Here is a 70880-nt window from a genome sequence, read left to right as displayed (position 1 = left end):
ACGTTCTCACTCTGATGAACTTGACAGGAGGATGGAGGTGCTGGAATGTGACCACAGACGGGCAATGGAGCTGGGGAAGGGTGTGGATAACTTGTGAAGAGCAGCTGAGGGAGCTGGAGGGCTCAACCTGAAGAAAAGAAGGCTCAGGGGTGACCCTCTCACTCTGATCAACTTCTTGGCAGGAGGATGGAGCTGCTGGAATGTGACCAGAGATGGGCAATGAAGCTGGGGAATGGATAATTCTGAAGAGCAGCTGAGGGAGCTGGAGGGCTCCACCTGAAGGAGGCTCAGGGGTGACCTTCTCCCTCTGACAGGAGGATGGAGCCAGGTGAGGTAACAAGAAACAGGACCAGAGGAAATGGCCTAAAGTCACACCACGGGAGGTTTAGCTTGGAAATTAGAGAAAACTTCTTGGAAAGGGTGTGTGGTGAAGCCTCTGCTCTAGGCTTGAGGCACCTCTTACCTTTGTTATCTGCAGCAATGAATCCCAGGATGTTCTCGTGCCTCAGCATCACTGTTTGGTAGATCTCTGCCTCCCTGAACCAGGAACGTTCCTCACGTGACGAGAAGATCTTCACAGCCACGTCACCCCCACGCCACCTGCCCCTCCACACCTCCCCAAAGCGGCCTTTGCCAATGATCTCCTGAAGGACAATGGTCCGAGCCACCGTCCGCTGCACAAACAGAGGCAAGCCTGGGGACAAGGAAAGGAAGGAATCAACCCCTGAGGTGATAGAAGCCAGGTCTCAGAAGCTCTTGGGGAATTATTTCACACCCAGGATAGCTCAGCTACCTCAGAAGGCATAAAATCAGCAGGATGGCTTTTCTGTGGTGGTGTTGGAAACGGAAAAGTTTTAATAAAAGGCAAAATAATAAATCTCTTTATATAGAAAACTCGAGGATCTTGCTCCTGGTAAAACATCCCACAAAAGCAATCAGTTCCTTTGTTCTCTTCTTTTTCTAGTGAATTGCTCAGGTGGGATTTCTGGCTCCTGTCCAATTGGCTATCCTGAAGTTTGAGGTGAAGTCCCTCAGGTCCTATGAGGTGTCTTCCTTGCTAACTGAGGAAAGGAACTTCTGAGCTTTTTTCCCTTTTTAAGGAGACAAAGGATAATTTGGTCACTCTGTCAACAGGGGGCACATTCCTACACTGTGGTACCAAAAAACCTCCTGAAACACCAGAGGCTGAAAAATGTCCTGAAACCCAGCAGATTTTACATTTGATAACAACTGGGAGCCTGAGCAAGACCCAAAGCAGGGAATGGTGGCAGCTCCTGTGTGGGACGTGCCAGTTCTTGGGCAGCATCTGAATTTTGCTTTGAAGCAGAGATCCAGCAAGGAGCAGTTGGGGAAATTCTGCTCCATGACACATGAAAGGAACTGCAGCCTCAACATGCAAAGAATGGAACTTGAAGTCACTTTCTGCCAAAAAGCAGAAATCCCCCCAAATTTATCTTAAGAAAGGAGTCCCAACATTGCTGCCATTGCTCACAGAAAGCATTGAGCTCACCTGCCCACGGCATACATAGAAAAGATCCCAAATATTTTATATCTAGCAGCAGATGTGCTGCTGAAGGTTTATTCCCTGGTCAAATATCAAGTTGTGACATTCTCTGCCTCTGTGGATTTTCCTACAGCTGTAGAATTCCTTATATTCTTTAACCTTCCTAGCTCAAAGGCACCACTAAACTGTGACTTTCCATCTATTCTGGGGATTCCTTTCAAGTGCTACAGAAGCAAACACTGCACATCATCCACCTGGGAAGACCCAAGGGTTCTTTGGGATGAAATGAGCTATTTGCACTGTAAAATGTTGATCTGCTGGGATCTTCCCCAATTTCCTGCAGCTTTGATGCAGGTGACATCCAACAATACACAGGTTAGAAGTTCATGGCTGTTTTCAAGCCAAACCCTGCTCCAAGGCTAAATGGGGAACAGATGCAGCTCTTTGCTCTTGCAGTTAAGGTGGAATTTAACTATTGCCCCTACCTGAACAGACATGAGACTGAATTTAAACATCCCTTCAAGTTCCTCATGCCAGAGCCCCTGAAGAGGCTCTGAGGCAGCAAAGCTGTGGCAACCACCAGCCCAAAGAGACAACAGCAACTTCTCACCGGTCACGTCCCATCATCTCGCAATACCTGAGCCAGAGCCGGAGGTGGAGAGATCATAGACCAGATCTTGCAAGGTCTTGTCCTTGGAAAGGCACATTTCACAAGAAGGATCCTCCATGTCCAGCCTCTGGCGGTTGTGATAGACCCGTTGGTGGTGGTGGAACACGAAGACCACGATGATCATGACGACAAACACGAGGAACACGGGCCCGGCGATCACTGCCACCAGCTCCACCGGGCCCCAGCTCGATGGGGGCTCGTTGTCTTTCAGGTGTCCTTGGGAAGAGAAAAACAAACAGAGATTTTGAGGAAATTATCATTGCTTTGAGGACTTTTGAGTGTTTTACTGCTCTCTCAGAGCCTGGGCAATTTTAGCCTGAGGATATATTAATTCAAGTGTTAAGGTGGGGCTGATCGTCAAGCAGGCAAAATGCAGCTGAAACCTCAAAAAGAAGTTTTGTGGGATCAGGGATTGTGGGCTGTTCATTCATTCTCTTAGACAGGAGTTCTGGGCTGATTTTCCAGAACACTCTGCAGTTCACCTCCTATTTGAACTCAACCAGTTGGCCAGGGCTCCCTGCTCCCTTTTTCCCTGCAACAGTGAACTGAACCTGGTCAAATATCAGGTTGTGACATTCTCTGCCTCTGTGGATTTTCCTACAGTTTCCATCTGCTGCAGAATTCCTTATACTCTTTAACCCAACCACCTTCCTAGTTCAAAGGCACCACTAAACTGTGACTTTCCATCTATTCTGGGGATTCCTTTCAAGTGCTACAGAAGCAAACCTGAAGACAATAATTTGTTGTTTTGAGCACAGATGAGACCTCCCCACTGCTCCCAAGGAAAATGACTCTGCAGTCTTCCCAGCACCCACTAAAAACCAGCCCAAAACAGAAAGTAGGAGGTGTGAGGAAGCACCACATGCCCTCTCTGTCCCAGGGATGAGAAGCAGAAGTTTCCCACAGCCTCACTCAGAGGCAGGGCTGCTTCCCCTGCATGGTTCTGAACACAGGCACCTTCCTCCCCACACACTTTGCTCTGAAGCTGCTGCAATGTTCCTCTACTTGTGCTCAGCACTGAAAAGATTTGGAGTCTTGGAAGGGAAGCAACATCAGCTGATAAAGGCAGGGCCAGCTCAGTGAAAAAGGGAACAAACACATTCCCATTTGAATTTGAAGTAGTTTGTTATTTCCACTTTACAGATGAAGGAAATAAACCCAGAGCTCAAGTTCATGCAGCAACTGAAGGGAAGAAGTGAAAACAAGGCTGAGAACTCCAAATTCCCAATCCCAAACAGACAGCTCCTCTCCTCCCACTTCAAACACACGATTTATCTCACTCTCTACTTACCACTGGGAACCATTAAATCAATTTTGTTACAAAAATCAGAGTAGCAGCAGTGAGTATTACGCAGATCCTCTGAACTCAGACAGTAGAAGGGTTTCCCAGCAGGAATCAGTTTTGCCTCAGGGATGCAGGTCCGAACGTGGTGTTTGACACCGTCCAGGTTGAACACTGAGACCATGCAGGCGCCGTCCGTCTCACACGTGGAGTTGGCTTGTTTGCAGTCAGAGCACAGACATGTCAAAGCTGAAATCAAAACAAGATCAACCCCTTAAAACCCACAGAGAGTTAAAGCTTGAACGAGAGGAAACCTTCTTTAAATTCTCCTTTTCAAGAGCCGCTCTCAAGCTCTGGAAGAACCGGCTCTGCAAACAGCACAAGTCATACTCAGTATTCCAGACCTGCAGGAATCCAATTTCAGCATGAACCAGACTGTGGAGGCAGAGGAGCCTTTCCAGGAGGTGCCTGTCCAGGCAGCCCTTTGCCTGCCCCTGTTGCAATCACCACCAGCCATGACCCAAGTCAGGCCTGCAAACCAGGTGAGATCTGACTGAGATCCTGTCCCAGCCCAACCTCAGGTCAGACTCAACCCAAACCCAACAATTCCTCCAACTGACTGACCTGATTGCACCTGGGCTGAGTGTCCAGGCTCCTTGGAGCTGCTTAATCTGGGCTGGCCAGGGACCACCAGCCATGACCCAAGTCAGGCCTGCAAACCAGGTGAGATCCTCTCGCAGCCCAACCTCGGGTCAGACTCAACACAAAAATCAACAATTCCTCCAGCTGACTGACCTGATTCACCCGAGCTCAGTGTCCAGGCTCCCTGGAGCTGCCTCATCTGGGCTGGCCAGGGACTACCAGCTATGACCCATGTCAGGCCTGCAAACTGGGTGAGATCCAACTGAGATCCTCTCACAGCCCAAGCTTGGGTCAGACCCAACCCAAACCCAACAATTCCTCCAACTGACCCAACCCAAACCCAACAATTCCTCCAACTGACTGATCTGATTGCACCTGGGCTGAGTGTCCAGGCTCCCTGGAGTTGCTTAATCTGGGCAGGCAAGAGACCAAGTCATGGCTGCAAACTGGGGGAGATCCAAGCGAGATCCGACTGAGATCTGAGATCCTGTCCCAGCCCAACCTCGGGTCAGACTCAACCAAACCCAACAATTCCTCAAGCTGACTGACCTGACTGCACCTGGGCTGAGTGTCCAGGTTCTCTGGAGTTGCTTAATCTGGGCTGGCCAGGGACCACCAGCCATGACCCAAGTCATGCCTGCAAACCAGGCGAGATCCTCTCGCAGCCCAACCTCGGGTCAGACTCAACCCAAACCCAACAATTCCTCAAACCTGATTCCACCTGAGCTCAGTGTCCAGGCTCCTTGGAGCTGCTTAATCTGGGCTGGCCAGGGACCACCAGCCATGACCCAAGTCATGCCTGCAAACTGGGTGAGATCCGAGTGAGATCTGACCGAGATCCTCTCCCAGCCCAACCTTGGGTCAGACTCAACACAAAACCCAACAATTCCTCCAACCTGATTCCACCTGAGCTCAGTGTCCAGGCTCCCTGCTGGCCAGGGATGACCACCCCAGCTCAGGGAGACAGGGAGCAGCTGGCAGAGGCCAAAGCCAACCCAATCCCCAGTGACTGCACGAGCCAAGCGTGCACACCCAGCCAGATCAGCCACTTATTTAATAACTGCTTCCCTGATCCGAGACACCACCTTGGGTCAAATAAATTCCTGGCTTTTTGCCTGCTCTCCACAAAGATGATTTGGATAAAGAGAAGGAGAAACTCTCAGGCAGATTCCCACATTTTTTTCCACCTCCCAGCTGTCATTGTACTTTTCTCAAGCTGCCTGAAAAACTGTAAGCAAATCCTCAGGCCTTGCCATCCTTGGGAACAAAGAGGAATCCAACAATGTCAAGAAGAAGGGTGGGGCTTGTTTAGCAGCATGCTGGGTTTTTCAGCAGCTTTCATCAGCTCTCCCAGCCTTCCCAGAGGGAATCCAAAACATGTCCTCACCTGCTGCAGAAATGGGCTTTCAGGTAGGGAGGGTGTGAAGAAGGGTTTTAAAAGATACAAGTGGCCACAGTTAACTCTGCCCAAGCTGATCTAAATCCTCTCAGTGTAAAGTCACACACTAAATCACCCTCAATATTTGTGTGTGGGGCCATGTTACCCTAAGCTTCATGAAAAACAAGCTGCTCCTGATTTACTCAGGGTTCCTTTAGGAGGAAGACACCCATTAGGCCTTATCCCAGAGACCTGGGTAAATCAATCAGGCTAATTGCATTACTACTCACTTAATTCTCTCTGGACTCTGCTCCTCCTTTTCCAGCTGCTGTTGTGAGCTGATTCAGACATGGGTGCTGGTTAGTTTGGAATCAACAGATTGAAAACAGCAATGAAAATCCAGTGCTGAGAGCCAAGGGAAGGGCTGGAGCTGTGGCAGGAGAGGTTTGGGATGGGTACAGGGAAAGGTTCTTCCCCCAAGGGTCCTGAAGCTGCCAGGAGTGTTTGGACACTGCTCTCCAAAAGGTTGGATTTTGGGATGTCTCCACAAGACCAGGAATTGGACTGGATGATCCTGGTGGATCCAATTCAGGATATTTCATGATTCTGTAACTCTGGGGTCAAAAGCTGAGACACCTTTAAAAAGCATCATGAGCAAATGGAGGTGCTCAGCACAGGCCAGAGAAATGGGACACAGGACAGAAAACGGACAGGACAGATTGATAGTGTTGAGAAAGATGGAGTACATCCATAAATTCTGAAGATTTTGAGAGGAAATGTTGTAATGAAAGGAAGAAACCCATCCACTAACATGGTCTTCAAACAGCTCCAAGATCAGGGTTTTCCCATGGTCAGCAGAGTGCAGAAAAGACAACTCTGAAAAATCCACACACTTGGGGGAACAAAGGTTGGTGATAAAGGAGATTTTATAAAAACTGACCAGGAGTTGGACTGGATGATCCTGGTGGATCCAATTCAGGATATTTCATGATTCTCTAACTCTGGGATCAAAAGCTGAGACACCTTTAAAAAGCATCATGAGCAAATGGAGGTGCTCAGCACAGGCCAGAGAAATGGGACACAGGACAGACTGATCAGTGTTGAGAAGGGTGGAGAACATCTGAAGATTTTGAGAGGAAATGTTGTAATGAAAGGAAAAAACCCATCCACTAATATGGTCTTCAAACAGCTCCAAGATCAGGGTTTTCCCATGGTCAGCAGAGTGCAGAAAAGACAATTCTGAAAAATCCACACACTTGGGGGAACAAAGGTTGGCGATAAAGGAGATTTTATGAAAATCTGAGATGGCAAAGAGCACCCAGGGCACATTCCTGCCTTCATGTCTACTTAAAAGGAAATGGTCTTTTAAAGCATCTCCCTTATTACTTATCAAAAGCTCGAGGTACAAATTAAAAACATTTAACCCACACACATTTCACTGTGTAGGTTCTTTTCAGTTTGATTTAGATACAACAAAACTGAACTTTGTTCCTGTTAGACTCATTTTTGAGGTCTCAATTCCAAGATTTAGGCTGTGGCAAGTTTTGCTTCCAGAAGCTACAAAGCAAACAAAACACTTCAAAATGCACTAATAAAACTGGTTTTGTAAACTTCTGAGTGAATTATCTGGCCTGAAACTGAGCATGCCTTTGAGAGGGAAAGCAGAGAAGCAGGTTGTGTCTGCTCAGTCTCATTTTGTAGGATTAAAAAACAACAACAACAGAAAAAAAATCAGTTTACCTGCAAGGTATGATACCAGAGCCCCAGCTTGGAGACAGAGGGAGATCCTTATCTGTTCTGTGCAGAAAGCCAAAATTTCCTGCTAAAGGAGGGGGATGCCCCGTGGCTTCACCTCACCCTGAGACAACTTCACCCCTCTCTGCCCTGTTTTAACTTTAATTCTGATGTTTGCACCTCAAAAATCCCCATGGTTAGAGAGCAGCTAGAACAAAGAGAATGGAGCCTTCAGCACATGCTGTCCTTCCTCCACCTCTCAGCACAGACCCCTGAGGGGCTTTCCAGGTATTGTTGGCCAGAACCTTCAAGCTGCAGGCAGGAACTCTGCAATTTTCTGTGTGTGCCAGGGAGGAAAGGCCTGTGTGCTCCTGGCAGAGAGGAGAATTACAGAGCAACTCATGTGGGTCCAGCAACTCCAGTTTGCTTCATTCTTCTATCAGAAACTTATCAGAAGCCAGGAAAAAGTAAAATGTTGTTTGCCTTTGGGTGAGGGGACAGAAGGTGGGCAAGAAGCAGAGCTGGTGTCTCCTGAGTGCTCTGAGAGCAGCCAGGGCAAAGCAGGAGACAGGAGTGGATAAAAGGATTTTTCATGCCAACCGCATTCTTTTTTTCCTTGGGGAAGAAAAGCTCCTATTGAGCCAAACATATAATCTACTTAATAAAAAACCAACCTGGGCTGAAGGAAACAGTGAAGGGAAACAAGGAGCAGTTCCCAGAGCTGGGCTGGTGCATTCCCCCTGTGCTCAGGCTGTGTGGAAGGAGCTGGAGCTGGAGCTGAGCCCTCCTGATCTGCTCCCCACCCCGACAGCCAGAGCCCAGCCCAGCCCTGCACAGACCCTGCCTGAACAAGCCCAAGGCTCAGCTGCACATCCTGGGCAGGAAAAGCTTTGCTCTCACTGGAGGGATGGAGCAGGTTGGAGCAAACCTTGCTGTGATTCCATCCGAGGCTGGGCCTCACTGCTGTTCACCAAAATATCCCCCCTGCATCAACCAGAAAAGAGGAAAAAAACAAGGGCTGGCTCTGTCCCTCCAAACCCCACCACTAAAAGCAACCTGTATTCCCAAAATGGATCCAGACAAACATGAAAAGCTTTGTTCTCACTGGAGGGATGGAGCAAACCTTGCTGTGATTCGATCCGAGTCTGGGCCTCACTGCTCCACCCCAAAACCTGAGAGATCCCTCAGCACTGACAATAATAAAAATAAATTATTTATTGGCAGTGTTGAGTGACCTCTCCTCAATCCTTGACCAGCCCAGGGTTTGATTCCTGCTCCCCACAACGTTCCCAGGTTACAAATCCAGCTCTGAAAGGATCCTGGGGCACAGAGGTGTCCATATCCTCCTGCATCAACCACAGAAAAAAGGAAAAACCCACTGGGATGGCTCTGTCCCTCCATTAAAACAACCTGTATTCCCAAAATGGATCCAAACAAACATGAAAAGCTTTGTTCTCACTGGAGGGATGGAGCAGGTTGGAGCAAACCTTGCTGTGATTCTGTCCAAGGCTGGGCCTCACTGCTGTTTACCAAAACCTGAGAGATTCCTCAGCACTGACAATAAACAAAATAAAATTTATTTATTTGCAGTGCTGAGTGACCTCTCCTCAATCCTTGACCAGCCCAGGGTTTGATTCCTGCTCCCCACAACGTTCCCAGGTTACAAATCCAGCTCTGAAAGGATCCTGGGGCACTCAAAGTGTCCATATCCTCCTGCATCAACCACAGAAAAAAGGAAAAAACACTGGCATGGCTCTGTCCCTCCATTAAAACAACCTGTATTCCCAAAATGGATCCAAACAAACATGAAAAGCTTTGTTCTCACTGGAGGGATGGAGCAGGTTTGTGATTTGATCTGAGTCTGGGCCTCACTGCTCTACCCCAAAACCTGAGAGATCCCTCAGCACTGACAATAAACAAAATAAAATTTATTTATTTGCAGTGCTGAGTGACCTCTCCTCAATCCTTGACCAGCCCAGGGTTTGATTCCTGCTCCCCACAAGGTTCCCAGGTTACAAATCCAGCTCTGAAAGGATCCTGGGGCACTCAAAGTGTCCATATCCTCCTGCATCAACCACAGAAAAAAGGAAAAAAACACTGGGATGGCTCTGTCCCTCCATTAAGACAACCTGTATTCCCAAAATGGATCCAAACAAACAGGTGGGGGGCTGCAGATTCCAGCTCTGTGCTCCAGGGAGATTCAAACACTGAGCTCTGACAGGCAAAGAACATTTCTCCTCCTCTCCCAGCAACTCTCCCAGCTCATTTTGCACGGATTTATTCTCACATGTGTCAAGATGTCTCTGCAGCTAGACAGGAAAAAGTTTCACAGCAGAATCTCCTGCAATGGTGTTAAAGCACCTTTAGGAATACATTTGCCAGCATCTCCCTAAGAAAGATGCCATTTTCTCAGGGCTGAAAACTCTACCTGATCAATATGGATGAGGATATTTAACCTGAAGATGATCATTGGTAAAATTGCCAATAACCACCCACGTTATTTACCAGATAAACAGATTTTTTTTTTTTTCTGCAGGGATTTTTTGCTGTTCTTTTTCAACAGTTTGGAAGAATGATTCCCCTGACTTTGAGGGCACAGGAGCTGCAGCTGATTTTTGTCTTTTGAGCCCCACTCTGGGAGCACCAGTTTCAGAATAATATCAGCAGCAGAAATGGGGAACAATTGGCTTTGTAGCTCTGCAGCTCCTTTGGATGCTTTAATGAAGAGGGACGGGTGGAAACATGCTTGGAAGAAAGAAATACCTGTCAGTGTCTGGCTCTGTGCTGTGCCAAAATAAAGAGCAACCTGTATCAGCCAGGGTTAGGAATTCATGGCCATGAACTCCTCAGGTGTGTCCAGGAGTTCCTGTGTGCTCCTTGTTCAGCTGGATAAAGGAACAGGAAAAACTCAGCTCCATTTTCCCAGAGAAAATGATGAGGGGACACTGAGCCATCTGATGAAGGCTTTAAAAAATCAAGATTTACTTTCCATTCTATTATCATGGAATATGCTTATTCCACTGTATTATCAAGGAATATTCTTATTCCATTGTATTATCATGGAATATGCTTATTCCATTGTATTATCATGGAATATTATTATTATAATGGAATTTTATTATTCCATTCTATTATCATGGAATTTTATTATTCAATTATATTATCATGGAATATTATTATTATCATGGAATTTTATTATTCCATTGTATTATCATGGAATATTGTTATTCCATTCTATTACCATGCAATATTATTATTCCATTCTATTATCATGGAATATTATTATTCCATTATCTTATCACAGAATATTATTATTATAATGGAATATTGTTATTCCATTCTATTACCATGGAATATTATTATTCCATTATATTACATGGAATATTATTATTCCATTACATTACCATGGAATATTATTAATACATTCTATTATCATAGAATATTATTATTCCATTCTATTATCATGGAATATTATTATTATTATGGAATTTTATTATTCCATTCTATTATCATGGAATTTTATTATTTCATTATATTATCACAGAATATTATTATTATAATGGAATATTATTATTCCACTATATTACCATGGAATATTATTATTCCATTCTATTACCATGCAATATTATTATTCCATTCTATTATCATGCAATATTATTATTCCATTCTATTATCATGGAATATTATTAATACATTCTATTATCATGGAATATTATTATTCCATTCTATTATCATGCAATATTATTATTCCATTCTATTATCACAGAATATTATTATTATTATGGGATATTATTATACCATTATATTACCGTGGAATATTATTATTCCATTCTATTATCATGCAATATTATTATTCCATTCTATTATCATGCAATATTATTATTCCATTCTATTATCATGGAATATTATTAATACATTCCATTATCATGGAATATTATTATTCCATTCTATTATCATGGAATCCTGGAATGCCTTGGCTTGGAAGGGACCTCAAAGCTCATTTTGTTCCACCCCACTGCCATGGGCAGGGACACCTTCCACCATCTCAGGTGGCTCCAACCTGGCTTTGGACACTTGCACAGAAGGAGCAGCCCCAGCTTCTCTGGGCATCCTGTGCCAGGGCCTCACCACCCTCCCAGGGAGCAATTTCTGCCCAAAATCCCACCTAGCCCTGCAAGCCATTCCCTCTTGTCCTGGAGCTCCTTGCAAAGATCCTCCCCAATTTTTTCTTGCAGACTCTCTTCAGGTACTGCAAGGCCACAATCAGGACACCCCAAAGCTTCTTGGACAATCCCAATTGTCCCATCCTTCTCTCACAGGAGCTGCTCCATCCCTTGCTGGCCCTTTATACTCACATCCACCCTCCTGGTGGGGATAAATTTGAGTCCAAAGTGGCTCCCCAGGTGTCACCTGCACCCACTGCCCCCAAAATCCAATGTCAGGCCAGCTCTGGGTGCTGTCAGTGCCCATTTCCTCACTAAGGAGCTGGAGAAATCAACCCTTCCATACCTTCCCCACATCTCATTTCCCCTCCTGCTGTGGATCAAAACATTTCTCTTTTTTGCTTCTTGCTGGTGCTTCTGATATCTACTGACCCACTGCTGCTGCATGAAATGGAGTTAAAATTAGCTGCAAAGCACACTATGAAAAACAAAGCACTTTAAAGCAAGTCATCCAGAAACTAAACATTATCCTGGGATATTTCAAGTTGGAAGTAAGAGCCTCAACTTCTCTGAGCTGGCTGCAGTCCCCTGGCACAGGCTGGACCTGACGTGAAGGCAGCAGGGCTGACTAGAAAACACACGAAATGGAAACAACAAAAAAATAAAAGAGGCAGGAAGAATGTGGCTTTAAAGTGCAGAACTTTCCCTGCATCCACTCCAGGAACACAAACCAGCTCCTGAATGAATTGTAAATAAAGAATTGACAGGAGTCTCATCATTAAGAGGTTAATTAGAAGAAGTCTTGATGTTTCTGCTGTTGCTCTTCCACCCTGAACACAGACACAGGGCTCCTCATTCCCTCTCTGGGCTCTGCTCTGACACCAATTTTGTGTTTAAAGTGCAGAACTTTCCCTGCATCCACTCCAGGAACACAAACCAGCTTCTGAATAAATTGTAAATAAGGAATTGACAGGAGTTTCATCATTAAGAGGTTAATTAGAGGAACCCTTGATGTTTCTGCTGTTGCTCTTCCACCCTGACCATGGACACAGAGCTCCTGGTCTGACACTATTTTGTATTTTAACTGACACCAATTTTGTGTTTTAACTGACACCTATTTTGTGTTTTAACTGACACCAATTTTGTATTTTAACTGACACCAATTTTGTGTTTTAACTGACACCTATTTTGTATTTTAACTGACACCAATTTTGTGTTTTAACTGACACCTATTTTGTGTTTTAACTGACACCAATTTTGTGTTTTACCTGACACCAATTTTGTGTTTTTACTTGCCAGCAAACCAGTTTAGGAGGCAAAAGACCCCACAGCCACTGGTGCTGGGGAAGAACACCCTGCACACCTGATGCTGCCCAGGTTTATCAACAAGACTTCAGAGCCATCCTGGCTTCTCTCAGGCTTTTCCAGAGTGGAAATTGTTTAGCATGTGGCCAACATTGCCACATCCAGCAATCCACACTTGCAAGAAGGCCACAAAAAGCAGCAAGGATTTAAAGTGTAGGGATTTAAAGTGTTTCTTTATTTTCTGCTGAAAAGAAAGAAACAAACAGTGGCGTACAAGAGAAGCACAAAACAGCTGAAAACCAGGGGCTTAAATAAGGAGTTCCCACCCAGAATTTCAGGTCTATAAAACAGAGAAGCAATTCCTGCCTGCTCTGCTGCTGTCACCACCCAGTGAACTTTGCTTGCTGCTATGAGAGCTGACGTTTGACTCGGCTCCCTTCGCAAGAGCCATTTCCGGAGCATCCACTGCTGGCAGGGAATTCAGGGGAAAGAAAAAATAAAAACCAACCCAAGTGTCTGGCCAAGGAGCTGGACGAGTTCAAGAATGTTTGTTGGACACTGGTTTTAATTTCCAGTTAGAGAAAGGCTTTCTTGGAAAGTTGTAAGATGTAACTTGCAAACCACGCAGGGTTTGCCTGATTTAACTGGGGAAATATTTGAAGCAGGTGGTGTTAATAATAAAATTTGCTGCCCCAAAATGATTCCCTCAAGGTGGGTTTTTGATTTATTTCAAGCAAAGCTGAGCTGCAACACCCCTTTGCAAAGAAGCCTTGATATTTTCCTTTTTTTTTCAAAAAAAGATTGATGATTTTTCTTGATTATTTTCCTTTTTTTTTTAGAGATTGATGATTTTTCTTGATTATTTTCCTTTTTTGTTTCTAAAGATTGATGATTTTTCTTGATTATTTTCCTTTTTTGTTTCTAAAGATTGATGATTTTTCTTGATTATTTTCCTTTTTTGTTTTTAAAGATTGATGATTTTTCTTGATTATTTTCCTTTTTTGTTTTTAAAGATTGATGATTTTTCTTGATTATTTTCCTTTTTTGTTTCTAAAGACTGATTATTTTTCTTGATTATTTTCCTTTTTTCTTTCTAAAGATTGATGATTTTTCTTCATAATTTTCCTTTTTTTTTTTTTAATTGATGATTTTTCTTGATTATTTTATTATTCCCAGGGTGATCCCTGCCATCCTGCACCTCATTCCACGAGTGCAGCTCCCTCCAGCCCAGGCTGAGCTCACACCTTGCACTGAATAAAAGCGGAAACAATAATCACTCCTAGAGCCCAAAATCAAAGGCACCACGAGTTGCCAAGTTTCCAGGGGATTTGTACACTCAATTGGCCTTTTCCTGTTTATTAATTATGATTTTTTTTTAATAAACACCCATTTTTAGCTAAGTGAAAGCCTGGGAACAGCCATGCCATGAGTCTCATCTGATCCTGCTCTGCCATTTATCACAGAGGAGTTGAAACACCCTTGTAAGGCTGGGGTTACACCAAAACACGGCTGCTCTCCTCCCAAATTTGCACCCCCAAATTCTCAGAAATCCCAGGTAAACCCTCATCTGCTGCCCAGGTGAGGTTTGAAGGCATTTTGTGTGCTCTGACAAGCCCAGATCTGCACACACACACACACACACACACACACACACACACAGAGTTATTACCCTCTGTATGTCAGGTGGGAATGCAGAGCACAAACGGGGAGAGGTTGGGGAGGAGAAAAATATTCCCCAGAGGAACCTGTCAGGACAGGTACCCGAGTTACACAACATGATCACCCCCCTGGGCACAGAGCTGGACTGCTCTGGGAAGCCCTGAACACCAGAGTGGCCACCAGCCCGTCCTCTGTGCCCAGAGATGTTCAGTCAGGTTTTTCCTTTGGGAAAATCGTTCCTTCAGTTCATCCCAAATCAATTTCCTTCCTAAAAATGGAGCTGGGATCCTCTGTTTGCCACAAACCTGCAGCACAAACCTCCTGCTCCTCTCAAACGCAGAGCTGAGAGCTCTCACTCTTCCCCCAGGAGCAGCAGAAGCAGGGAAAGGAAAAGGAACAACACAGAACAAACAAGAGACACAAAGAGTTCCTCCCCCCTCACCTCCCTCCAAACAAATATTTACAGCTGCTCCAGAAGCTCAGGGTATGAAAGGGTTCCTTAAAAGCCCAAACTGCAGATTGGAGGGGGGTGGGTGGTACAGACACACCTCTGGGGTGCCCAGCTCACCCCAGCATGAGCCACAGGATAAGAGGAAGAGGCCACAACCCCAGAAACTGCACGACAACACGGTGGCACTTCCCACCCTGGACTCATCCACACCTCTGTGACAAGCCCAGGAAGCTCTGAGACCTCCAAGCCCATCCTCTGTGAAACTCATAAACCTCAATTTCCATCGTTATCTCCCAAAACCTGAGGCTGAAGGCTCCCAGATCTTCTCTCAAGGTGAGCACAGGGGTCTTCAGAGCCACCCCCAGCCCCAATTGCTGCTGCCTCTTCCTGACACATCCTCATCCCACAAAGCCCCAAAGCAGCTCTGGTTCACACAAAGCACACGGGGCCCCTGTGAGCCCCCAAACATCCAACACACATCCCTGATGCCATCAGAGTCCCCTCTGATTTCAGAACCCCTAAATCCATAGATCCCACCCCCAAATCCTTATTTTCACCCCAAAACACCCACACCTACCCATGCCCCCCAAATATTCAACACACGTCCCTGATGCCTTCAGAGTCCCCTCTGATTTCAGAACCCTTAACCCCATAGATCTCACCCCCAAATCCCCACACCTATCCATGCCCCCCAAAACATCCAACATACATCCCTGATGCCTTCAGAGTCCCCCCAGATTTCAGAACCCTTAACACCATGGATCCCACCCCCAAATCCTTCTTTTCACCCCAAAACACCCACACCTATCCACACCCCCCAAACATCCAGTACACATCCTTGATGCCTTCAGAGTCCCCCCAGATTTCAGAACCCTTAACACCATAGATCCCAAATCCTTCTTTTCACCCCGAAACACCCACCACACCTATCCACGCCCCCCAAACATCCAGTACACATCCTTGATGCCTTCAGAGTTCCCCTTTCTTCCAGACCCCCTAACCCCATAGATCTTACCCCCAAATCCTTCTTTTCACCCCAAAACACCCACAGCTATCCACGCCCCTCTGTGAGCCCCCTGTGAACCCCCCAAACATCCAACACACATCCCTGATGCCTTCAGAGTCCCCTCTGATTTCAGAACCCCTAACCCCATGGATCCCACCCCCAAATCCTTCTTTTCACCCTGAAACACCCACACTATCCAAGCCCCACAAAACACGTCCTTGATGCCTTCAGAGTCCCCCCTGATTTCAGAACCCCTAACCCCATAGATCCCACCCCAAATCCTTCCCTTCACCCTGAAACACCCACACTATCCAAGCCCCACAAAACACATCCTTGATGCCTTCAGAGTCCCCTCTGATTTCAGAACCCCTAAATCCATATATCCCACCCCAAATCATTCTTTTCACCCCAAAACACCCACACCTATCCATGCCCCCCAAATATTCAACACACGTCCCTGATGCCATCAGAGTCCCCCCAGATTTCAGAACCCCTAAATCCATAGATCCCACCCCAAATCCTTCTTTTCACCCCAAAACACCCACACCTATCCATGCCCCCCAAATATTCAACACACGTCCCTGATGCCTTCAGAGTCCCCCCGATTCCAGAACCCTTAACCCCATAGATCTCACCCCCAAATCCTTCACCCCGAAACACCCACACCTATCCATGCCCCCCAAAACATCCAACACACGTCCTTGATGCCTTCAGAGTCCCCCCAGATTTCAGAACCCTTAACACCATGGATCCCAAATCCTTCTTTTCACCCCGAAACACTCACACCTATCCACGCCCCCCAAACATCCAGTACACATCCTTGATGCCTTCAGAGTTCCCCTTTCTTCTAGACCCCCTAACCCCATAGATCTTACCCCCAAATCCTTCTTTTCACCCCAAAACACCCACAGCTATCCACACCCCTCTGTGAACCCCCCAAACATCCAACACACGTCCCTGATGCCTTCAGAGTCCCCCCTGATTTCAGAACCCCTAACCCCATAGATCCCACCCCAAATCCTTCCCTTCACCCTGAAACACCCACACTATCCAAGCCCCCCAAAACATGTCCTTGATGCCTTCAGAGTCCCCCCTGATTTCAGAACCCCTAAATCCATAGATCCCACCCCAAATCATTCTTTTCACCCCAAAACACCCACACCTATCCATGCCCCCCAAATATTCAACACACGTCCCTGATGCCTTCAGAGTCCCCCCTGATTTCAGAACCCCTAAATCCACAGATCCCACCCCAAATCCTTCTTTTCACCCCGAAACACCCACACCTATCCAAGTCCCCCTGTGAGCCCCTGAGCCCCCCAAACACGTCCTTGATGCCTTCAGAGTCCCCCCTGATTTCAGAACCCCTAAATCCATAGATCCCACCCCAAATCCTTCTTTTCACCCCAAAACACCCACACCTATCCATGCCCCCCAAATATTCAACACACATCCCTGATGCCTTCAGAGTCCCCTCTGATTTCAGAACCCCTAACCCCATAGATCCCACCCCAAATCCTTCCCTTCACCCTGAAACACCCACACTATCCAAGCCCCACAAAACACGTCCTTGATGCCTTCAGAGTCCTCCCTGATTTCAGAACCCCTAAATCCATAGATCCCACCCCAAATCCTTCTTTTCACCCCGAAACACCCACACCTATCCACACCCCCCTGTGAGCCCCCAAACATCCAACACACATCCTTGATGCCTTCAGAGTCGCCCTTTCTTCCAGACCCCTTAAACCCATACATAGATCTTACCCCCAAATCCTTCCCTTCACCCCGAAACACCCACACCCATCCACACCCCAAACCCTCAGGGGCAGCCCTGGGGGCACCTCCAGGCCCCTCCAACCCCACCCCACGATCCACCCCTCCCCTCAGTTCAGCCCTTCTCACCACCCTGGAACACCCACCCCTGTCTCTCCCGGCCCCCAAACCCCTCAGGGCCTCCTCACACCCCCAGCCCTCCCTCACCCCCTTCCCCTCACCCTAAAACCTCCCCAGGGCCTCACCCCACACCCGCCCGCCCCACGGCCGCCCCCAGGCCCGGGCAGGCCCCGGCTCATCCCCCCGCGCTGCCCTCAGCTCCCCGCATCGCCTCCCTCTCGCTTCCCTCCATCATCCCTCGCTCCCCCTCACGACCCCTCCCCGGTCCTCCCCGTTCCCCTCACGGCGGGGGCGGGGGCGCCGCCATGTTGTGCCCGGTGCGGGCCGGGCTCACTCACCGCGGGCCCCGCCGAGCGGGCCGGCCAGGAGCAGGAGCAGGACGGGCAGGAGGGCGGCGGGGGACGGCGGGGAGCGGCGGGCGGATGGAAGGGCCGGAGGGAAGCGGGGGGCCCGGGCAGCCATGGCGGGGACGCGCCGCGGCCTCGGAGCGGAGCGGCCGCAGCGCCGGCGGGAGGGGGAGCGGGGGCGGGGCTGGGGGCGGGGCTAAAGGGGAGGGGGCGGGGCTAACACGCGCGTGCGCAGTCGGGGGGGGGGACAGCGGGAGGGGACCCCGGGCTGGGGAGGGGAGATAAGGGAGAGATAAGGGGAGATAAATGTGAGATATGGGTGTAAGATATGGATGAGATACACGTGTGATAAGTGTGAGATATGTGTATGATATGGGTGTGATAAGTGTGTAAGATACGTGTGTGATAAGTGTGAGATGTGTGTATGATATGGGTGTGATAAGTGTGTAAGATACGTGTGTGATAAGTGTGAGGTGTGTATGATATGAGTGTGATAAGTGTGTAAGATATGGGTGTGATAAGTGTGTAAGATATGGGTGAGATAATTGTGTGATATGAGTGTAAGATATGTGTGAGATACGTGTGTGATAATTGTGTAAGATATGTGAGATACACGTGTGTGATGTCTGAGGTATGTGTGAGATAAGTGTGTGGTAAGTGTGAGATGTGTATGATGTGGGTGTGATAAGTGTGTAAGATATGGGTGAGATAATGGTGTGATATGAGTGTAAGATATGTGTGAGATACGTGTGTGATAATTGTGTAAGATATGTGAGATATACGTGTGTGATAAGTGTGATATGGGTGAGCTACATGTGTGATACAGGTGTGATAAGTGTGTGAGATATGTGTGTGATATGCGAGTGGGATTTTTGTGTCTGACATGTGTGCACACATGTGATGTGTGTGTTCAGGCATTGTTCATGTGTGCAGTCATGTCTGATGTGTGTGCACATGTGTGATGTATGTGTCCAAACATGATTTGTGTGCACAGTGTGTGTTCAAACATGACGTGTGTGCACAGTGTGTGATGTGCGTGTTCAGGTGTGCAGCCATGTCTGGTGTGTGTGCACACGTGGGGTTTGTATGTTCAAACATGACGTGTGTGCACATGTGTGATGTGCAGGTGTTCAGGCATTGTTTGTGTCTGGTGTGTGTGCACAGTGTGTGATGTGTGTGTTCAGGCATTGTTCATGTGTGTAGCTGTGTATGATGTGTGTGCATAGGTGTGCTTGGTGTATTCACGTGTTGTTTGTGTCTGACGTGTGTGCACACGTGTGATTTGTGTGTTCAGGTGTTGTTCATGTGTGCAGCTGTGTGTGATGTGTGTGCAAATGTGTGATGTGTGTGTTCAAACGTGATGTGTGTGCACAGTGTGTGATTGGTGTATTCACATGTTGTTTGTGTGTGGTGTGTGTGCACAGTGTGTGATGTGTGTGTTCAGGTGTTGTTTGTGTCTGGTGTGTGTGCACACGTGTGATTTGTGTGTTCAGGCGTTGTTCATGTGTGCAGCCATGTCTGGTGTGTGTGCACATGTGTAATGTGTGTGTTCACGTGTTGTTTGTGTCTGACGTGTGTGCATAGTGTGTGATGTGTGTGTTCAGGCATTGTTCATGTGTGCAGCCGTGTCTGGTGTGTGTGCACAGTGTGTAATGTGTGTGTTCACATGTTGTTTGTGTCTGATGTGCGTGCACAGTGTGTGTGCAGGTGTGCAGGATATGTGTGTGTGCAGGTGTGTGTGCAGTGTGTGTGCAGGAATGCAGGTTGTGTGTGCAAGCATGATTTGTGTGTGTGCAGGGCATGTGTGCAAGCATGATTTGTGTGTGTGCAGGTGTGTGTGTGTGCGCAAGCATGATGTGTGCGTGTGCTTGACGTGTGAGTGTGCGCGTGTGTGCCATGTTGGGGCAGGTGGGCACTGAGGCTGGGCATCCCAAACCCGGGCAGGGCACTGCAGACCCTGAACAGGGCACCCCAAACCATCTGAGCACCCCAAACCCTGAACAGGGCCCCCCAAACCACAGGCCGACACCCCAAACACTGAACAGGGCACCCCAAACCACAGACTGACACCCCAAACCCTGTTGGAACACCCCAAACCACAGGCTGACACCCCAAACCCTGAACAAGGCACCCCAAACCACAGGCTGACACCCCAAACTACAGGCTGACACCCCAAACCCTGAACAGGGCCCCCCAAACCACAGGCCGACACCCCAAACCACAGGCTGACACCCCAAATCCTGAACAAGGCACCCCAAACCACAGGCTGACACCCCAAATCCTGAACAAGGCACCCCAAACCACAGACTGACACCCCAAACCACAGGCTGAGCACCCCAAACCACAGACTGACACCCCAAACCCTGTTAGAACACCCCAAACAACAGGCTGAGCACCCCAAACCATCTGAGCACCCCAAACCCTGAACAGGGCACCCCAAACCACAGACTGACACTCCAAACACTGAACAGGGCACCCCAAACCCTGGGTAGGCACCCCAAACCACAGACTGACAGCCCAAACCCTGAACAAGGCACCCCAAACCACAGGCTGACACCCCAAACTACAGGCTGACAGCCCAAACCCGGTTAGAACACCCCAAACCACAGGCCGACACCCCAAACCCTGGATAGGCACCCCAAACCACAGGCTGAGCACCCCAAACCACAGACTGACACCCCAAACCCTGTTAGAACACCCCAAACCACAGACTGACACCCCAAACCATCATCTGAGCACCCCAAACCCTCATTAGGGCACCCCAAACTCTGGTTAGGGCACCCCAAACCCCAAGCTGAACACTCCAAGCCCACTTTAAGACACCCAAACCCCTCCATAACCTCATGCCATGCCCAAAACCAGCAGCTGCCCAGTTCCTCCCAGTCTCTAACTGGGCCAGACCAAGGTGGCAGCTGTGATGTGCTGAGAACATTCTGGAGCTGAAGCCCTAAATTGAGCCAGGAGTGCCTATGCCCATCTTGCCATGGTGCCCCTGTGCCCAGCGTGGGAGCTTGGGCAGCTCTTAGGTGATAAAATAGCTTTACACTTTATTAAATATATTAAATCTTAATCATTAAATAGTTATGTGGCAAAGCTGGTTCTGCTCAACGTCCCATCCTGGTCATGTCCAAACATCTCCAAGCATGGGGTGGATTTTGGGATGGTGAGGAGCGACGGGGGATGAAGCTGGCTGAGCCAAAACACCTCAGAAAACACCAAAATGTTGGAAAAGAGCCAAGAGGGCACTGCTTTGGCAAGGGGGATGCCAGCTGCTGGAATGGATGACCTTAAAAATCATCCTAAATCCCTTTGTGGTCATCCTGACGCTCAGACCGCTCTGGACGCTGGCAGCTCCTCAGTTTTTGGGATCCCCACAATCCAGGGTGCAGATCCAGGGAGGTGCCAACCTTTGGCACGGAAACCCATCCCTCCTTTAGCGGGCACCGCGGCTCTGCCGGGAATTCCTGCCAGCGGCGGGCGGGTCCGGGCAGCTCCGCCTGGATGGAGCCGGCGCTGGGTGGGTGCCCCTGGGGCTGGGGGCGGTTCTGCCATCGCTGCCCCTCGGGGTGGGTGCTCGGAGGTCTGGGAGTGGTTTTGCCATTGGTGCCCATCGGGTGCCCCTGGGGCTGGAGGTGGTTCTGCCATCGGTGCCCCTCAGGTGTCCCTTGGGCTGGAGGTGGTTCTGTCATGGGTGCCCCAAGTGCTGGGGGTGGTTCTGCCATGGGTGCCCCTCAGGTGTCCCTCGGGATGGGGGTGGTTCTGCCATGGGTGCCCCAAGTGCTGGGGGTGGTTCTGCCATGGGTGCCCCTCAGGTGTCCCTCGGGATGGGGGTGGTTCTGCCATCGGTGCCCCAAGTGCTGGGGGTGGTTCTGCCATGGGTGCCCTTCTGAATGGGGGTGGTTCTGCCATGGGTGCCCTTCTGGATGGGGGTGGTTCTGCCATCCGTGCCCCTCAGGTGCCCTGGGCCTAGGGATGCTCTGAGGGCTGGGGGTGGTTCTGAGGGCTGGGGGCGGTTCTGCCATCGGTGCCCATCGGGTGCCCCCAGTGCTGGGGGTGGTTCTGAGGGCTGGGGGCGGCTCTGCCATCGGTGCCCATTGGGCTGGGAGTGGCTCTGCCATTGCTGCCCCTCGGGTGGTGCCCCCAGTGCTGGGGGTGGTTCTGAGGGCTGGGGGTGGTTCTGTCATCCGTGCCCCCAGTGCTGGGGGTGGTTGTGCCATCACTGCCCCTCGGGTGCCCCTGGGGCTGGGGGTGGTTCTGCCGTCGGTGCCCCTCAGGTGCCCCCAGTGCTGGGGGTGGTTCTGCCATCACTGCCCCTCGGGTGCCCCTGGGCCTGGGGATGGTTCTGAGGGCTGGGGGTGGTTCTGCCGTCGGTGCCCCTCAGGTGCCCCTCGGGATGGGGGTGGTTCTGCCGTCGGTGCCCCCAGTGCTGGGGGTGGTTGTGCCGTCACTGCCCCTCGGGTGCCCCTGGGGCTGGGGGTGGTTCTGAGGGCTGGGGGTGGTTCTGCTGTCCGTGCCCCCAGTGCTGGGGCAGGTTCTGCCATCACTGCCCCCCGGGTGCCCCTGGGGCTGGGGGTGGTTCTGAGGGCCAGGGTTGTTTCTGCCGTCCGTGCCCCTCAGCTCAGGTTGGGTGACCAGCTGCCATCCCCGCCGGGCACAGCCAGACGCGCCGGTATCGGATGTCGGATCCAGGGATATTTTTAAAACCGGGTGATTTTTCACATTCCTCCTTTGGCATTGGATTTGGTTTTTTTTTTTCCTATTTTTTTTTTTTTCATGCTTGCAAATTCACCCGGCTGGAAGGAGGAGCGGGAGAGGCGGGAGCTGCGAGCGAATCCCCTCCCGTGACCGGAGCCATCCCGTGCCCGGTGCCGCCCGTCCGTGGCTCCGGTGTCCGGTTCCCGGCGCTCACTGCTCCGGTTTTGTCTTCTCGGCGGAATTGCTGAGCTTCTTCAGGGTCTTTTTAATGCGCAGGGCGGTGAGACGGGCGGAGGGGCTCTGGTACCAGCACTCCTTCATGATCCTCGCCAGCGCCGACAGAACCTGAGCGGGAGGCACAAAAAAAGGGATGAAAGCTCGGGTGGGATTGATGGGCAGGGTGAAAAATGCCAATCGCTTGTTCTGAAAAGTTTGAAAGTGTAATAGTAATAAAATGGTTATAAAAATAGTTATCTAAGTATATAAAGTTATAAATATAAGTATATATAGATATACTTATCAATATATAGTTATAAATATAACTATAGTTATATAAAAAATTGAAAGTTTAATAGTAATAAAATGGTTATAAAAATAGTTATATAAATATATAAAGTTATAAGTATATAGAGATATATTTATCAATCTATAGTTATAAATATAACTAGAGTTATATAAAAATTTGAAAGTTTAGTAGTAATAAAATGGTTATAAAAAAATTATCTAAATATATAAAGTTATAAGTATAAGTATATATAGATATATTTATCAATATATAGTTATAAATATAACTAGAGTTATATAAAAATTTGAAAGTTTAGTAGTAATAAAATGGTTATAAAAATAGTTATCTAAATAGATAAAGTTATAAATATAACTATATATACTTATATTTATAAATATATAGTAATAAATATAACTATAATATAATTATTAAGAAATATATATTATAAATATACATAGTTATAAATATATATATTTCTAAATATAGCTATATATTTATAAATATAACTATAGTTATAAGTTATAAATATAACTATATATTGTAAATTGTAAATTAAAATGGATTTCTATCCTGGAAAATTTTCACTTTGTTTCATTATTTAAATAGATATAGTTTATATATAAATATCAATAAATATATACATAGTTATATTTAAATATATTTAAATATAACTATTTATAAATATATATATAGTTAATATATATTACTATACTATAAATAAATAAATATATAAAACTATATATAAATAGTTGAAATATATTAATATATATAGTCAATATATAAAAATATATATAAATATATATAATATATATAAAAATAAATATATATAAAATAAATATATAAATATATTTCTAAATATATATAAATATAAATATATCTATATAAATATATATAGTTATATTAATAGATATTTAAATATAAATATAACTATATATATATAAATAAATATACTCTTTGTTTTTATTGTCTCATATTGTCCTAATCCAGATTGCCCAAATTATTATTACTCTATTACTATTTTTATAGTAATAAAATCTTACTATAAAATATTACTATATAGTAATATTTTACTATAAAATATTACTATACAATATTACTATAAAGTATTACTATATTTTATAGTAATACTTTATAGTAAGATTTTATTACTATAAAAATAGTAATAGAGTAATAATAATTTGGGCAATTTGGATTTTTGTACCCATTTTATTACTATTAAACTTTAAAAATTTTAAAACCAAGTGATTGGCATTTTCTAGTTTCTATTTCAACATTTTCTTATAAAACTATATTTAACACACTAATTAGGAAAATTAATACAGGGACAACTTTCTAACACAACATATACAATATTAATTGGAATATTTGTGAAAAGCCGAGCGGAAAATGCACATTTTTCCCAGGGGTGGGACTCACTGGGTCGGAGAAGAGGCGGTTGGGGATCACGGGGGTCTGCTGGTCCACACACACGACCTTCTTCATGTCCTCGAAGCTGGGGTCGCTGGGCACGGCGTCGAAGAAGGGCGGCCGGTACTCCTCCACAAGGCCTGAGGGACGGGGACAGCGAGGGGTTAACCCCAGCTGCATCCTCATCCTCGCCCTTCGTCCTCATTCTCATCCTCACCCTTCATCCTCATCCTCATCCTCATCCTCATCCTCACCTCCTCCTCATCCTCATCCTCCTCACCTCCTCCTCATCCTCATCCTCACCTCCATGCTCGTCCTCATCCTCATCCTCCATCTTCATCTTCACCCTCATCCTCATCCTCATCCTCATCCTCATCCTCATCCTCATCCTCATCCTCATCCTCATCCTCATCCTCACCTCCATGCTCATCCTCATCCTCACCTCATCCTCACCTTATCCTCATCCTCATCCTCATCTTCATCCTCATCCTCACCTCCATCTTCATCTTCACCCTCATCCCCATCCTCATCTCCATGCTCATCCTCATCTTCATCCTCATCCTCACCCTCATCCTCATCTTCACCCTCACCCTGATCCCCATCCTCACCTCCATCTTCACCCCCATCCTCACCTTCATCCTCACCCCCATCTTCACACCCATCCTCATCCTCCATCCTCATCCTCACCCTCCATCTTCATCTTCACCCTCATCCTCACCTCCATGTTCATCCTCATCCTCCATCCCCACCCTCACCTCCATCCTCATCCTCATCCTCATCCTCATCCTCATCCTCATCCTCATCCTCATCCTCATCCTCATCCTCATCCTCATCCTCATCCTCACCCTCCATCCTCACCCCCATCCTCACCCCTGTCCTCACCTTCATCCTCACCCCCATCCTCATCCTCAGCCCGATCCCCACTCTCACCCTCCATCCTCATCCTCACCCCCATCCTCATCCTCACCTCCTCAATCTCGTCCTCATCCTCACCTCCGTCCTCATCCTCCAATTCTCATCCTCATCCTCACCCTCATCCTCATCTTCACCCTCACCCTGATCCCCACCCCCATTCTTATCCTCACCCTCATCCTTACCTTCATCTTCACCCTCACCCTCATCCTCACCCCGATCCCCACCCTCACCCTCCATCCTCATCCTCACCCTCATCCTCACCCTCATCCTCATCCTCACCCTCATCCTGACCCCCATCCTCATCCTCATTCTCATCCTCACCCCCATCCTCACCCTCACCTTCATCCTCACCCCTATCCTCACCCTCCATCCTCATCTTCACCCTCATCCTCACCCTCATCCTCATCCTCATCTTCACCCTCCATCCTCATCCTCACCCTCATCCTCATCCTCACCCCACACATCCCCTATAGCAATGCGCCCCCTGTTGGCAGAGTGACCAAACTCTCCTTTGTCCCCTTGAAAAGGAAAAAAGCCCAGAAATTTCTCTCCTCGATGAGGTGCAAAGACCCCACAGGACCTGAGGGACTTCACCTCAATTTTAAGGAAAGCCAATGGGACAGGAGCCAAAAATCCCACCTGAGCAAGGAAAGGAAGAGAACAAAGGAACGGATTGCTTTTGTGGGGTGTTTTACCAGGAGCAAGAACCTCTTGCCCTAACTCAGTTTTTCTCTGTTATTTTCTTTGTTATTTTGCCTTTTCTTAAAACTTTTCTGTTTCCAACACCACCACAGAAGCCATCCTGCTGATTTTATGCCTTCTAAGGTGGCTGAGCTATCTTGGGTGTGTAGATGTCCACGAGCTTGTGAGACCTGGCTTGAGGAGACCCTTACAGCAGTGGAGTTTGGTTTTTTCCCCTCTTGCACGTGGCTCAGTTTTTCTCTATAAAGACTTTCGTTATTTTGCCTTTTATGTAAACATTTTTGTTTCCATCACCACCACAGAAGCCATCCTGCTGATTTTATGCCTTCTGAGGTAGCTGAGCTATCTTGGGTGTGAAATAGATCTCCAAGAGTTTATAAGACCCGACTCAAGTAGACCCTTACATCAGCGGAGTTACTTTTTTCCCCTCTTGCTCTAACTGAGGTTTTCTCTATAAGGAGATTTGTTATTTTGGCTTTTCTTAAAACTTTCCTGTTTCCAGAAGCCCCCAGCTGATTTTGTGCCTTCTAAGGTAGCTGAGCTATCTTAAATGTGTATAAATCTCCAGAAGTTTACAAGACCTAGCTCGAAGAGACCCTTACAGCAGTGGAGTTTGTTTTTTCCCCCTCTTGCATCTAGCTCGGGTTTTCTCTATAAGGAGCTTTGTTATTTTGCCTTTTATTAAAACCTTTTTGCTTCCAGCACTACCACAGAAGCCATCGTGCTGATTTTGGGCCTTCTAAGGTAGCTGAGCCATCTTGGATGCGTTGATCTCCAAGAGCTGATGAGACCTGGCTCGAGGAGAGCCAGATTTCAATCATGGGCTGCTGGAACTTCTCCCTGCACCCCCTCACCCTCTGCTGGGCTCAGGGGGTGGTGGCACCACCGGTGGCTCCAGCGCCAGCCCCACCACGAGGATCATCACCGATAACAGCCCTTGGTGGCTGTTATCAGTCAGCCCTGCCAGCTGGCCCAGCTAATCTCGCTTTAATTCTTGCACATGTCCGTGTCCCCCCGTGGGATTTAATGTTTCTGGGGAGCCTCGAGCCCCCAGCAGCTCCCTGCACCCCAAAACCTCATTTTGCCCTGGAGTTTCCCCCCATCCCCGATCCCCTGAAGAGCGAGGGGTCCTGGAAGGGTTAAACCCAGCGGGCTGCAGGTCATTGCTACGCACGGCTGGGGTAATTCGGAGTAAATGTGTCACCTGAGGGAGCCCTGGGGACATAAATGAGATTATCCCGGCCAGACTGACCCTCCCACCCCATCCGCCAGAGCCCACCATTTAATTAACATTTAAATGGACTTTGCCGCGATGAGCAGCGCTGGCCAGGCTGCCCCAATTCCGTTCATCCCCAACTCGGGGGGATCCTTCCCCTTGTCCCAATCGCGATTTCCAGAGCCAAACCCAGCGGCCGGAGGTCCCGGCCGTGGCCACTTTCCAGGCAGCGCTTTGAAGCCGCTTGTTTTCTAATCAGCGCTGAACAAACAAAGCGCTGATTGAGCCTAATGGGCCCTTTAATCAGGGAGCCGGGTGCTGACACTAGATTACAGTGTTTATAATTTACAGCTAATCTTCTGGGCGAAGGAACAAAAAAAAAAAAAAAAAAAAAAAAAAAAAGGGATAAGAAAAGGAGGGGAAGGAGGGAATGGAGGAGCCTGGAGAACAGGGAGCTGCTCACCGTTCACCACCGTTCTCCGGGTGATCTCCCAGAGCACCAGCCCGTAGGCCCAGATATCTGTTTTCTTGTAGGACTCGAAGCAGTCGGTGCGGATCTGCTCGCTCAGCACCTCCGGGGCCATGTAGCGCTTGGTGCCCACGCGGGGGTTGTTGCCGATGTCCAGGTAATCGCTGCCCTGGGAGTGCATCACGGCCAGCCCTGCGGGGACAGGGCACAGAGGCGTTCAGGATGATTTTTAAGGTCATTGATTCAGCTGTAAAATGCTGGGATAACGGCCCTGAGCAGTCCATGGGGCTCAACATCCCTCAGGTCCCAAAACGCCAGGATGCCACATCCTTGTGGCACCATCAGCCTGGGGCATCTCATGCCTGGAATGTTACATCTCCGGGGTTCCACATTCCTGGAGCATCCCATCTGCGGGGTTCCACAGCCCCGGAGCACCATGTCCCTGGGGTTCTGCATCTCTGGGGTACCACATCCCCGGGGTATCTCATCCCCAGGGTAACTCATCAGTGGGGTACCTCATCCCTGGGGGTACCTCATCCTTGGATTCCTCATCCCTGGGGTACCACATCCCCAGAGTACCTCATCCCTGGGGTACCTCATCCTTGGGGTACCTCATTCTTGGGGTATCACATCCCTGGGGTATCACATCACTGGAGTGTCACATCTCTGGGGTACCCCTGAATACCTTATCCCTGGGGTACCACACTCCTGTATTCCTCATCCCTGGGGTACCTCATCCCTGGGTGTACCTCCTTCTTGGGGTACCTGATTCTTGGGGTACCTCATCACTGGGACACCTCATCACTGGGGTATCACATCCCTGGGCTACCACACCCCTGGATACCTCATCCCTGGGATACCCCATCCTTAGGGCACCTCATTCTTGGGGTACCACACCCCTGGATTCCTCATCCCTGGAGTACCCCATCACTGAGGTACCTCATTCCTGGAGTACCTCCTCCCTGGGGTACCTAATTTTTGGGGGTACCACACCCCTGGATTCCTCATCCCTGGGATACCCCATCCTTAGGGCACCTCATTCTTGGGGTACCACACCCCTGGATTCCTCATCCCTGGGATACGCCATCACTGGGGTACCTCATTCTTGGGGTACCCCATTCTTGGGGTATCCCATTACTGGGGAAACTCATCCCTGGAGTATCACACCCCTGGGCTACCACACCCCCTGTATTCCTCATCCCTGGGGTACCTCATTTTTGGGGGTACCACCCCCCCACCCCTCCATCTCACCCAGGTCGGCGATGCAGCACTGCCGGTTGCTCTTCACCAGGATGTTCCTGCTCTTCAGGTCCCGGTGGGCAATGGCAGGCTTGCCCTGAGTGCCGAAAATCTCCACGTGGAGGTGGACGAGGCCGCAGATGATGGAGGAGGCCAGGCCCAGGCAGGTGTCCACGTCCAGGGCTGTCCTCTGCAGGAAGTCGTAGAGGGAGCCGTTCTCGTGGTAGTGCGTGATGAGCCAGAGCTGCGTGCTGGAGTTCCTGGAGGTCATGTCAGAGGCGATGAAACCTGGCCAGGGACAAAGAGCTGGGGTCAGGAAACAGCTGGGGATCACCAGGGAAACGAACACCTGGGAAACAGATGGGGAACACCTGGGGAACAGCTGGGAAACACCTGAGAAACAACTGGGGTACAGCTGGGGAACAGCTGGGATCAGGGAACCTGGGGAACAGCTGGGAAACAGCTGGGATCAGGGAACCTGGGGAACAGCTGGGAAACACCTGGGAAGCAGCTGGGGTCAGGGAACCTGGGAAGCAGCTGGGGAACACCGGGGGAACACCTGGGAAACAACTGGGAAACAACTGGGAAAGAGTTGGGATCAAGGAACCTGGGAAACAGCTGGGGAACAGCTGGGAAACACCTGGGGAACAGCTGGGAAACACCTGGGAAACAACTGGGAAACAGTTGGGATCAAGGAACCTGGGAAACACCTGGGGAACAGCTGGGAAACACCTGGGAAACAACTGGGGACACAGACCCTGGGGAACAGCTGGGGTCATGGGAAACACCTGGGATCAGGGACAGGGAGAAACACCTGGGATTAGAGACCCCCTGGAATACCTGGGACCCTGTGAAACACCTGGGATCAGGGACAGGGAGAAACACCTGGAATCACAGACCCTGAGAAACACCTGGGATCAGGGAACCTGGAAAACACCTGGGAAACACCCGGGATCAGGGACAGGAGAAACACCTGGGATTAGAGACCCCCTGGAACACCTGGAATCCTGTGAAACACCTGGGATCAGGGACCCACCCCGCTGTCCCCAGCCCTCGTGGCTCACCCAGGATGTTGTCGTGCCGCAGCAGCACGGTGTTGTAGATCTCCGTCTCGCGGAACCACGACTGCTCGTCCCGCGAGGAGAAGATCTTGACGGCCACGCTCTCGCCGTGCCACACGCCCCGCCACACCTCGCCGTAGCGCCCTTTACCTGCCACAGCCGTGCCAACACGTCACTCAGTGCCCCCAGGACCTGCTGGGAGCACCTGGATCCCGTGTGGGAGCACCTGGATCCCGTGTGGGAGAGCCCTGAAGCAGCACGGGCGTCCTTTTGGGTATTCAATACTTGTATTGAATTGATATCTACGGATATCAAAATCCATCATTTTGGATATCAAAATCCATAGATCAACATCCATATTGGGAATGGGATGTACCAAAATTATGAATATGGATTTGTATTTTGGGTACTCAGTACTTGTATTGAATTGATATTTATGGATATCAAAATCCATAGATCAATATCCAGGTTGGGAATGGGACATACCAAAGTTATGAATATGTATTTGTATTTTGGGTATTCAATACTTGTATAGATAAAAGGACTCTGTAATCACCTGTAAATTGCGGCGTGTTTTGGGGAATTATCCTGCAAAAAGCATTCACTTTCTAACTTTAAACTGTTAGAGAGTCTTTTGATATTGATACTAGATCAATATCCATGTTGGGAATGGGATGTACCAAAGTTATGAATAGGGATTTATATTTTGAGTATTCAATACTTGTATTGAATTGATATCTACGGATATCAAAATCCATAGATCAATATCCATATTGGGAATGGGATGTACCAAAGTTATGAATATGTATTTGTATTTTGAGTATTCAATACTTGTATTGAATTGATATCTATGGATATCAAAATCCATTGATTTTGGATATCAAAATCCAGTGATCAATATCCATATTGGGAATGGGATGTACCAAAGTCATGAATATGCATTTGTATTTTGGGTATTCCATACTTGTATCGATAAAAGGACTCTGTAATCACCTGTAAATTGTGGTGTGTTTTTGGGAATTATCCCGCAATAAACATTCACTTTCTAACTCTTAACTGTTGGAGTTTTTGTCCATCACAGTTGGATATCAGCACTAGATCAATATCCATATTTTTTAACGATCCACATTTTTTAATATCCATATTTTTTAATAAACCACAGCCTCCTCTGCTTACCCACACACTCCATGAGGGTGATCTGCCGAGCCACCGTCCTCTGGACAAGGAAAGGCAGCCCAGACCCGCTGCCCGTGGTGCAGTCGTCGTTCAGCAGGTCCTGCACAAACAGGGCGTCCACGGGGTCAGCGTGGTGGCCATCCCTACACCCACACACACCTTGGGGACATCTGGGGTCCCTCACGGGGCTCACCCACCTCTAGGGTGCTGTCTCCCATCATGGATGCCTTCAGCATGAGGTCGGTGTCACCAAAGTCGCTGTGCTTGTGGCGCTGCTGGGCCACCTTCCAGCAGAAGAGCGCCGTGAGCGCCGCGAGGACGAGGAGGGACAACAGCGGGACGAAGATCATCAGGAGGAGGTTGGGTAGGGAAGGTGCCTTTACCAGGGTGTCTTCTCCTGGGTGGGGGAAATGAGGGTGTGGCGTTCACATTCTCTGAAAAAAATCCCTTCGCCTGGGATTTTTCTCCTGGGAAGATGAGAAGCCTCAGAGAGGAATGAAAGCAATGTTTGTCTGATTGCTTCTCCCTGTTTTGCTGCTTTGGAATGTGGTCTGGAGATTGTTTATCCAATAGGTGGCTGTTTGATTGTTTTCATGTGAATTGTTTTGACATTATGACCAATCACTGTCCAGCTGTGTCAGGATTCTGGATGCAGTCACGAGTTTTCATTGTAATTCTTTGTAACCTTCTGTCTATGTCCTTTCTCTATTATTTAGTGTAGTTTTAGTGTAGCATTCTATAATACAATGTAATGATAATATAATATAATGTAATGATAATATAACATAACATAACATAACATAACATAACATAACATAACAATATCTATAAAAGAAAATATATAATAATAAAATAAATAATAAATAATACATAAAGAAAATATATCAATCATATCATATCATATCATATCATATCATATCATATCATATCACATATCATATAATACCATATCATATTATTATGTCATAATATAATAATAAATTAACCTTCTAAGAACAAGGAGTCACATTCATCAATTCTTCCTTCGTCCTGGGGACCCAACCACATCCCCAGCCACGTGGGCAGCTTGTCCCCTGTCCCCTGTCCCCTGTCCCCTGTACCTTGCAGGAAGATCTCCAACTCGGCGTTGCACATGTGGAAGTTGCAGCACCTCATGCCGTACTGCTCCGTGATGGGCGTGTGGCAGTGTTCCAGAATGTTCTGGGAGAAGCAGCCCCGGTGCTGGGTGATGGTGCCCTCCTCCTTCCTCTTGCTGACGAAGCACACCTGGCCCGTGCAGTTGGGCTGGCTGCAGTGGGGCACGTCACAGGCACACAGCAGCTCCTCTGCGGGCACCAGGAAGGGACACAGGGTCACCCCACTGCCCACCCAGGAGCTTTGGTGGCTTTGGGGGCAGGGACATTCTCCTAAAGGCTCCAGATTTGGAGAATGAGCAGCTTGGGATCATCAGAGAAGGAGGGGAAGGCAGTTGGGCTGTCTGCAGTGGGGCACATCACAGGCACACAGCAGCTCCTCTGTGGGCACCAGGAGGGGACACTTTGTTCCATGGGGTCACCCCACTGCCCACCCGGGAGCTTTGGTGGCTTTGGGGACAGGGACATTCTCCTAAAGGTTCCAGATTTGGAGAATGAGTAGCTTGGGACCATCACAGAAGGAGGGGAAGGCTGCTGTGGGTGCTCGGCCCATCCTGGAACCCCCCAGAAAATCTCCTGCTCCCAATTGGGCTCCAAATCCCAACCCTGAACCTGGGGGTCCCCCGTTGTCACAGCCCCAAGAGGCTCCATGGGATGAGCTGTGCCAGCCTGGGATAGATCCAGCCCAGCAACTGGGATTAACTGGGATGCACTGGTTTACCACACACACGGTCACATCCTGCCCACAAAATCCCAGGGCACATGGCACCTATGGGAGCCTGGGGTGAGATAAAAACCCCCAAACTCAGCCAGTGCCCTTCCCAGAGGGTGTTTTGGGAGCTGGGTGCCAAACCCAGGGTCCTTCCTGGAGTTTTTCCTGACTTCCCTGAAGTTGCTTTCCTGTGCCATGGTGGCTCAGATGGCAGCCACGCTCCCAAATTCCTAATTCAGCTCTGCCTTTTTGCACAGAAAATATTCCTCCTGGAATCAGGGAGTTCAGCCTGAGGGCAGCCAGACATCCAGTGGTGAGGGGACAGCGAGGGGGTGGCTCTGGTGGCCATCCTGCACTCCCTGTCCCCCTCCCCTGGTGCTGTGGGGTGCTGCTGGGGCTGGTTTGGGGTTGGTGGCTGTTGGGAAGGATGAAAGTTTGACAAGAAAGTCTCACAGTTGTGTGTGCTTAGCAGAAAGATTTTAAAATGTAGAGCATGATGAAAGAATAGAGACGGAGGCAGATTTTGATACAGAAGAAAAGAATTGCTGAAATTACTGGATAACCAAGAAGGCAAAAGGTTTGTTAGTTAGAAGGGATTTTTATGGCTTAGAGGAAAAGATAAACCCACCTCAAACGAGAAGATGTTTTTACCAAGCAGGAAGGTAGCACAGGCAAACAAGGCAGCAAAGTTGCAAGTAGAAAAAAGATCTCAGAAATTTCCACTGCAAGAAAACTGAAAAACAACCTCTAGCTTTAACTGTAATGTACTGACTTTTAGTGATTGCAGAACAGTAACATGAATATGGTAATTACAGTAGTTATGATAGACTATAGAATATAGTTAAGGTGTAGATTGGTTCTGCTGTATTAAGATGCTCAGCAAACAAAAGTATAAAATGCATTGTAACCAAAAGAAAATTATAAAATGCATTGGAACCAAATGAAAAGTATAAAATGCATTGGAACCAAATGAAAAGTATAAAATGCATTGGAACCAAAAGAAAAGTATATAATGCAATGTAACCAAAACCAAAGGGTCTCCAGGCCTGCCTGCAGCTGGAGCTGACAGCTGTAGGCACAGCTCTGTCATCCCCAACCCTGGACTGCTGTAACCTGTTGGATGGAATAAACTACATTTTGGAGAGCCCCTGGAGTCCCACATCTCCCATTTTGGCTCTTGCAGTGGCGCCCAACGTGGGGCACCATTAGTAAGAGCCTGAATGAGGGATGTGGTTCTCCAGGCCTGTCTGCAGCTGGAGCTGACAGCTGTAGGCACACCATCATCATCATCATCATCATCACCACCACCACCACCCCTGGGAAAACCCAGATTTTTAGTATGTGGTACCAGGCTTTCCCTGTGGAAGGGGCTAACAGCAGGCCTGTTAGCTAAAGGAGCGAGAAGAAGCTGAGAAGCAAGAAGCTGATAAGGAGCTCTCTCTAAGGCTGTAACCAAGAAGACCAAAAGAAGTGAAGAACTGAAGAAAGATAAGAGAACTTTGCAGCTAGACGAAGTAGTTTTAGAAAGTTAATTGAAGTCACTGTAACTTTTCACCAATAGTGTTATGTTGACTTATTATAGGCAATATTTAAAGTAGAAAAAGCGTAAACAATTGAAAAGTGTGTAAAAAGCCAGCCGTGTTCAATAATAAAGAATTGCCATCTGAGACTGCTTGTGGTCTCGGCTTTGTGTCGTGACCGCCTTGACAGCGACATTCCCCACGTCCCCTCTGGTGATAGCAACACACTTTATCAACCACAATTGATATAATCGATATAATAATACCACAATTAATATAAAAATAAAATAAAATAAAATAAAATAAAATAAAATAAAATAAAATAAAATAAAATAAAATAAAATAAAATAAAATAAAATAAAATAAAATAAAAATAATGACAACAACAATATATTATATATAACAATATAATAATAAAATTAAGCTGAGATCCTCTCTGGGGGATGGCTCACCATTCCACAGGGGCACAGCACAGTCCTTGAGGAGCCCAGCTTCCTCCCTGGCTTTTATTTTGGGCTGAACTGCTCCCAAAAAAGGGTTTATTTTAACCTGCTGTCACCCCATTGGCACTCACCGTCTGCAAAGCTGAAAGACAAGGTCATCAGCGCCAGCACCACCCGGCCACCAGCCCCACACGGCATCATCCTGGGGAGACAGAGGGGGGTCAGAGCAGCCCCTGCACCCCCAGAGCCCATCCCCAGCCCTGGGGGCTTTGGGAAGGGAGGGGAATTGCAGAATTCAGGCACAGACAGAGTGAGGTAAGATGTGTTTGGCTCCGGACATCCTGGGCACGGCCCTTCCTGAGAACAGATCCCGGGACATGCTGAGATCAGGAGACTTCCCTGGCATGGTGTGGGTGCCACTCGTGGCCCCACAGAACTCAGGAATGTGCTGGAACCAGGTCCTTGCCACGTCCATGCAGCCCCAGCTCCTTCCTTTGTCCCGGTGATCCCCACACCAGCACTGCCTGTCAAATTCACATTCTCTGGAAAAATCCCTTCACCCAGGATTCTTCTCCTGGGAAGCTGAGAAGCCTCAGACGAAAAGGAAAACAATTCTCACTTGATTTGCTTCTCCTGTGTTTTGCTCCTTTGGAATGAGTTTGGAGATTGTTTACCCTCAGGTGATTGTTTCATTGGGATTCTGATGTGAATTGTTTTGACTCTTTGGCCAAGCAGTGTCAGGACTCTGGACTCACAAATTTTCGTTATTATCTTTTTAGTCTTCTGTAAGTATCCTTTCTGTATTCTTTAGTATAGTATAGTATAGCTTAATATTCTTTAATATAATACAGTATTATAAAGAAATAAATTCATTTTCTGAGAACATGGAGTCAAATCCATCATTTCTCTGTGCCAAATACGCTTCCAAGGATACTTCACATCCTTTGGAATGTGTTTGGAGATTATTTCATTTGGTTTCTGATGTGAATTGTTTTGATTTATTGGCCAATTACAGCCAAGCTATGTCGAGACTCACAAGTTTTCATTATTATCTTTTTAGCCTTCTGTAAATATCCTGTCCGTATTCTTTAGTATACAGTTTAACATTCTTTAATATTCTTTAATATTCTTTAATATTCTTTAATATAATATAATATAATATAATGTAATGTAATGTAATGTAATGTAATGTAATGTAATATAATATAATATAATATAATATAATAATAAATTAGCCTTCTGAGAACATGGAGTCAGATTGATCATTCCTTCCATCATCGAGGCACTACACAAATACAGAGACCCCTGAGAATTCTTTAATATAATATTGTATTAATAATAGCATTATTATTATTATTAATAGTATTAAAATTATTATTAATAATAGTATTAATAATAAATTAGCCTCCTGAGAACATGGAGTCAGATTCCTCATTCCTCCCAACATCGAGGCACCCCACAAATGCAATAACTCCCCGCTGTTCCCAGGGCTCCTGCTCCATAAAACCACAGCCCTGCTGATACCACAGCACTGCTGGGGATCCCAGATTTGGGAAATCCTGCCCTTGGGATGGAGCCCAAATCCCCCACACCATGAGCAGCAGGGTCTCCCTCCTGGGGCTGCTTTTATGTGCACATCTTATCAATGACACAAACAGAGGTGCTGGGACAGCCAAAAATTCCTTGCTGAGCCTTTGGGGGGGAAGTTTGGCTATTTTTAATCTTCCTTTTTATTTTTTTTTAATTTTTTTTTTTCTCTTTGTGAAAGAACCATTTGTGCCAAGGCAAACACATCCATCCCCCCCCCCAGCCTCACAACCCCGGCCCCTCCTGGGCTCATTCTTCGTGTTCCCGACATAAACATGCCAAAAGGCTCCGTTTCCTGCAATTGAAGAGCCCAGCCCAGGGCTGCTGGGACAGGAATCAAGATTGTTTAGATCCTGCCCTTGATGGGGAAGCTCAGTCACGCAAGGACGTGGCTGACCCAGGGCAGGCCCCAGCCCTGCTCAAATCGGGCTTTTCCTCCCCAAAATAACTCACTGGGTTGTGGCTCGAGGGGAGGAAACAGTGAGAAGATCAGTGAGCAGATCCTGGGTCCTGGGGATGGAGGGCAGGGCCTTGGTGGAGGAGTGATGCCAGGCTGATCCATCCCACCTTTAGCTGGGCCAGGTTCAGCTTTGTTTTAAAATCCCAACCCCTCTGGAGCTGGGCTAGGATTGGGTTTATTTTAAATTCCTAACTGCCCCAAGAACTGGGCCAGGATCAGTTTTATTTTAAAATCCCACATTCCTCAAAGCTGGGCTAGGATCAGCTTTGTTTTAAAACTCAGTCCCTCTGGAGCTGGGCTAGGATCTGCTTTATTTTAAAATCCCAACTCTCCCAAAGCTGGGCTAGATCAGCTTTATCTTAAAATCTCACATTCCTCAGAGTTGGGCTAAGATCTGCTTTATTTTAAAATCCCAACTCTCCCAAAGCTGGGCTAGATCAGCTTTATCTTAAAATTTTAAGTTCCCCAGAGCTGGGCTAAGATCAGCTTTATTGCAAAACTCAATCCCTCTGCAGCTGGGCTAGAACAGCTTTATTTTAAAATCCCACATTCCTCAGAGTTGGACTAAGATCTGCTTTATTTTAGAATCCCAACTCCCCCAGAGTTGGGCTAAGATCTGCTTGATACTAAAACTCAATCCCTCTGGAGCTGGGCTAGGATCAGCTTTATTTTAAATTCCCAACTCCTCCAGAGCTGGGTTAGGATCAGCTTTGTTTTAAAATCTTAACTCCTTCAGAGCTGGGTTAGGATCAGCTTTATTTTAAAATCCCAACTTCCTCAGAGTTGGGCTAAGATCTGCTTTATTTTAAAACTCAATCTCTTTGGAGCTGGGCTAGGATCAGCTTTATTTTAAATTCCCAACTCCTCCAGAGCTGGGTTAGGATCAGCTTTGTTTTAAAATCTTAACTCCTTCAGAGCTGGGTTAGGATCAGCTTTATTTTAAAATCCCAACTTCCTCAGAGTTGGGCTAAGATCTGCTTTATTTTAAAACTCAATCTCTTTGGAGCTGGGCTAGGATCAGCTTTATTTTAAAACTCAGCCCCTCCGATTCCTCACCCCCAGCCCCACATTTCTTGCAGCCCCGAGAGCTGCAGGATGTGTGATTTAAAAGGGAAGCTGAGCCTCCCAGGTGGTGAATTCCCTCCCTGGAGCCACTTCCCCAAAATCCTGAAGCATGAGACAGCTGCAGGATATTTGCCATGGAACACAAAGCAGCCAGGGCCTCACCCAAACTCTGCTGTGCACCAAACATCCCATGGATTGTTGTTGTTATTGAGAGCAAAACTTAATCCAGAGTGGCATCCCACAGGAAAAACATCCCAGGAAAGGCACAAATCAATCCCTGTCCTTTCCTTCCTCTTTTCTCATCAGGAGCTGCAGCTCATGGGCATCCAGAGCATCTTACCCTGCCTGCCTGGGGGCTGGTTTATATTTTCTGGGATTTGTAGCATCAGGAGAAGGAGAAAAAAAACAGGAAAATAATCTGGGATGGGACATGGGTGCTGGAAGGGAGCAGTGTGGCAGCTCCAGGGTCTGGAGCAAACCCTGTGCAAGGAGAATTTCCCAGTTTGAGGGTCTGGAGCAAACTGTGGGGAAGGAGAATTTCCCAGTTTGAGGGTCTGGAGCAAACCCTGGAGAAGGAGAATTTCCCATCTCCAGAATCTGGAGCAAACCCTGGGGAAGGAGAATTTGCCAGTTTGAGGGTCTAGAGGAGGAGAATTTCCCAGTTTGAGGGTCTGGAGCAAACCCAAGGGAAGGAGAATTTCCCAGTTTAAAGAGTCTGGAGAAGGAGAATTTCCCAGTTTGAGGGTCTGCATCAAACCCAGGGGAAGGAGAATTTCCCAGTTTGAGGGTCTGGAGAAGGAGAATTTCCCAGTTTGAGGGTCTGCAACAAACCCAGGGGAAGGAGAATTTCCCAGCTCCAGGGTCTGGAGCAAACCCTGGGGAAGGAGAATTTCCATTCCATGAACGCGCACCATACAAAGAGAGCAGCAAAATCCACTCAAGAAAGCACCAAAATCCACTCAGAAAAGCAACAAAACCCACTCAAAAGAGCAAAATCCACTCAAGGCAGCAGCCAAACCCTCTCAGGGTCACCTTGGTGCGGGGATTCCATGGCCTGTGGCTGCCCCAGCCCCTCAGAGGGCTCCAGTGGGAAGGAGTTCCACGGCTGGGGCTCTCCTCAGCTTGGTTGATGGAGATGGAGCCTCTTTAAGTGTCCATTTGGGTCTTTCTTGCCCTTCTCTTCCCATTTTGCCACTTTCAGGGCCAGCCCAATCTCAGCCCCTCACTCCTCCCTCCATCCCTGCCCTTTCTGCCTGCTGGTTTTTGGCAGAAAAGTGATCTTTACACGTTCATAATTCTAATGAGAGACCTGGGATTTGGTGTGGAACAGGGGAGCCCTGAGGTGGCCCATTCACGCAGCCCCTGTTAGCAGAGCTCTCAACTTTCCCTCATTTTTCCCCACATCTTTTCAAAATACACCCAAATTCCCCATTTCCCACATCAATCCCAGCCTTCCTGCTGCAGATTTTTATTATTCTTATTATTCTTATTGTTCTAATTTCTTAATTCTTATGATTCTTATTTCTTATTATTTCAGCTCTTTAGCAAGAGCTAAATAATAAGGCACAGATCCTGCTGCCACCACACTGATGTGAGCCCTGATTTGTGCTCCTAACCCCAGTTCCAGCCTCTCTAACCCCTGATATCAACACCACAACCCCACAAAACACCAAGGAAACGGGGCCAAATCCTGATTTCCCTCCTTGTTCCCCACATCTTTTCAAAATACACCCAAATTCCCCATTTGCCACGTCGATCTCAGCCTTCCTGCTGCAGTTTTTTTATTATTTCACCTCTTTAGCAAGGACCTGGGCACAGATCCTGCTGCCACCACACTGGTGTGAGCCTTGATTTGTGCTCCTGGCCCCAATTCCAACCTCTCCAACACTGATGTCAGCACCACAACCCCACAGAACACCAAGGAAACGGGGCAAATCCTGATTTTGGAGGTCAGACAGGAGGGACCCAGCAAGGACCTGGGGACAGATCCTGCTGCCACCACACTGGTGTGAGCCCCTGGCCCCAATTCCAGCCTCTCTAACCCTGATGTCAGCACCACAACCCCACAGAACACCAAGGAAACGGAGCCAAATCCTGATTTTGGGGGTGAAGCCCTGAGCTAGGTGCAGCCCCGAGCTTGGTGCAGGCCCAACCCCATGAGGAACCCAGTTCCAACCTCTCTAACCCTGATGTCAGCACCACAACCCCACAGAGCACAAAGAAAACGGGGCCAAATCCTGATTTTGGGGGTGAAGCCCTGATCTTGGTGCAGCCCCAACCCCATGAGTGGTTTTTCCTCACTCACCTCCAGCATCCAGGTCCTGTGGGCTCCCCTGGCACTGCCCAGCCTTGGAGGCCTCTCCCAGCCACGATCCCGCTCCTGGATCTGCCTCAGCTTCGCTCCTGAGCGCCAACTCCAAGGATCTTCATGGATCTTCTCCCTTCCCACCACCCATGCTGCCACCCACGTCCCCCTTGGGCAGGGATTGTCACGATTGTCACGATTGTCACCCTTCCCCTGCCCTGCCCGGCTAGGCCACCCCGCTCTGTCCAACGCAGCCGTTTGGCAGCTGCTCTGCGGTCTGGATGTGGGAGAAGTCAAAAAAAAAAAAAAATGTTTCTTATTACTGCCTCTTCCTGCCTGGCTTGTCTCCACCACTCCCAGCTAATAAAGCATTTCCTATTGCTGAGCACACAGCCACCAGCAGCCTCCCTTCCTCCCCGCTCACCGGGCCCCAGCTCCATCCTGGTTCCTTTGAGTCCCTCCTCGTCTGTCGCAGACATTTTTTTGCACTAAAAATCCTTTAGGATTTTCCCTTTTTTCCCAGAAAAAAAAAAAATGTGAACAATAGATATCTGCTGCTGTGGAATGCAACAGGTAGAATTTTGATTGGGCCATCTTGGATGTTTGTAATTAATGGCCAATCAAACAGAGTCGGAGAGAGCTTTGTTGTAATTCTCTTCTTTTTCTATTCTTAGCTAGGCCTTCTGACAAAACCTTTTCTTCCTTTTCTTTTCAGTATAAATATGTGGAATGCAACAGGTAGATTTTTGATTGGGCCGTCTTGGATGTTTGTAATTAATGGCCAATCAAAAACCGAGCTATCTCAAACAGAGTCCAAGAGAGCTTTGTTATAAATTCTCCTTTTTTTTCTATTTTCAGCTTAACCTTCTGAAAAAACCTTTTCCTTTCTTTACTTTTTAGTATAAATATGTGGAATGCAACAGGTAGATTTTTGATTGGGCCGTCTTGAATGTTTGTAATTAATGGTCAATCAAAAACTGAGCTATCTCAAACAGAGTCCAAGAGACTTTGTTATAATTCTCTTTTTTTTCTATTCTTAGCTCAGCCTTCTGAAAAAAGCTTTTATTTCTTTTGTTTTTAGTATAAATATAATGTTTTACATATATATATATATATATAAAATAAAATAATAAATCAAGCCTTCTGATCATGGAGTCAACATTCTCGTGTCTTGCCTCATCCAAGAACCCCAGTGAACACAGTCACACTTGTCCTCCCCTGAGTGTTTTTCCCACCCCAATTTTCCACTTTTTATGGGAAATTCCAGCCCATGGCTGTCAGAAATTCACATTGAGCATCCCCAAGGTGCTCAGCTTGCTTGGGTGGGGATGGAATGTTCTAGATCTGGGAATGGCCTTGGGCTGCTTGGATGCCCCTCCCTGGTTATTCCAGGCTGGTTATTCCCAGAAATTCCAGGCTGCTGTGCTGAATGAGGCCTTTCTTCCTTGGGCTGCCTAAAAAGCAGAGGCCAGACAAAATCAAGATAATAAAAAGCAGTTATTTATTTATTTAGTTATGTATTATTTATTTATTTATTTATTTGGTTATTTGTTTATTTATTTATTGACGGCCTTCAGGTACATTTCGGCCAGACTAAGTCCCCCTCAGGGACTACATCTAAAAACTGAGGCCAGACAAAATAAAGGGAATAAAAAGCATTTATCTATTTATTTATTTATTTACTTGTCTGTTTATTTATCTATCTATTTATTTATCTATTATCTATATATAAATAATGTATATAAATTAAAGGGAATAAAAAGCATTTATTTATTTATTTATTTATTTACTTGTCTGTTTATTTATCTATCTATTTATTTATTTATTATCTATATATAAATAATGTATATAAATTAAAGGGAATAAAAAGCATTTATTTATTTATTTATTTACTTACTTGTCTGTTTATTTATCTATCTATTTATTTATTTATTATCTATATATAAATAATGTATATAAATTAAAGGGAATAAAAAGCATTTATTTATTTATTTATTTATTTACTTACTTGTCTGTTTATTTATCTATTTATTTATTTATTATCTATATATAAATAATGTATATAAATTAAAGGGAATAAAAAGCATTTATTTATTTATTTACTTACTTGTCTGTTTATTTATCTATTTATTTATTTATTATCTATATATAAATAATGTATATAAATTAAAGGGAATAAAAAGCATTTATTTATTTATTTATTTATTTATTTATTTATTTATTTATTTATTTATTCATTATTTACTCACTTGTTTACATATTGTTTATTTATTTAGTTGTTTGTTTGTTTATTTATTTATTGAAGGCCTTCAGGTACATTTCACTCAGAGACTTGTGCTGGCACATCCCCGCTGTCCCCAGGGCCCATCCCCGCCGTCCCCAGGGCCCGTCCCCGATGTCCCCAGGGCCCATCCCCGCTGTCCCCTCTGTCCCCAGGGCCCATCCCCGCTGTCCCCTCTGTCCCCAGGGCCCATTCCCTGCTGTCCCCAGGGCCCATCCCCGCTGTCCCCTCTGTCCCCTCTGTCCCTACGGCCCATTCCCCGCTGTCCCCAGGGCCCGTCCCCGCTGTCCCCGCTGTCCCCAGCACTGGGACACCGCCGCCGGTGCCGTTCCCACGGCCGGGCCGGGCACTTCCCGCTGCCCCGGAGCACACGGGACCGCGGGCAGAGGAAGCTCCGCTTCCCGTTTTGCCACTTTCGGGGCTGCTCACCCCAACCTCAGCTCCCCACTTCTCCCTCCAGCCCCATTCCTGACTTTCTGCCTGCTGGGTTTTGGCAGAAAAGTGATTTTACACTCTTCTAATCAACTGCACAGCCATGATATCAGTGTTCCCAAAATCACTGCAGTGGCTCCAAAAATCAATCAATTCTGGAAGTCTTTTCCACAGCCTCAGGTCAAAATGCAGTGCTCCCCTCGAGTCAGAGTGTGTCAGCACAGAAATTCGAAAATCCTTCAGCGTCCAGAGCTCCAACATCTGCTCTTTGGGACACTCCAATCTCAGCTCCCCACACTTCTCCCTCCAGCCCCATCCCTGCCTTTCTGCCGGCTGGGTTTTGGCAGAAAAGTGATATTGCACACTTCTAATCAAGTGCACAGCTGTAATCTCAGTGTTATCAACCAATTTTGGAAGCCTTTGACCGGCCTCAGGTCAAAATGCAGCGCTCTCCTGGGAGTCAGAGTGTGTCACAGAATCACAGAATCAATCACAGAATCAATCACAGAATCACAGAGTCACAGAATCACAGGATCACAGAATCAATCATAGAATCTCAGAGTCCCAGAATCACAGGATCACAAGATCAATCACAGAATCACAGAATCAATCACAGAATCACAGACTCACAGAATCAGAGAATCACAGATTCACAGAATCACAGGATCACAGAATCAATCACAAAATCACAGAATCACAGAATAATGAGGTTGGAAGAGATCTCTAAGATCATCAAGTCCAACCTATGCCCAAACACCTCAACTAGACCGTAGCACCAAGTGCCATGTCCAGCCTTTTTTTAAACACATATGCCAGCACAGGAAGTCTAAAATCTTCAGCATCCAGAGCTCCAACATCTGCCAGCTGTGTCCCTGGCACGGTGCCCCTCTCCAGCATTTCCAAAGAGGTGACAGGACCTGATTTACCTCCCTGTTTCACCACCAGCCCCCATTTCATCCCGGATCCTCCCGGAGCACCGGGGGCACCGCGGCGGCGGAGCTTTGAGTCTGGCCAGCTCTATCAGCCCAGATCTCAGAAAGTTTAAACAAACAAAAGCACAAAACCAGGATAAAACAGGCAGGACCTTCAGCGGTGACTTTGCCCGTGCTGGAGCCCGGGGGGAAACGGGCAGTTTCCATCTGATAGGAGGAAAATGATGCCTGCAGACTCCTTATCTCCGTGACCATCTTTGCTCAGCAGAGATCCGGCCGGATTTTGGCCCCTCCCGGGGTTGTTCCTGGGTGGAATAACCTGGATGGAATTCCTGTTCTTGCAGCCCTTCCATGGGAGAAGACACAGGGCATCCTGCTTGCAGGCAGTGCTCCAGCAAGTTTGGGCATGAGCCAGCAATGTTCCTTGGTGGCCAAGAAGGTCAGTGGCATCCTGGCCTGGATCAGGAATGGTGTGGCCAGCAGGAGCAGGGAGGTCATTCTTCCCATGAGGAATGGTGTGGCCAGCAGGGAGCTCATTCTGGCCCTGAAGAATGGTGTGACCAGCAAGAGAAGGGAGGTCATTCTGCCCCTGGAGAATTGTGTCACCAGCATAGATTCTGTAATTGTGCGACTCTGATTTTGTTATTTTGTGGTTCTGTGATACACTCTTATTCCCAGGAGAACACTGCATTTTGAGCTGAGGCTGTGGAAAAGGCTTCCAAAATTGGTTGATAGCACTGAGATCCCTGCACTTGGCCCTTTGCAATAAACCCCAAGTTCCACAACCAGAAGAAGATTTATTGTATTGTAACGGGAACCTCGCTCTCTTATCCTCTTTACCTCTCCCTTTAACTCTCTTTACCTCTCTCTCTACCCCTCTCTCCTCTTGGGCCTACTCTGAGCTGTGGCTGGCAGCTCCAAGCAGGGCCCTGCACCCAGGCCCTTTGCAATAAACCCCAAATTCCACAACCAGAAGAAGATTTATTATATTGTAATGCGAACCTCACTCTCTTATCCTCTTTTTTACTCTCTCATCCTCTCTCTCATCCTCTTTATCTCTCTCTTCTCTTGGGCCTGCTCCAGCTGTGCCTGGCAGCTCCAGGCAGGTCCCTGCACTTGGCCCTTTGCAATAAACCCCAAATTCCACGCCCTGGCTTCAGAGATCTCTCTCGTGTCCGTCTGTCCTGACCGTGCTAACCCCCATTGCTCCTACACACCAGCACCCTGCTGCTGCTGCTTGGTGATGTTGGAGCTCTGGGGGCAGCTGGGATGGAGCCCATGAGCATCCCAAGCTTCATTTCCTTCCACAGCATGGAGCTGCTCCCCGTGCTGAGCCTTGGTGTGTCCATCCACCACCCAGGGGCACACAGGAGTGGGGAATGTCTCTGAGGAGGTGACAGGGCAGCCAGGGGGACACTGAGGAGGTGACAGGGCAGCCAGGGGGACACTGACAGCAAAAGGGGAGCGTTCCTGCCAGCCCCAGAGCAACCCTGAGCTTTATTCGTGGAACCAATCATGGTTAACATGGCAACCACCACTTCCATTTTAATTTGCTCAGACACATTCCAATTCGTCGAGGGCTTGGGAAAATCAAAGAGGCAAAAAAAAAAAAAAGAGAAAAAGGAAAAATAGGAAGGACTTGTGCCACAGTCCTGCTCCCTGGCATTCCTGGAGCTTCAGAGTCTCTGGACGTCAGTGCCCAGCACATGTCCCATGCTAGGGTGGCCACCCTTGGGGTGGAGAGGACGAGAGGCCGGGCAGGAGCCTGTGAGCCTTAGGGGATATTCCATTCCCATCCACTGGGAACGAAACCCCCACGGGCCAGAAAAATCAGCAAACCCAAGGGGAGAGCAAGAACCTTGTCCCCACCCCACCACCTCCCTCCTTAGCCTTTCTTTTTCCTCTTCTTCTTCTTCTTCTTCTCCTTCTCCTTGTCCCCCTTCTTGGCCTCCTCGGCCGCTTTCTTCTCCTCCTTCAGCACCTTGTACCTCCACTGGGGTGGCTGCAGCAGGTGCTTGTCCTTCACACGTGGTTTCCTCTCCCCAGAGGATGACCCAGAGGCTTTGCTGACTTTGATTTTGGGCACGGGCTCCCAGGGGAAGACGCTGTTCCCCCGGCGCAGCCACCGCGGCAGGAAGCTCAGGAACCGCCTTGGGGGCGGCGGCGGCGGTCGGAACTCGGACACAACCTGGCCATTACAGGAGGATCCCCCCGTGCTGGGCCTTGAGGATGGCTCTGATTCTTCTGATTCCTCACCTGGACCCACCACGTGCTGCCCCAGGATCTCCTGCACCGAGAGGCGGCGCTTGCCCACCTCGGGCGGGCTGTCGGGGCACACGGTTTGGCAGGCGGTGGCCACGAAGGGGCTGCCCATGGCCGTGGTCATCCTCACCATGTGGTCCAGCACGCCGTCCTCCTCGGGGTTCCGCGGGATGTTGAAGGTGAAGATGGACCTGATCTTCTCCGAGAGCCTCTTGCTCCTGGATTTGGGGCTCAGGGCTTTGGCCACCAGCTCGGCCAGCGCCGGCCACTCGGGTTGGTATTGGGCTGCGAACTGCTCGGCGCGCGGGCGCCGCAGGAGGCTCCGGATGCGCACGGTGGTCTCGAAGCGGCCGGTGAAGGTCGCCCATTCCCTGGCTGTCTTCCCTTTGACGGCATCCACGGCCTGCAGGTCAGCTCCTGGGGACAGCAGAGAGCACACTCAGCGTCCCAGAGGAGGTGGGATTGGCACACCCAGGGTCCCAGAGATGTGATTGGCACACCCAGGGTCTCTGGGGGATGGGATTGGCACTCCCAGGGTCCCAGAGGAGATGTGATTGGCACGCCAAGGGTCCCAGAGATGTGATTGGCACACCCAGGGTCCCAGAGGAGGTGGGATTGGCACACCCAGGGTCCCAGAGATGTGATTGGCACACCCAGGGTCTCTGGGGGATGGGATTGGCACTCCCAGGGTCCCAGAGGAGATGTGATTGGCACGCCAAGGGTCCCAGAGATGTGATTGGCATACCCAAGGTCTCTGGGGGATGTGATTGGCATACCAGGATCACATGGGGGATGTGATTGGCATACCAGAATCCCATGGGGGATGTGATTGGCATACCCAGGGGTCCCAGAGATGTGATTGGCATACCCAAGGTCTCTGGGGGATGTGATTGGCACACCAGGATCACATGGGGGATGTGATTGGCATACCCAGGGTCCCAGAGGAGATTTGATTGGCACACCCATGGTCCCAGAGATGTGATTGGCACACCCATGGTCCCAGAGATGTGATTGGCACACCCAGGGTCCCAGAGGAGGTGTGTTCCCAGAGGAGATGTGATCCCATAGGAGACGTGATTGCCACGCCCAGGGTCCCAGAGCAGATGTGATTAGCACACCCAGGGTCCCAGAGGAGATGTGATTAGCACACCAGGGTCCCAGAGGAGATGAGATCCCAGGCGAGATGTGATTGCTGTCCCCCTCTGGGGACACTCACCTGCCAGCAGCAGGGCGGTGACGCAGTCCTGCCGCCCCTGCACCGCCGCCTTCATCAGCGCCGTCAGCCCCCGCGGGTCCCTCTGGTCCACCTCCAGGGCAGGGTAGTAGTTCAGGAGGTAGTTGACAATGGTGATGTGTCCTTGAGAGCCAGAGAGAAGCTGGGTTAGAGCTCCCACAGTTACCAGAGGCCATGGCTGGACAGAGAATTCAGCAGCTGCATTCCGTGGGGGTGCAGGTGTGGAGGATTGGAGGGGTCAGGATTGGAAGGGTTTGGGTCCATTTTGGTTTGGCTCCATTTTGATTTAGGTCCATTTTGGTTTGGGTCTACTTTGGTTTGGCACCATTTTGGTTTGGCACCATTTTGGTTTGGGTCCATTTTGGTTTGGGTCTATTTCGGTTTGGCTCCATTTTGGTTTGGGTCCATTTTGATATGGGTCCATTTTGGTTTGGGTCCATTTTGATATGGGTCCATTTTGGTTTGGGTCCATTTTGGTTTGGCTCCATTTTGATTTGGGTCTATTTTGATTTAGGTCCATTTTGGTTTGGGTCTACTTTGGTTTGGCTCCATTTTGGTTTGGGTCCATTTCGGTTTGGGGCCATTTTGGTTTGGGTCCATTTCGGTTTGTGGCCAATTTTGGTTTGGGTCCATTTTGGTTTGGGTTTATTTGTGTTTGGGTCCATTTTGGTTTGGCTCTACTTTGGTTTGGCTCCATTGTGGTTTGGCTCCATTGTGGTTTGGGTCACTCGGGTACACTGAGTCATCAGAGAAGATGTTCCATTTTGGTTTGGGTCCATTTGGGTTTGGGTCCATTTTGGGTTTATTTTGAGCTGAGCATGGAGGGAATACCAATGCTGAACCAGCTGCTTTAGTGAAGAACACAGGAAAGACTCCAAAAATGCAAAAAAACCCCATAAAATGATGAACTCTAGCAAGGACACAATGGAGATCGAGACTGATCCCCACTTTGGGACCCTTCTCCTTCCCCTCCTGCTAAATCAAGGGGAGGGAGCCAGGCTGGAGGTTTGGGCAGGTAAATAAATCCCTGTGACTCCTGGGGCAGCCCAGCTCTGCCACTCAACCCATCTCCACCGCAGCAATCTCCATTTTCTCATCATTTTGAAAGCAGAGCTGAACCCCAAGTGTAGCTGATGTCCCACATCCCACGGGAGCATGGCTTTCATGACAGAAAAAACCCTTTTGGAGTTTTTGGGGGGAGCACAGGGGGTCCCATCCCTTCCTGAGGGTGCTGACCTGCCTGGGCTGCCATCATGAGGGCCGTGTTGCCGTCATTGTCCTGCTGGTTGATGTTGATGTAGGGACACTTCTGCAGCAGGGGCACGATGTCCACGAAGCCCTTGCAGCAGGCGACCATCAGCGCATTCTGGAGAGGGCACAGCAACAACTCAGCACCACGGTCCCACCACGGGGATCCCACGGCCATTCCAAACTGTCCTCCCACCCAAACCAGGCTGGAGCAGGATGGGAGGGCAGACAAACGTTCTGCTCCAAGGATTGGATCAATCCCAGGAGATCCTCCTGCCCCACTTGATTTAGCCTTCAGGATTTGCCTGCTCCTGGAAAATCCTCGTTCTGCTCCAAGGTTTGGATCAATCCCAGGAGGTCCATCCCACCTTCCTGCTCCACCTGCTTTAGCAGCCTCTAGCCTTCAGGATTTGCCTTCTCCAGGTAAATCCTCATTCTGCTCCAAGGATTGGATCAATCAAGGAGATCCATCCCACCCAGGCCTCTTCCCCCTGCCCCACCTGCTCTAGCAACCATCATCCACCAGCATTTGTATGCTCCTGGAAAATCCTTATTCAGCTCCAAGGTTTGGATCGATCCAGGAGATCCATCCCAACTTCCTGCTCCACCTGCTCTAGCAACCTCCAGTCTTCAGGATTTGCCTGCTCCTGGAAAATCCTCGTTCTGCTCCAAGGTTTGGATCAATCCCAGGAGGTCCATCCCACCTTCCTGCTCCACTTGCTTCAGCAACCCCCAGCCTTCAGGATTTGCCTTCTCCAGGAAAATCCTCCTTCAGCTCCAAGGTTTGGATCAATCCAGGAGATCCATCCCACCCATCCCACCTTCCTGCCTCACCTGCTTTAGCAACCTTCAGCGTTCAGGATTTGCCTGCTCCTGGAAAATCGTCATTCTTCTCCAAGGATTGGATCAATCCCAGAAGATCCACCCACCTTCCTGCCCTACCTTCTCTAGCAACACTCAGCCTCCAGGATTTGCCTGTGCCTGGAAAACCTCATTCTTCTCCAAGGATTGGATCAATCCAGGAGATCCATCCCACCTTCCTGCCCTACCTGCTCTAGCAGCCCCCATCCTTCAGGATTTGCCTGTTTGTGGCAAATTCTTCTGCTCCACAATTTTGATCAGTACCAGGAGATCCATCCCACCCTCCCGCCCACCTGCAGCCCCCCACCTCCAGGATTTCCCTGCTCTTAGAAAATCCTCATTTTACTCGAAAGTTTGGATCAATCCCAGGAGACCCATCCCACCCTCCTGCCCCCATGCAACCCGCAGTCTTCAGGATTTGCCTTCTCCAGGAAAACCCTCATTCTGCTCCAAAGTTTGGATCAATCCAGGAGATCCATCCCCCCCCTCCTGCCCACCTGCAGCCCCCAGCCTCCAGGATTTCCCTGAGAACCCTGGTTCAGCCCTGCAGGGTCCCTCCCCACCCTCCCCAGGAGCTCACCCTCCCGTTGATGTCCAGCTCCGTGGCCTCGCTGCGGCTCACCCCGCGCTCCAGCCTCTCCCACACCAGCTTGGCATCATTCCTGGCACAGCACTGGTACAGGCTGAGGAACCCATCCCCGCCAGCCTCGGGGGACACCTCGTAGCAGGGGTACACCGAGTCGTCAGAGAAGATGCTGCTGCTGTCCGAGGGCTCCGAGGACCCTGAGGATGGTTCCTCCTCTTCCTCCTCCTCCTCCTCATAGTGCAGCTCCGGGTCAGAGGCATCCAGGCTGGCGCTGGGAGCTGCAGCAGGTTCTGCTCCTCCGCAGGCATCTGTCATCCGGCCCAGCCCTGCCCGGGTGGCCGAGGGGGCACTCGGGGCTGTCACTGCCCTGTGCAGGCGCAGGGAGGTGGCACCAGCTGGGGTGGCATGGTCGGCCTCAGGTACCTCAGGTCTCTCCCTGTAGATTTCTTCCCCAGGTGTGTCAGCCACCTCTCCCTCCCTGCCCCCCTCCATTTGGTTTGGGCTTATTTTGGTTTGGCTCCATTTTGGGTTTGAGTCTATTTGGGTTTGGAGCCATTTTGGTTTGGGGCCATTTTGGGTTTGAGTCTATTTGGGTTTGGAGCCATTTTGGTTTGGGGCCATTTTGGTTTGGGTCCATTTTGGGTTTGGGTCCATTTTGGTTTGGGTTTATTTTGGTTTGGCTCCATTTTGGTTTTGCTCCATTTTGGGTTTGGAGCCATTCTAGTTTGGGTCTGTTTTGGTTTGGATCCATTTTGGTTTGGGTCCATTTCAGTTTGGGGCCATTTTGGGTTTGGATCTATTTTGGTTCGGGTCTATTTGGGTTTAGGGCCATTTTGGTTTGGGTCCATTTTGGTTTGGGTTTATTTCGGTTTGGCTCCATTTTGGTTTGGCTCCATTTTGGTTTGGCTCCATTTTCGGTTTGGCTCCATTTTACTTTGGGCTTATTTTTGTTTGGGTCCGTTTCAGTTTGGGCCTGTTTTGGTTTGGATCCATTTCGGTTTGGCTCCATTTTAGGTTTGGGGCCTATCAGCTTTTGCCACACCACGCTGTAGATGCTTTAAATCTAATTATCTAAAGTTCCCCCTCGTGGCTCCTACTACAATGCATCTTTCAAAGTTCTTTCTCCAAAATATCCAATATTATTTGCCTCCACACCCTTACTCCAGCGTTTTCATCCTCTGTGAGGATTTATTCCTCCACTACAGTTTGTAATTTCCAGTCTCTGAATTCCATTAATGAGGAATTTAATTTAATTTTTAATCTCTGAATTCCATGCATGAGGAATTTATTCCTCTACTACAGTTTGTAATTCTTTATCCCTGAATTCCGTTAATGAGGAATTTAATTTAATTTAATTTTCAATCTCTGAATTCCATGAATGAGGAATTCATTCTTCTACTACAGTTTGTAATTTTCAGTCTCTGAATTCCATGAATGAGGAATTTATTCCTCTACTACAGTCTGTAATTCTTAATCCCTGAATTCCGTTAATGAGGAATTTAATTTAATTTAATTTTCAATCTCTGAATTCCATGAATGAGGAATTCATTCTTCTACCACAGGTTTGTAATTTCCAGTCTCTGAATTCCATGAATGAGGAATTCATTCTTCTACCACAGGTTTATAATTTTCAATATCTGAATGCCGTTAATGAGGAACTTAATTTAATTTAATTTTTAATCTCCGAATTCCGTTTAATTTAATTTCTAATCTCTGAATACAGCCGCTCCTGGCTCCCCCAGGACACAGGATCAGGGCAGCAGGAATCAAACCCTCTCACTCCTTCGCAGAAGCCACCAATTAATTAATTAATTAGGAGGAAAACTCCAAATTCCACGAAACTCCCCCCACCCCTCAGGTGTTCCCAAGCACGAAGGGAAATTCCTCTCACCTGGGACTGCTCAGATCTTCCCCGTGGGTCCCTCTTCACCTGGGCAGCATCCTGGCCACAACCAGGAGGAAAAACTCACCGAGCATCCCTGGACTGTCCCTCTGTCCCCTCTGCGGGGAAAAACACGTTTGTGCCCCGAGCCTTGAGGTGGCTTTTTGGCACCAAAGCTGTGACAACCCGCACGTTGACGTGGGGCTCAGCTACCCGAGAGATCTTAAATTAAATTGTTGCTTAAAATGGCTGAGCAGGATCAGGGCAGGATTTAGTGTCTTTAGCTGAGGAGCTGCTGGGAGCACTGGGCTGTGGTTTTTTATATTTTTATACAACCTGAGCAGCCCCACAGGCTCAACTGAAAGCCCCCCCCAAAAAAAACCTCATTTCCACCTGAGTTTCTAGCCAGGTGAATTGGCTGGGCAGGTAATTCTGGGAATTGGCTGAGCAGATAAATCTGGGAATTCTCTGAATTGGCTGAGCAGATAAATCTGCTTGTGAAATGCAAAGCTGTGCTTGGTGTCGGGTACACACAGTGTGTATTTGTGATTGTGATATGTGTGGAGACCAACACTGGGACAGTTATGAAGATGAATTTTAATAATAACTAAGGAAAGTAAAGCATGGAAGAAGGCCTTTGAACTTATCTTTTGTTTGCAATTAACCTTAGTTGATTTAGGAGCATTGGAATTAAAGCGTTAAGGATGTTGCTCTTTGCTTGTAGTTAAGCCTTAAAGAGTTCTGCAATAAAAACCTTTTGAAGTATAATTTCAGAATATTTCTTGTGTCCTTGAAATTAGATATATTTATATTTATTTTATATATAAAAATTATATATATTTATACAAACTATATATATTTATTTTAAATATAAACTATATATATGTATAGAAACTATATATATTTTTAAATATATATATAAATGATATATTTTATAGAAACTATATATACATATTTATATATTTATATATATTTATACTTATATTTATATTTTTATCTATATATAAACTATATATATTTATAGCAACTATATATATATATTTATTTTATATATAAAATTATATATATTTATAGAAACTATATATTTATTTTATATACAGTTTCTATATATTCTATAAAATATATAGAAACTATAAATATATAGAAACTATACATATATATTTTTATATATATAAATGATATATTTATAGAAACTATAGATATGTATTTATATATATTTATACTTATATTTATATTTTTATCTATATATAAACTATATATATTTATAGCAACTACATATTTATATTTATTTTATATATAAACTATATATTTATAGAAACGATATATATTTATATTTATTATATATATTTGGAATATATATATTTGGAATATATATAAAGGAAACTTGCTTATCTCACACCTTATTGAAGCAGAGAAAAACAGCTTGAGAAAGGAAGATGAACATCAACTCAAGGATTTGTAATTTTGACCAAGGGAATATTGACATCACTGTTATGAGATTTATAGTCCTTGTAATTAAAAGTTGGACCCACATCTGGAGAGTTGGACCTCACCAGATGGGATTTGTCTTTCTTCTTTTGGAAACCGGACCACCACCACCTGGGATACTCCTTTTCTGGGATACATCCTGAGAAAAACTAAATCACAATAATGTACAGAATTGTGAAATAAAAATTGGGACCAGAAACTGCTGATGAGTAAAAATTTGAATAAAACTGCTGAGAAAGCTGATGAGTACCCCTATAAATACCTGTGAGCCCCAACTATGGGTGTGCAGTTGGAGGGAAAACTTCTCCCACTGTACCCAGAGCTTTATTGCTCATCATTCATTAATTAATAAATTTGTTGCTGCTTGAATATTGGCCTAATCAAGCTTCTCATTTATAACATGCTCCAGTCAAAGGCTTGGACATCTGAAATGTCCACGTGCATTCAACAAACTCTGTGAAATCCCCTTGGAGTTTCCATCCCTCCTGATCCTAAAGCTCTCGGCCCAAGAGCTGCAAAAATTGTTTTTCCTGAATTCCACGTGAAGCCTGACTGTTCTCTTCAGCTTTAAAGGGTTTTTTATTGTTGTTGTCTGTGTGTTGTGGAGGTTTTTATGTTTTTCCTGAAGTTCAAGGACCAGCTGGACTCCGAGAGGGCATTCCCAGCCCCTGGGAATATAAGATTTTCTTGCCAAAAAGGCAGGAATTTGGTGCCAAGGCAAATCGTGGGAGAGGGCAGAGGGTACTTTGCTGCACACACACACAAAAAAAGTGAAATATATGAAAAATATGGATCAGAGGAAGGATCCCAGCTGTTCCCTCTGTGCTGGGAAGCACGAGCTGGGAATTTTGGGGCTGAATATAAAGATCCTGGGGCTGCACATAAAAATCCTGGTACTGAATATAAAGATTCTGGTGCTGAATATGAATATTCTGGTGCTGAATATAAAAATTCTGGTGCTTAATATAAAGATTCTGGTGCTGAATATAAAGATTCTGGTGCTGAATATTAATATGAATATTCTGGCACAGAATATGAAGACCCTGGTGCTGAATATAAAGATTCTAGTGTTGAACATATGCTGGTGCTGAATATGAATATTCTGGTGCTGAATATAAAGATACTGGTGATGAATATAAAAACTCTGGCACTGAATATAAAGCTTTTCGTGCTGAATATGAATATTCTGGGGCTGAATATGAATATTCTGGCACTGAATAGGAATATCCTGGTGCTAAATATAAAAATTCTGGTGCTGAATATAAAGATACTGGGGCTAAATATAAAGATCCTGGTGCTGAATATAAAAATTCTGGTGGTGAATATAAAAATCCTGATACTGAATATAAAGACCCTGTTGCTGAATATGAATATTCAGGTGCTGAATAAAAAGATTCTGGTGCTGAATATAAAGATTTTGGTGCTGAATGTAAAGATCCTGGTGCTGAATATGAAGATTCTGGTGCTGAATATAAAGATTCTAGTGCTGAATATGAATGTTCTGGCACTGACTATGAAGATCCTGGTGCTGAATATAAAAATTCTGGTGCTGAATATAAAAATGCTGGTGCTAAATGTAAAGATCCTGGTGCTGAATATGAAGATTCTGGCACTGAATATGAATATCCTGATGCTAAATATGAATATTCTAGTGCTGAATATGAATATATTCTGGCGCTGAATATAAAGATCCTGGTGCTGAATATAAAGATACTGGTGCTGAATATGAATATTCAGGTGCTGAATATAAAAATTCTGGCACTGAATATAAAGATTTTGGTGCTGAATATGAATATTCTGCTGCTGAATATTAAGATTCTGGCACAGAATATGAAGACCCTGGTGCTGAATATAAAGATTCTAGTGCTGAATATAAAAATGCTGGTGCTGAATATGAATATTCTGGTGCTGAATATAAAAATCCTGATACTGAATATAAAGACCCTGGTGCTGAATATAAATATACTAGTGCTTAATATGAATATTCTGGCATTGAATATAAATATCCTGGTGCTAAATATAAAGATTCAGGTGCTGATTATGAATATTCTGGCACTGAATATGAATATCCTGATGCTAAATATAAAGATTCTGGTGCTGAATATGAATATCCTGGTGCTGAATATAAAGATTTTGGTGCTAAATGTTAAGATCCTGGTGCTGAATATGAATATCCTGGTGCTCAATATGAATATGCTGGCATTGAATATGAATATTCTGGCACTGAAGGTGCAGATCCTGGTGCTGAATATGAATATCCTGGCATTGACTATGAATATCCTGGTGCTGAATATGAATATTCTGGCACTGAAGGTGCAGATCCTGGTGCTGAATATGAATATCCTGGCATTGAATATGAATATCCTGGTGCTGAATATGAATATTCTGGCACTGAATATGAATATTCTGGCACTGAAGGTGCAGATCCTGGTGCTGAATATGAATATCCTGGCATTGAATATTAATATTCTGGCACTGAATATGAATATTCTGGCACTGAAGGTGCAGATCCTGGTGCTGAGTATGAATATCCTGGCATTGAATATGAATATCCTGGCACTGAATATGAATATTCTGGCATTGAATATGAATATCCTGGCGCTGAATATGAATATTCTGGCACTGAATATGAATATCCTGGCACTGAATATGAATATTCTGGCACTGAATATGAATATCCTGGCACTGAATATGAATATTCTGGCACTGAAGGCGCAGATCCTGGTGCTGACCATGAGGATCCCCAATGCTGAACACCACAATCCTGATGCTGAACGTGCAGCTCCCGGGCACAGCAGGGTCAGCACGGCGTCGCCCTGCTGTGACACCTCCTGCCAGCCTCATGCTCTGCCTTACCTCAGGGAGCAGATTTAGGGCTTAAGGAGTCACCCTGGCAGCCATGTGCCGTAATCTGCTGCTGGAAAAGTCAGCAGGCACTCAGGCAGTTATGTAAGGACAGGGCTGGGCGCTGGAGTGGGTGCCCGGGTGGTGCCAGGGCTGGTGCCAGCACAGAAGGGTCTTGGTGTGGTTGTTATGTACAATAGGTAGCCCTAAATGTGCACCAGAAACATTGAGGTTAAGCGCTTCCATTATGTGGAAAATATCAGGAATTCTCCTGCAGGAGCTCATGATAAAAATGGAAATGTCAGCTCCAAAATTCAATATATCCAAGGGTTACTCCAAGAAAAGGGTGTCAGGACAAACAGGACCTGAATCCCCCCAAAATAATACCTTGACCCTAAACCCTAACCTTAACCAAACCCAATAATAACATACAAGCAGAAATCAAACAAAACCCATAACTCTAAAGCTAAAAACTGCTCTGAGGCAGTTATGTAAGGACAGGGCTGGGCGCTGGAGTGGGTGCCCAGCTGGTGCCAGGGCTGGTGCCAGCACAGAAAGGTCTTGGTGTGGTTGTTATGTACAACAGGCAGCCCCAAATCTGCACCTGAAACACTGGGGCTAAATGATTTCATTACATGGAAAGGATCAGGAATTCTGCAGGAGCTCATGGTAGAAATTGAAATGTCAGCTCCAAAATTCAATATATCCAAGGATTGGTCCAAGGAAAAGCTGTCAGGACAAACAGGACATGAATCTCCTAAAAGTAATATTTTAACCATAAAATCCTAACCTTAACCTAACCCAACAATAACATATAAGCAGAAATCAAACAAAAAACATAACTGCAATGCTAAAAATTATAATCCATAAAACCTCCCAAGTCCTACCCAAAATCTAACCCTAAAGACAATACTAACAATAATCCTAACAAAATCACCAAACCTGAATATTAACCAAACCCAAATAACACTAAAGGTAAAACAAAAGCCAAAACCAAGAGCAAATCCAATCCCGAACCATGACCCTGACCAAACACTGAACCCGAACCCTGATCAAACATCGAACCCCAACCCTGATCAATCATCGAACCCCAACCCTGACCCTGATCAATCATCGAACCCCGACCCTAACCGTGATCAAACATCGAACCCCAACCCTGACACTGATCAATCATCGAACCCCAACTCTAACCCTGATCAATCATCGAACCCCAACCCTGACACTGATCAATCATCGAACCCCAACCCTGATCAATCATCGAACCCTAACCCTGACCCTGATCAATCATCGAACCCCAACCCTAACCCTGATCAATCATTGAGCCCTAACCCTGACCCTGATCAATCATCGAGCCCTAACCCTGACCCTGATCAATCATCGAACCCTAACCCTGACCCTGATCAAACATCGAACCCCAACCCTGACCCTGATCAATCATCGAACCTAACCCTGATCAACCATCGAACCCTAACCTGATCAAACATCGAACCCTATCCCTGACCCTGATCAATCATCGAACCCCAACCCTGATCAACCATCGAACCCCAACCCTAACCCTGATCAAACATCGAACCCCAACCCTAACCCTGATCAATCATCGAACCCCAACCCTAACCCTGATCAAACATCGAACCCTAACCCTGATCAATCATCGAACCCCAACCCTGACCCTGATCAAACATCGAACCCCAACCCGAACCCCAGCCCTGCCCCCTCGGCCGCCCCTGTTGGGGGGTTCTGAGCCGGGCGAGGTGCGTTCGCCTCCTCTGCAGACGCGCAGCGGCCCCGTGTGGCTGCTCCGCTGAGCTCGGCCCGGGCCCGGCTCCGTCCCAGCGCTGGCCCGGCCCGGCCCGGCCCGGCTCGTGTGGGACAGGCGGCTGCGAGGCTGCCTTGGCGTTCCTCTCCTCTGCTGCCTTCCTCTTCCCTTCCCTTTCTCTTTGCCCTTTCCTTTCCTTTCTCCTTTCTTTTCCCCTTTCCTTTCTCCTTTCTTTTCCCCTTTCCTTTCTTTTTCCTTTCCTTCTTCCTTTCCTTTCCTTCTTCCTTTCCTTTCCTTTTTCCTTTCCTTCTTCCTTTCCTTCTTCCTTTCCTTTCCTTCTTCCTTTCCTTTCCTTCTTCCTTTCCTTTTTCCTTTCCTTTCCTTTCCTTTCCTTTCCTTTCCTTTCCTTTCCTTTCCTTTCCTTTCCTTTCCTTTCCTTTCCTCCTTCCCTTCCCGCCAGTGACGTCACGACACACGTGACGTCAGCGGTAACCACGGCAACGGGGCGGGGCTTGGCGGGGTGGGCGTGGCCGAGCTTTGCCCGGTTCCGCCGCCAGGGGACGCTGTGGGCACGTGGCACGGCAGAGCCGTATGCAAAAATATGCAAAAAAATATACGAAAATATGCAAAATTATGCAAATGAAGAGGGGAAGGAGTGGCGCCTCCTTGCGGGCGGGTTTTGGGGCCGCCGGGGATGGAGGGGAGGGGTCCCCGCGTTCGCCCCCCCCAACTGAGGGGGTTGTGGGGGATACAGGGAACCCCGGGTGGGGAGAGCAAGATTGGGACCCCCACATCGGGGGTGTCCCCCCCATTCCCAGCACCCCAATAACGGGGGGAATCCTGTCCCCCCTCCTACTCCATGGGCTGCTGAGGGGGTTGTGGGGGGTACAGGGAACCCCACACTGGGGGTCTCCCCCTCATTCCCAGCACCCCCATAACGGAGGGGTCCCCATGTTCCCCCCCCCCCCCGCCTCCATGGAGCCGGGGCTGCTGAGGGCGTTCCGTGGGGTCTCCCCCCATTCCCAGCGCCCCCAATTAGAGGAGGGGTCCCCGTGTTCTCCCCCCCCCCCAACTAAGGGGGTTGTGGGGGGTAAAGGGAACCCCGGGGACGGGGTGGAAGGAGGTGTGGGACCCCCACATTGGGGTCTCCCCCTCATTCCCAGCACCCTAATTAGAGGAGGAGTCCCCGCGTCCCCCTCTTCACTACTCCATGGGGTACTGAGGGGGTTGTGGGGGGGACAGTGGGTGGGGAACGAGGTGTGGGACCCCCACACTGAGATCTCCCCCATTCCCACCACCCCAATTAGCGGAGGCCGCTCCGCTAATGATGAAAACGAGGGGGAGCCAACCCTCAGTCCCGACCGCCCCTCCCTTCCCCTCCTGTCACAGCTTTAAATGCCGAACCATTAAAATTTTCCGCCTCATTTGCGGCTCCTCTCGGTTCATTTTCCCGGGATTCTCCGTTTATTCATCCCCGAGCCCCGCGGGAGGGGGGGGAGCGGCGGATCCGCTGCGTTTGGGGGGGGGGGGGGGGGCTCCGGGTAATTGAGCAGCTGATGAGAACAACTTAATTAGAGTCAGCTGGAAAATTGGGGAAAACAGCCCCGATCAGCATCACAGCCACCCCAGGCCCCTCCTGTGGGATGGCAGTTTTGGAGTGAGTTTTGGGGTGAATTTTGGGGTTTTTGGGGTCACTTTGGGGGTTTTGAGGGGTCCCAGTGTGGGGTTTGGGGTCTCAGAATTTTGGGATGTGAATTTTGGGGTTTTTGGGGTCACTTTGGGGATTTGAGGGGTCCCAGTGTGGAGTTTGGGGTCTCAGCATTTTGGGATGTGAATTTTGGGATTAAGTTTGGGGTTTTTTTGGGGTCACTTTGGGGGTTTTGAGGGGTCCCAGTGTGGGGTTTGGGGTCTCGGAATTTTGGGATGTGAATTTTGGGATGAATTTTGCGGCTAATTTTGGGATTAATTTTGGGGGTTTTGGGGTCACTTTGGGGATTTGAGGGGTCTCAGTGTGGGGTTTGGGGGCTCAGAATTTTGGGATGAATTTTGGGGTTTTTGGGGTCACTTTGGGGATTTGAGGGGTCTCAGAGTGGGGTTTGGGGTCTCAGAATTTTGGGGTGAATTTGGGGGTTTTTGGGGTCACTTTGGGGGTTTTGAGGGGTCCCAGTGTGGGGTTTGGGGTCTCAGAATTTTGGGATGTGAATTTTGGGATGAATTTTGGGTTTTTTGGGGGTCACTTTGGGGATTTGAGGGGTCCCAGTGTGGGGTTTAGGGTCTCAGAATTTTTTGGGTTGTGAATTGTGGGATTAATTTTGGGGTTAATTTTAATTTTGGGATGTGAATTTTAAGGTTAATTTTGGGGGGAATTTTGGGTGATTTTGTGGGTTTGAGGGGTCTCAGAGTGGGGTTTGGATCTCAGAATTTTGGGATGTGATTTTTGGGATTAATTTTGGGGTTAATTTTAATTTTGGGATGTCACTTTTGGGGTCACTTTGGGGTTTTGAGGGGTCTCGGAGAGGAGTTTGAGGTCTCAGAACTTTGGGGTTAATTTTGGTTTTAATTTTGGGATTAATTTTGGGATTAATTTTGGGACGTGGATTTTGGGGTTCATTTTGCGATCTGAATTTTCGGGGTTGATTTTGGGATGTGGATTTTGGGATATGAATTTTTTTGGATGGATTTGGGATTCGTTTCGGGGTTAATTTTTAGGATGCGTTTTGCGAAGGAGGCAGAGCTGCCCCCAGCCGAGCAGCTGCCCTTCCTTCCAGCCAGCAGCTAATTAATTGGCTTGATCAGCGGTTAATTGGGAATTAAGAGGAGCATCCCACCCAGAGGACGCAGGGGGGCGCAATGAGATTTTCAATTTTCGCCCCCATTTTATGGCCGCTGAGCACTTTAGGGTTGTTTTTTTTCCCTATTTTTCCCGTGGTTTTCCTATTTTCTCGTGTATTTTCCCCATTCCTGGTGCTCCCAGTCCCCTCCTCGGCTTCTCCCCACCCCAGAGTTGGGGGCACCCCAAAAATTCACATCCCAAAAATTAATTCCAAAATTCGCGCCCCAAAATTCCCACCCCAAATTTAACCCTAAAATTCTCATCCCAAGATTAGCCCCCAAATTCACACCACAAAATTAAGCCCAAAATTCACATCCCAAATTTAACCCCAAAATTCCCACCCCAAATTTAACCCCAAAATTCTCATCCCAAGATTAACCCCCAAATTCACACCCCAAAATTAAGCCCAAAATGCACATCCCAAATTTAACCCCAAAATTCCCACTCCAAATTACCGCCCCAAATTTAACCCCAAAATTCATCCTAAATCTCGCATCCAAATTTAACCCCAAAATTCACATCCCAAATCCACGCCCAAAATTCCCACCCCAAATTTAACCCCAAAATTCATCCTAAATCTCACATCAAATTTAACCCCAAAATTCCCACCCCAAATTTAACCCCAAAATTCATCCTAAATCTCGCATCCAAATTTAACCCCAAAATTCACATCCCAAATCCACGCCCCAAAATTCCCGCCCCAAATTTAACCCAAAATTAATGCTAAAATTGAAATCCCCAAAATTCCCACCCCAAATTTAACCCCAAAATTAATGCTAAAATTGAAATCCCCAAAATTCCCATTTTTGGGGCCCGCAGGGAGCAGCAGCTGCAGCGCTCCGAGCTCGTTCTCCATCTCCAGGCAGGGAAATAAATGGATTAAAATCAACCAAAAAACCGCCTGAGCTCCCCCGTGTGCCCCCCCCGGGCCGTAAATCAGCATAAACGCAATTTCCATATTCATGGATTTATCCCAGAACTGCCCCGGCCCCGATTAAACGCGCCCCGGGGAGCCAAGGGGGGTCCCGGAGGGGGGGTCTGATCTTCATCGCCTTCCTCAGGGGGTGGGGAGGGCTCAGAGCCTCTCCTCATCCTCATCTTCATCCTCATCCTCATCCTCATCCTGAGGGAATGGGGGGGTTCTGATCTTCATCCCCTTCCTGAGGGGGTGAGGAGGGGTCAGAGCCTCTCCTCATCCTCATCTTCATCCTCATCCTGAAGGAATGGGGGGGGTTCTGATCTTCATCGCCTTCCTCAGGGGGTGGGGAGGGGTCAGAGCCTCTCCTCATCCTCATCCTCATCTTCATCCTCATCCTCATCCTGAAGGAATGGGGGGGTTCTGGTCTTCATCCCCTTCCTGAGGGGCTGGAGAGGGGTGGGATCCTCTCCTCATCCTCATCCTGAGGGAATGGGGTGGTTCTGATCTTCATCGCCTTCCTGAGGGGGTGAGGAGGGGTCAGAGCCTCTCCTCATCTTCATCCTGAGGGCTGGAAAGGGGTGGGATCCCCTCCTCATCCTCTTCCTCATCCTGAGGGAATGGGGGGGTTCTGATCTTCATCCCCTTCCTGAGGGCATGGAGAAGGGTGGGATCCTCTCCTCATCCTCATCCTCATCCTGAGGGAATGGGGGGTTCTGATCTTCATCGCCTTCCTGAGGGGGTGGGGAGGGGTCAGAGCCTCTCCTCATCCTCATCCTGAGGGAATGGGGGGTTCTGATCTTCATCGCCTTCCTGAGGGGTCTGGAGAGGGAATGGGGGGGTTCTGATCTTCATCCTCTTCCTGAGGGGCTGGAGAGGGGTGGGATCCTCTCCTCATCCTCATCCTGAGGGAATGGGGGGGTTCTGATCTTCATCGCCTTCCTCAGGGGGTGGGGAGGGGTCAGAGCCTCTCCTCATCCTCATCCTGAAGGAATGGGGGTGTTCTGATCTTCATCCCCTTCCTGAGGGGCTGGAGAGGGGTGGGATCCCCTCCTCATCCTCATCCTGAGGGCCTGGGTGGGGGGATCCTGTCCTCATCCTCCTCCTGAAGGACTGGAGCAGGAATGGGGGGAGGGAAGTTCTGCTCCTCATCTTCCTCCCGAGGGGCTTGAGAAGGGTGGCATCTTCTCTTCATCCTCTTTTTTGGGGGAATTGAGGGTGTTCTGCTCCTCATCCCCCTCCCCCGAGGGTCTCCCCGAGCTGGTACCGAGCCTCGGCCGCGCTCCTGTTTCCCCCCTTCCCCATTTCCCCCCTTTCCCTTCCGTTCTTCCTCTTCCTCTTCCTCTTCCCCTTCCCCTTCCCCTTCCCCTTCCCCTTCCCCTTCCCTTTCCTCCTCCCCAGCGCTGCCGGGACCCCCCAGACCCCTCCCCGTTTAACCCCGGGGGTGCTGCTGTGGGGGGACGTGGGGGGACCCAGCCGTGCCCCCCCCGTGTCTGGGGACACTGATGTCCCTCCCGTGGCTGTGACAGGTCCCTGTCAGCCCTGACGACCCCGCGCCTGCCGGGCCCCGCGGCTCCGAGCTCGTTAAGGGCGATTTAATGAGGGAGCAGCAGCCGCAGAGCCGCGGGCGGATCGGCACCGCCGGAGGGACGGCGAGGGCGGGAGAGACCCCCGAGAATGGTCAGAGACCCCGAGAATCCCCACAGCCCCCCAAAAATGGTCACAGACCCACCGAGAATGGTCAGAGCCCCCCGAGAATGGTCAGAGACCCCCGAGAATGGTCAGAGCACCCCGAGAATGGTCAGAGACCCCCGAGAATGGTCAGAGACCCCCGAGAATGGTCAGAGACCCTCGAAAATGCTCAGAGCACCCCGAGAATGGTCAGAGACCCCCGAGAATGGTCAGAGACCCTCGAAAATGCTCAGAGCACCCCGAGAATGGTCAGAGACCCCCGAGAATCCCCACAGCCCCCCAAAATGGTCACAGACCCACCGAGAATGGTCAGAGACCCCCGAGAATGGTCAGAGCACCCCGAGAATCGTCAGAGACCCCGAGAATGGTCACAGACCCACCGAGAATGGTCAGAGACCCCGAGAATCCCCACAGCCCCCCAAAAATGGTAACAGACCTACCGAGAATGGTAAGAGCACCCCGAGAATGGTCAGAGACCCCCGAGAATCCCCACAGCCCCCCGCAAAAATGGTCACAGACCCACCGAGAATGGTCAGAGCACCCCGGGAATGGTCAGAGACCCCCAAGAATGGTCAGAGACCCCCGAGAATCCCCACAGCCCCCCAAAAATGGTCACAGACCCACCGAGAATTGTCAGAGCACCCCCGGATCCTCAGAGCCCCCCACAATCCCCTCACAGATCCTGGGGGTGCACAGAGCACCCGGATCCCCCCCTGCTGTCCCCTCAGTCACTCCTGGGGGGACACCTGGGCTTTGGGGTCCCAGTGTGGGGTTTTGGGGTCACTTTAGGGTTTTTGGGAGTCACTGTGGAGTTTGGTGGTGCTTTGGGGTCCCAGTTTGGGGTTTGGGGTCGGTTTGGGGGTTCGGGTTTGCTGTTTTGGGGTCACTTTAGGGTTTTGGTGTCACTGTGTGGTTTGGGATTGGTTTGGGATCCCAGTGTGGGGTTTTGGGGTCACTTTAGGGGTTTTGTGGTCACTGTGGGGTTTGGGGTCGGTTTGGGGTTCGGGTTTGCTGTTTTGGGTCACTTTAGGGGTTTTGGGGTCACTGTGTGGTTGGTGTTGGTTTGAGGTCTATGTGTGGGGTTTTGGGTCACTTTAGGGGTTTTGTGGTCACTGTGGGGTTTGGGGTCGGTTTGGGGGTTCGGGTTTGCTGTTTTGGGGTCACTTTAGGGGTTTTGGTGTCACTGTGTGGTTTGGGATTGGTTTGGGGTCCCAGTGTGGGGTTTTGGGGTCACTTTGGGGTTTTAGGGTCACTGTGGGGTTTGGGGTCATTTTGGTGGTTTGGGTTTGCTGTTTTGGGGTCACTTTGGGGGTTTTGGGTCCCAGTGTGGGGTTTGGGGTCAGTTTGGGGGTTTGGGTTTTCTGTTTTGGGGTCACTTTAGGGGTTTTGGGGTCGCTGTGTGGTTTGGTGTTGGTTTGAGGTCTATGTGGGGAGTTTTGGGGTCACTTTAGGGGTTTTGGGGTCACTGTGGGGTTTGGGATTGGTTTGGGGTCCCAGTGTGGGGTTTTGGGGTCACTTAGGGGTTTTGTGGTCACTGTGGGGTTTGGGGTCGGTTTGGGGGTTCGGGTTTGCTGTTTTTGGGTTACTTTGGGGGTTTTGGTGTCACTGTGTAGTTTGGGATTGTTTTGGGGTCCCAGTGTGGGGTTTTGGGGTCACTTTAGTGATTTTGAGGTCACTGTGGGGTTTGGGGTCAGTTTGGGGATTTGGGTTTGCTGTTTTGGGGTCACTTTAGGGGTTTTGGTGTCACTGTGTGGTTTGGGATTGGTTTGGGGTCCCAGTGTGGGGTTTGGGGTCAGTTTGGGGGATTGGGTTTGCTGTTTTGGGGTCACTTTAGGGGTTTTGGGGTCGCTGTGTGGTTTGGTGTTGGTTTGAGGTCCCAGTGTGGAGTTTTGGGGTCACTGCTGTCCCCCCAATGACTCTTGGGGACACCTGGGGGGGTCCTGGGGGGTGCCCAAGCACCTGAACCCCTCCTGCCTCCCCCCCATCCGGGGTTCCACGCCCCCAAATCCTTCAGGAAGCCCCCAAAGCCCCAAAGCCCGGCTGGGGCAGCGCCCGTGTCCCCGCAGCCCCCGCGAGGTGAACTCAATCCATCCTAATTAGCGCTCATTTGCATAGGGAAATGCAAATGAACCCGGCTCGGCTTCGTTGGAATGAAAGATTCGGGCACGGCGGAACGGGCAGAGTTTGGGGTCGCTTGGGGGGTTTGGGGTCAGTTTGGGGTCTCAGAGTGGGGTTTGGGGTCCCTGTGTGGGGTTTTGGGGTAATTTTGGGGTTTTGGGGGATCCCAGTGTGGGTTTGGGGTCTCTGTGTGGGTTTTGGGGTAATTTTGGGGTTTTGGGGGATCCCAGTGTGGGGTTTGGGGTCTCTGTGTGGGGTTTTGGGGTAATTTTGGGGTTTTGGGGGATCCAGTGTGGGGTTTGGGGTCCCTGTGTGGGGTTTGGGGTAATTTTGGGGTTTTGGGGGATCCCAGTGTGGGGTTTGGGGTCCCCTGTGTGGGGTTTTGGCGTAATTTTGGGGTTTTGGGGGATCCCAGTGTGGGGTTTTGGGGTCTCTGTGTGGGGTTTTGGGGTAATTTTGGGGTTTTGGGGGATCCAGTGTGGGGTTTGGGGTCTCTGTGTGGGGTTTTGGGGTAATTTTGGGGTTTTGGGGGATCCCAGTGTGGGGTTTTGGGTCTCTGTGTGGGGTTTTGGGGTAATTTTGGGGTTTTGGGGGATCCCAGTGTGGGGTTTGGGGTCCCTGTGTGGGGTTTTGGGGTAATTTTGGGGTTTTGGGGGATCCCAGTGTGGGGTTTGGGGTCTCTGTGTGGGGTTTTGGGGTAATTTTGGGGTTTTGGGGGATCCCAGTGTGGGGTTTTGGGGTCCCTGTGTGGGGTTTTGGGGTAATTTTGGGGTTTTGGGGGATCCCAGTGTGGGGTTTGGGTCCCTGTGTGGGGTTTTGGGGTAATTTTGGGGTTTTGGGGGATCCCAGTGTGGGGTTTTGGGGTCCTGTGTGGGGTTTTGGGGTAATTTTGGGGTTTTGGGGATCCCAGTGTGGGGTTTGGGGTCTCTGTGTGGGGTTTTGGGGTAATTTTGGGGTTTTGGGGGATCCCAGTGTGGGGTTGGGGTCCCTGTGTGGGGTTTTGGGGTAATTTTGGGTTTTGGGGGATCCCAGTGTGGGGTTTTGGGTCTCTGTGTGGGGTTTTGGGGTAATTTTGGGGTTTTGGGGGATCCCAGTGTGGGGTTTGGGGTCCCTGTGTGGGGTTTTGGGGTAATTTTGGGGTTTTGGGGATCCCAGTGTGGGGTTTTGGGGTCTCTGTGTGGGGTTTTGGGTAATTTTGGGGTTTTGGGGGATCCCAGTGTGGGGTTTGGGGTCCCTGTGTGGGGTTTGGGTAATTTTGGGGTTTTGGGGGATCCCAGTGTGGGGTTTGGGGTCCCTGTGTGGGGTTTTGGGGTAATTTTGGGGTTTTGGGGATCCCAGTGTGGGGTTTTGGGTCCCTGTGTGGGGTTTTGGGGTAATTTTGGGGTTTTGGGGGATCCCAGTGTGGGGTTTTGGGGTCCCTGTGTGGGGTTTTGGGGTAATTTTGGGGTTTTGGGGGATCCCAGTGTGGGGTTTGGGGTCCCCTGTGTGGGGTTTTGGGGTAATTTTGGGGTTTTGGGGGATCCCAGTGTGGGGTTTTGGGGTCCCTGTGTGGGGTTTTGGGGTAATTTTGGGGTTTTGGGGGATCCCAGTGTGGGGTTTGGGGTCTCTGTGTGGGGTTTGGGGTAATTTTGGGGTTTTGGGGGATCCCAGTGTGGGGTTTGGGGTCCCTGTGTGGGGTTTGGGGTAATTTTGGGGTTTTGGGGGATCCCAGTGTGGGGTTTGGGGTCCCCTGTGTGGGGTTTTGGGGTAATTTTGGGGTTTGGGGGATCCCAGTGTGGGGTTTGGGGTCCCTGTGTGGGGTTTTGGGGTAATTTTGGGGTTTTGGGGGATCCCAGTGTGGGGTTTGGGGTCCCTGTGTGGGGTTTTGGGGTAATTTTGGGGTTTTGGGGGATCCCAGTGTGGGGTTTGGGGTCCCTGTGTGGGGTTTTGGGGTAATTTTGGGGTTTTGGGGGATCCCAGTGTGGGGTTTGGGGTCCCTGTGTGGGGTTTTGGGGTAATTTTGGGGTTTTGGGGGATCCCAGTGTGGGGTTTGGGGTCCCTGTGTGGGGTTTGGGGTCCCTGTGTGGGGTTTTGGGGTAATTTTGGGGTTTTGGGGGATCCCAGTGTGGGGTTTTGGGGGATCCCAGTGTGGGATCACTTTGGGGTTTTGAGGGGGTTCCAGTTTGAGGTTTTTGGGGTCACTTTGGTGTTTTGGGGAGTCTCAGAGCGGGGTTTGGGGGATCGCAGTTTGGGGTCACTTTGGGGGTTTTGGGGGTCCCAGTGTGGGGTTTGGGGGCCTATTTTGGGGTTACTTTTTGGGGTGTGGGGTTTTGGGGGTCCTACTTTGGGGTTTTTGGGGTCACTTTGGGGTTTTGAGGGGTCCCAGTTTGGGGTCCCTGTGTGGGGTTTGGAGGCAGTTTGTGGGTCCTAATTTGGGGTTTTGGGTCAGTTTGGGGTTCGGGTTTGCGGTTTTGGGGTCACTTTAGGGGTTTTGGGGTCACTGTGTAGTTGGGGGTTGGTTTGGGGTCCCTGTGTGGGGTCGGTTTGGGGGGGTCCCACTTCAGGTTTTGGGGTCACTTTGCCCCATCATCACCTCTGCTCACATCTGTCCGTGTCCCCCCCGTCCCATCCCCACCCGGGCCCGCCCCTGCCCTGTCTTTTCCTTTTCCTTTTCCTTTTCCTTTTCCTTTTCCTTTTCCTTTTCCTTTTCCTTTTCCTTTCCTTTTCCTTTTCCTTTTCCTTTTCCTTTTCCTTTTCCTTTTCCTTTTCCTTTTCTTTCCCTTTCCCTTTCCCTTTCCCTTTCCCTTCCCTTTCCCTTTCCCTTTCCCTTTCCCTTTCCCTTTTCCTTTTCCTTTTCCTTTTCCTTTTCCTTTTCCTTTCCTTTTCCTTTCCCTTTTCCTTTTCCTTTTCCTTTTCCTTTTCCTTCCCCTTCCCCTTCCCCTTCCCTTCCCTTCCCTTCCCCTTCCCCTTCCCCTTCCCCTTCTCCTTTTCCTTTTCCTTCTCCTTTTCCTTTTCCTTCTCCTTTTCCTTCTCCTTTTCTTCTCCTTTTCCTTCTCCTTTTCCTTCTCCTTTTCCTTCTCCTTTTCCTTCTCCTTTTCCTTCTCCTTTCCCGTTCCTTTCCCGTTCCCTTTCCCTTTCCCTTTTCTTTTCCTTTCCCTTTCCCCTTTCCCCTTTTCCGTTCCCTTTCCCTTTCCCTTTTTCTTTTCCTTTCCCTTTCCTTTTTCTTTTCTTTTCCCTTTCCCTTTCCCTTTCCCTTTCCCTTTCCCTTTCCCTTTCCCTTTCCCTTTCCCTTTCCCTTTCCCTTTCCCTTTTCCCTTTTCCCTTTTCCCTTTCCCTTTTCCTTTCCTTTTTCTTTTCCTTTCCCTTTCCCTTTTTCTTTTCCTTTCCCTTTCCCTTTTTCTTTTCCTTTCCCTTTTCCCTTTCCCTTTCCCTTTCCCTTCCCGTGACCCCCATCCCCCGTGAGGATGAGGAGGGGGCTGAAGCTGTTTTTCCCTGCCTGAGGGGGGGTTTTTTGCCTTGTTTGGGGGCTGTTTCCAGGCTGTAAACACTCAATTAAGCGGGAGCCGCTCCCGCCTCGCCTGTCGCTGTCTGCCGGGTAATTATTTCGGATTTTCGGTGTCAGGCGCGGCGGGGAAGCGCGATTGCGGCTAATTGGAGCAGCGATCCCAGCCCGGAGCCTCGGCAGCTGCTGCTGCCGCCTGACAGCGGCCCCGGGGCTCCCCCCGCCCGCAACGGAGCCTGCGGGATGCCTGGGGACACCTGGCCTTGGATGCAAACCTCTCCATGGAGACACCTGGTCCTGGATCCAAACCATCCCTGGGGACACCTGGCCTTGGATGCAAAACCTCTCCATGGAGACACCTGGTCCTGGATCCAAACCATCCCTGGGGACACCTGGCCTTGGATGCAAAACCTCTGCATGGAGACACCTGGCCTTGGGTCCAAACCATCCCTGGGGACACCTGGCCTTGGATGCAAGCCTCTCCATGGAGACACCTGGTCCTGGATCCAAACCATCCCCTGGATCCCACCTGTGCCCCAAATCCAACCCTCTCCATGGATCCCGCTTGCCTCTGGATTCTGCTCACCTCCTGGATCCCAGCTGTACCCCTGAAGGTCCAAACCATCCCTGGGACACCTGCCTTGGATGCAAAACCTCTCCATGGAGACACCTGGTCCTGGATCCAAACCGTCCCTGGGGACACCTGGCCTTGGATGCAAACCTCTCCATGGAGACACCTGGCCTTGGGTCCAAACCTCTCCATGGAGACACCTGGCCTTGGATGCAAGCCTCTGCATGGAGACATCTGGTCCTGGATCCAAACCATCCCTGTGGACACCTGGCCTTGGATGCAAGCCTCTCCATGGAGACACCTGGCCTTGGGTCCAAACCTCTCCATGGAGACACCTGGTCCTGGATCCAAACCATCCCCTGGATCCCACCTGTGCCCCAAATCCAACCCTCTCCATGGATCCCGCTTGCCTCTAGATTCTGCTCACGTCCTGGATCCCAGCTGTACCCCTGAAGGTCCAAACCATCCCCTGAAGACACCTGGCCTTGGATGCAAACCTCTCCATGGGGACACCTGGCCTTGGGTCCAAACCTCTCCATGGAGACACCTGGCCTTGGATGCAAACCTCTCCATGGAGACACCTGGTCCTGGATCCAAACCATCCCTGGGGACACCTGTACCCCAAACCCAACCCTCTCCATGGATCCCACCTGTTCCCTGGATCCTGCTCACCTCTTGGATCCGTCTTTCCCCCTGGATTTTCCACCCATCCCTGGTTGCCACCTGAACTCCTGGATTCCACTCACCCCTTGGATCCAGCTCTTCCCGGATCCCATCTGTACCCCAGATCCCAACCATCTCCTGGAGACCACCTGTACC

At 48.6% G+C, this 70880-nt stretch overlaps 3 protein-coding genes across 5 annotated transcripts in view; all 3 read right to left on the bottom strand.

Moving 5' to 3' along the window:
- Window positions 1–18121, bottom strand: part of ACVR1B (activin A receptor type 1B) — a 29130-nt gene extending 11009 nt beyond the window's left edge. For 2 of the 3 annotated variants that reach the window (XM_063179359.1, XM_063179360.1), the window contains exons 1-4: window positions 18026–18098; window positions 3466–3705; window positions 2142–2390; window positions 464–694 (exon numbers count right to left, since the gene is read on the bottom strand). In XM_063179359.1, coding sequence (XP_063035429.1) covers window positions 464–694; window positions 2142–2390; window positions 3466–3640 — 655 coding nt within the window. In that variant the 5' untranslated portion in view covers window positions 3641–3705; window positions 18026–18098. Of the gene's footprint in view, window positions 1–463; window positions 695–2141; window positions 2391–3465; window positions 3706–18025 lie in introns of all 3 variants that reach the window. The other variant, XM_063179361.1, reaches the window with a different exon arrangement.
- A 4624-nt stretch (window positions 18122–22745) lies between these two features.
- Window positions 22746–40941, bottom strand: ACVRL1 (activin A receptor like type 1). The gene is made up of 10 exons (XM_063179387.1): window positions 40645–40941; window positions 35359–35429; window positions 32520–32744; window positions 31617–31816; window positions 31420–31519; window positions 30247–30393; window positions 29195–29470; window positions 27938–28135; window positions 24651–24781; window positions 22746–23074 (listed from the first exon to the last, which is right to left on the bottom strand). The coding sequence occupies exons 2-10, from the start codon at window positions 35426–35428 to the stop codon at window positions 22940–22942; spliced, it is 1482 nt and encodes a 493-aa protein (XP_063035457.1). The 5' UTR covers window position 35429; window positions 40645–40941; the 3' UTR covers window positions 22746–22939.
- A 5233-nt stretch (window positions 40942–46174) lies between these two features.
- On the bottom strand, window positions 46175–50795 carry ANKRD33 (ankyrin repeat domain 33). Its single transcript, XM_063179390.1, has 4 exons — window positions 50475–50795; window positions 49022–49151; window positions 47768–47908; window positions 46175–46968 (listed from the first exon to the last, which is right to left on the bottom strand). The coding sequence occupies exons 1-4, from the start codon at window positions 50793–50795 to the stop codon at window positions 46175–46177; spliced, it is 1386 nt and encodes a 461-aa protein (XP_063035460.1).
- Window positions 50796–70880: the final 20085 nt, after the last annotated feature.

This window comes from Melospiza melodia, chromosome 31, assembly GCF_035770615.1.
Source record: "Melospiza melodia melodia isolate bMelMel2 chromosome 31, bMelMel2.pri, whole genome shotgun sequence".
Classification (NCBI taxonomy): domain Eukaryota; kingdom Metazoa; phylum Chordata; class Aves; order Passeriformes; family Passerellidae; genus Melospiza; species Melospiza melodia.
This window is presented reverse-complemented; position numbering and strand designations above follow the sequence as displayed.

Coding starts and splice junctions, on each gene's coding strand:
- ACVRL1 (XM_063179387.1), bottom strand. CDS start 35,428: ATGATGCCGTGTGGGGCTGGTGGCCGGGTGGTGCTGGCGCTGATGACC. Junction 32,745..35,358: donor GTCTTTCAGCTTTGCAGACG/GTGAGTGCCAAT, acceptor TGGTGCCCGCAG/AGGAGCTGCTGTGTGCCTGT. Junction 29,471..30,246: donor GCGGCACGACAACATCCTGG/GTGAGCCACGAG, acceptor GTCCCTGGCCAG/GTTTCATCGCCTCTGACATG.
- ANKRD33 (XM_063179390.1), bottom strand. CDS start 50,795: ATGACAGATGCCTGCGGAGGAGCAGAACCTGCTGCAGCTCCCAGCGCC. Junction 49,152..50,474: donor AGCTGGACATCAACGGGAGG/GTGAGCTCCTGG, acceptor TGCCCTCTCCAG/AATGCGCTGATGGTCGCCTG. Junction 47,909..49,021: donor CATGATGGCAGCCCAGGCAG/GTCAGCACCCTC, acceptor CTGGCTCTCAAG/GACACATCACCATTGTCAAC.